At 42.0% G+C, this 72,089-nt stretch overlaps 1 protein-coding gene across 1 annotated transcript; it reads left to right on the top strand.

The window, feature by feature from the left end:
- Positions 1–32,577: 32,577 nt before the first annotated feature.
- Positions 32,578–65,765, top strand: LOC137369413 (transient receptor potential cation channel subfamily M member 3-like). The gene is made up of 8 exons (XM_068030593.1): positions 32,578–32,662; positions 42,432–42,511; positions 44,456–44,660; positions 47,926–48,139; positions 50,611–50,735; positions 52,217–52,388; positions 60,250–60,424; positions 65,268–65,765. The coding sequence occupies exons 3-8, from the start codon at positions 44,475–44,477 to the stop codon at positions 65,575–65,577; spliced, it is 1,182 nt and encodes a 393-aa protein (XP_067886694.1). The 5' UTR covers positions 32,578–32,662; positions 42,432–42,511; positions 44,456–44,474; the 3' UTR covers positions 65,578–65,765.
- The last annotated feature ends 6,324 nt before the right edge of the window (positions 65,766–72,089 follow it).

Here is a 72,089-nt window from a genome sequence, read left to right as displayed (position 1 = left end):
GGATAGTTTCACACATGAGCAATGGCCATTGGATGAAGTATCGGAGAGTCACTATGGTCCATGTGAGTTAGGGAAAGCATAAGTCATCACCTTAAATCGGGGAGGGTGAACATTTAGGTGGAAGAAGGTGGGGAAGGGACAAATTCAGCTGGTTCTTGAAAAGTTACCCCAAAGGGAGAGCACATCGATGCTAACCTACAAAACGTGTTTTGTTCTGGCCTATACTCAACTACCTGAGCTTACTGGAAAAGTTTTTCTATCCAGCTACTTTGAGGTACCTAACGAGTTAGCATTTCCTCTAAGAGCCATATATTCCAATGTATATATTCTGAAGGTAACACAAAGATGTACCTGTAAATTTGTAGCTGTGACAATTTGGACACTAAGGATCTTGCAACACTCCCTACATTGTAGTAACATAATGAATTGAAGTTTGAGAGGGCCAGGCCTTCATTTTGTTTTCACTCTGGGGGTATACAAACATAGGAGCAGGAAGAGGCCATTCAACCCTTCAAGCTTGTTCCACATTCATTTAGATCATGGCTGATCTGTATCTTAAACTCCATTGCTCTGCCTTAGTTCCATATCCTTAATACCCTTGCCTAATAAAAATCTATCAATCTCAGTTTTGAGATGCTCAGTTGACCCCCAGCCGAACAACTTTTTTTGGGGGGCGAGAGTTCCAGATTTCCAATACCCTTTGTGTGAAAAAGTGCTTCCTGATATCACCCCTGATTGGTTCATATTATCCCTGAATCTTCTATGTTCAAGGAAATACAAGTCTAGTAAAAGCAATCCATCCTCTTAATTCTTTTGTTGCTGGCAAGGCCAACATTTATTGCCCATCACTAGTTGTCCTTGAGAAGGTGGTGGTGAGTCACCTTCTTGAAACACTGCAGTCCGTGTGGTGAAGGTACTCTCACTCTTAGGTAGGGAGTTCCAGGATTTTGACCCAGCGATGATGAAGGAACGGTGATGCATGTCCAAGTCAAGAAGGTGTTCCCATGGGGGTCAATGTGCGGGTTTGGGAGGCGCTTTTGAAGAAGCCTTGGTGAGCTGCTGCTCTGGAGGTCATGGGTTTGGAATCAATGTATGTAACTGCAAGTGCAGTCCAATGTAACCAGCAATGTAATTGTTTGGGATAGAGATGCAATACTGTACCAATGTGCCTCCTGGCTTGCTATAGTCATGTGACCTCTACCATGAGGCATTCTGACTGGAGGCAACCATTATAGTCACTTTCATTAAAGACACAGTACACACCAGACTGTTGTCCTGTAAGCTCATAATATGGTGTCAGAGTGGAGCTGAGATTGAGTGTTGAAGAGCTGTTTACAAGCACAGCTATGGAACATAGGCCACAAGAATGGTCAGAATTGCTAAAAGCCGCAGGAAGTCACAGAAAAGGAACAAAAAAACAGCTGAAAGCACAGGGTAAGACAATGGCTGCAAATTTTCCTTTGTCTGCGCTGGTTGAAATGAAAGGTGATATGAAGCACAACTGGCGGATTTTCCATTCGCAATGGCAAAATTATAAAATTGCGACAGATTTAATTAACAAACCAGAGCAGCTACGAGTAGCTACACTTTTATCACTGTTGGGGAGAGACTGTTACAAAGTGTATGCCACCCTAAATCTCTCTGAAGAGCATAAAAAACAGACAGCAGAAATTTTGAACGCCTTGAAGGCACACTTTGAACTGCAAGTGAACGTAACGTATGAATGGTATATGTTCAATATTCGGGCCCAAGATGAAAAAGAGTCCATTGATCAATGTATGACTGCATTAACATAGCTCACAGAATCCTGTGAATTTGCATAACTAAAAAATGATCTAATAAAGACAGGATTGTATCAGGCATAAGAGATCCCGCAGTGAACAAGAACAAAGAACAGTACAGCACAGGAACAGGCCATTCGGCCCTCCAAGCCTGCGCCGATCTTGATGCCTGCCTAAACTAAAACCTTCTACACTTCCGGGATCCGTATCCCTCTATTCCCATCCTATTCATGTATTTGTCAAGATGCCTCTTAAACGTCTCTATGGTACCTGCTTCCACCACCTCCCCCGGCAACAAGTTCCAGGCACTCACCACCCTCTGTGTAAAGAACTTGCCTCGCACATCCCCTCTAAACTTTGCCCCTCTCACTTTAAACCTATGTCCCCTAGTAACTGACTCTTCCACCCTAGGAAAAAGCTTCTGACTATCCACTCTGTCCATGCCGCTTATAACTTTGTAAACCTCTATAATGTCGTCCCTCCACCTCCATCGTTCCAGTGAAAACAATCCGAGTTTATCCAACCTCTCCTCATAGCTAATGCCCTCCAGACCAGGCAACATCCTGGTAAACCTCTTCTGTACCCTCTCCAAAGCCTCCACTTCCTTCTGGTAGTGTGGCGACCAGAATTGCACACAATATTCTAAGTGTGGCCTAACTAAAGTTCTGTACAGCTGCAGCATGACTTGTCTATTTTTATACTCTATGCCCCAACCGATGAAGGCAAGCATGCCGTATGCCCTCTTGACTAACATATCCACCTGTGTTGCCACTTTCAGTGACCTGTGGACCTGTACGCCCAGATCTCTCTGCCTGTCAATACTCCTAAGGGTTCTGCCATTTACTGTATACTTCCCACCTGCATTAGACTTTCCAAAATGCATTACCTCACATTTGTCCGAATTAAACTCCATCTGCCATTTCTCCACCCAAGTCTCCAACCGATCTATATCCTGCTGTATCCTCTGACAATCCTCATCACTGTCCGCAACTCCACAAACCTTTGTGTCATCCGCATACTGACTAATCAGACCAGCTACATTTTCCTCCAAATCATTTATATATACTACAAACAGCAAAGGTCTCAGCACAGATCCCTGCAGAACACCACTAGTCACATCCCTCCGTTCAGAAAAGCACCCTTCCACTGCTACCCTCTGTCTTCTATGACCGAGCCAGTTCTGTATCCATCTTGCCAGCTCACCTCTGATCCCATGTGACTTCACCTTTTGTATCAGTCTGCCATGAGGGACCTTGTCAAAGGCTTTACTGAAGTCCATATAGATAACATCCACTGCCCTTCCTTCATCAATCATCTTTGTCACTTCCTCAAAAAACTCAATCAAATTACTGAGACACGACCTCCCCTTCACAAAACCATGCTGCCTCTCGCTAATAAGTCCATTTGTTTCCAAATGGGAGTAAATCCTGTCCCGAAGAATCCTCTCTAATAATTTCCCTACCACTGACGTAAGGCTCACCGGCCTATAATTTCTTGGATTATCCTTGCTACCCTTCTTAAACAAAGGAACAACATTGGCTATTCTCCAGTCCTCTGGGACCTCACCTGTAACGAATGAGGATGCAAAGATTTCTGTCAAGGCCCCAGCAATTTCTTCCCTTGCCTTCCTCAGTATTCTGGGGTAGATCCCATCAGGCCCTGGGGACTTATTTACCTTAATGCTTTGCAAGACACCCAACACCTCCTCCTTTTTGATAATGAGCGCATGTCTACTGAGAGAAGACAAACTGACTCTCAGTAAAGCAATTGAAATGTGCAGAAGTGCTGAGAGTGTAAATAACCAGCTGGAACATATTCATGGCAGAACAAAGCAGGCCATGCATTGTGCTGATAGACATTCCAGGCCGAAACGGCAGAAAGATCACAGACAAAAGGCAGGATGCAAATACTGCGAGGACATCACGCATAGGAAAGGAAGCCATGTCCAGCGTGGGGAGAGCAGTGTTCTCATTGCAAGAAGTTGAATCATTCTGTATACAAGTGTTTGGCTAGAAGGAAGTACAATAAGCAGGTACAGATGGCGACTGGAGAGATGTCAGCTGAAGATTCTGACAAATCACTCTACACCAAACAACAGGTTGGTTCAGTCAGGTCGATAGGTGATAAATGGCATGTGACAGTTGGAATGATGACTGCAGAAGGAGAATATCAAGTCAACATAAAATGTCAGATAAACACCGGTGTGTCATGCAACATCATGATATTCACAGACCTGTGCGAAGTGGCTCAACATGGCGATCCAAAAATGAAGCTCTTCAAAGTAAGTTTGAGGCTATATGATGGCACCATACTAGTGCTTAGAGACAAGTTACTCTGAGAGCCCAATGCAATGGCAAGAACGAAGATCTGGAGTTCCAGATCATAGACGGCAAGCAAAAGTCACTCATCTCAGTCGGAGAAAGTCTAAAGCTTGGACTGGTAACCCTCCATGTGCAAAAAGAGAGTTGCAACATGTTGCAGCACACTAAACCATTCACCGCGGAACATATCCTCGAGGAGTACAATGATGTATTTACAGGGTTAGGATATCTTCCTGTCTCAAAGTAGATGAGAGGGTAAGACCAATTCAGCATCTGCCGAGGAAAGTTCCAGCTGCCCTCAAGGTCAGCCTGAAAGACAAGATAGAAGGGTTGGAAAAGAAGGGAGTAATCAAGAAAGTGAGAACCTCTACAGAATGGTTTAGCAGCATGGTAACAGTGAAACAACCTGGAAAGCTGAGAGTATGCATTGATCCAAAGGATTTAAATAAGGCTCTGAAGAGGTCACACGACCCCATGCCAACCATCGAAGGAATTTTGCCACAACTTGCAAAGGCCAAAATCTTCACTACCCTAGATGCGAAGGATGGTTACTGGCAAGTGAAGCTGGATGAAAGCAGCAGCTTTCTAACTACATTCTGGACGCTGTTCGGGAGATACAGATGGTTGTGCATGCTGTTTGTCATTTCCACGGCTCCAGAGGAGTATCAATGCAGACAGCATGAGATAGTTAGTGATCTTCCCAGAGTGGAAGCTATAGTGGATGATCTGCTAGTTTATGGATGCAGAGACACAATGGAAGAAACTATTGCTGACCATGATCAAAATCTACTGCAACTGCTGGACAGAACTCGCCAGATGAATGTGAAGCTGAACAAGAAAAAAATTACAATTAAAGAGGCCCGAAGTCAAGTACATAGGTCATGTACTCACAGCAAAAGGTCTTCATCCAAAGCCCGAAAGGTGAGAGCAGTAGCAGCGATGCGGTGAGCAACAGATGTAAAAGCAGTGTAACGATTTGTTGGATTTGTCAATTATTTAGCAAAATTCTTGCCCAATTTGTCGTCGGAGTGTGACCCATTATGGCAACTAACTGCCAGGGACGTGCAGCGTTATTGGAGCACAGAACAAGAAGCAGCATTCACTAAAATAAAGCAACTAGTGATGGCAATGCCAGTGCTGAAATACTATGATGTAAATGATGAGGTCACCCTGCAGTGTGATGCCAGCGAGACAGGACTTGGAGCAACTCTAATGCAGCAAGAACAATCGGTTGCGTTTGCATCCAGGGCATTAACGCAAATGGAACGACGTTACGCTCAGATCGAGAAAGAGTGCCTGGCCATTGTCTTTGCTTGTGAACATTTTCATCAATACCTACTTGTAAGAGACAAAGTGATAGTCGAGTCCGACCACAAGCCACTTCAGAGCATTTTCCTCAAGCTGCTCCTATCTACTCCAAAGCATCTACAAAGGTTGTTACTCCGGTTACAGAGATATCACCTGGACATGACATACAAGCAAGGGAAACAGATGTACATGACATCCCAGACAGACCATGGATGAAGCTGGGAGTAGACCTCTTCACTCTAACAGTAACTGATTATCTTGTCATTGTAGACTACTATTCTGACTACTGGGAGGTAGACCAGCTGACCTCAATGACTACCGGTGAGATTGTAGAATGCCTGAAAGCACACCTCAATCATTACGGCATTACGGACATTGTGATGACCGACAATGGCCCTCAGTTCGCCAGTGAATAATTCAGCTGCTTCATAAAGGATTGGGAAATTCAACACCATACATCATCTCCACACTATCCCAGTCAAATGGAAAGGCTGAGTCAGCAGTGAATATTGCCAAAGGATTCATAAAGAAATTGAGCCAATCTGGCACACAAGGCAATCCTCGAGTGCAGAAACACACTTACTGAAGACATGGAGAGTAGTCCAGTACAAAGACTAATGTCACGCCGCACCCAATCTACTCTTCCAATAGCAAAAAAGCTACTGAAGACAGAAGTAGTAACAGGCGTGAGTGACAAAATCAAGGTGAAACGGCAGAAAGCCAAGTTTCACATTGACAAAACTGCCAAACCAATGCCAGAGTCAGGGTACAAACGTTCAATGCTCTCAACAGGAGTCAGCCCAAATGATAACTTGGGACCTTCGTAGAGCAGTTGTCACCTCGATCGTATGCGGTGGAAGTGAACGACCAGAGATACCGTCACAACTGCAGACACACATGCGCAACTGGAAAAGCTGTTCCATCACAGCAGGCGGAAAATCAGGAAGATGAGAACTTAGCAACTGCAGAGAACACAGAACAACCGTCAGCCCCAGTGGTCCACAGCACCCAACAACGGAAATGGAACAACAACAGTTAGCGCGGCAACAAGTGACAAGGGAACGACACTCACCGGAGAAGGAAAATCAACCAGATGAACAGCCAACGACAACGCGCACGTGCACCATTAAGAGACCGGCATGATGTAAAGACTATGTGTGCAATGCATGTGCAGAGACTGACAAGAATAATGAACTACTAATGCATGAGAACAGTTATGTGCATTGTGGGTAACTTTGGAAACTCAGTGTCAATGATAAGTCTTGAAATTTTTTTTGTATGAAAAGGGGGATGTTTGGGATAGAAATGCAATACTGTACCAATGTGCCTCCTGGCTTGCCATAGTCATGTGAACTCTACCATGAGGCACTCTGACTGGAGGCAGCCATTACAGTCAGTTTCATTAAAGACACAGTACACACCAGATTGGTGTCTTGTGAGCTTGTAACAGTAACAGAGTCCAAGAAATTGAGTGAATTTTGCCTAATTTAATAAAAAAACTTTAAAAATGCTCAGACGCAAGCAGGTTCCAAAGTTATGTCAATAATCCAACAGTATAGACATTGTGCATTGGTGCATAGATTACCTAGTCCAATTAGAAATCATGTGATCTTTGTACTCAAAACAACTCATGATTGAAAAAAAATCAAATCTTTCATAATCCTGTGAACCTTCTGATAATCCTTGCACAATTTATTTTGGATTGGGACAGATGTAATTGAAATGACGCTGTTTGACTGGCATAAATGAGCAGGTAACAGCTTTTAGTCAAGACATACAGCTCCTAAAATGAGAGTCCTTCACAGAGCCTATGACCCCAAAATTAGCTTGGGGGCAGGGAGGGAGCTGGGAGAGGGGAGGGCAGAGGATGGGGGTGGGGGGATACGGGTGGAGGGTGGGGTCATGTGGGCATAATTTTGAGATTAGGAATCCTGAAAAAATGGGTTTCCTCGGGTGCTGCTGAATTTAACGGCAGGACCTGCTTACCATTTTTTATCTCTATTTCCAAGCTGCAGCCAGCCAGGATAAGAGGCAGGTAGGCCTTTGGAGCTGTGGGGGGGTGGGGTGGGGGGAGGGGTAGGGGCCTTGGGGGATATCAGTTGGTGAGGTGAAGGTACTCTCACTCTTAGGTGGGGAGTTTCAGGATTTTGACCCAGTGATGATGAAGGAACGGTGATGCATGTTCCAGTCAGGATGGTGTTCCCATGGGGGTCAATGTGGTGAAATTTGAATTCAATTAATAAATCTGGAACTAAAAGCTAGTCTAATTATGGTCATGAGACCATTGTCGATTGTTGTAAAAACCCATCTGGTTCACTAATGTCCTTTAGGGAAGGAAGTCTGCCTTCCTTACCTGATCTGGCCAACCTGTGACTCCAGACCCACAGCAATGTGGTTGACTCTTAAATGTCCTCTGAAATTACCTAGTAAGCCACTCAGTTCAAGGGCAATTAGGGATGGGCAACAAATGCTGGCCTAGCCAGCAATGCCCACATCCCATAAACAAATAAAAAAAGGGTCTCAGGTGGGGAGATCAGAATTGCTGGGTGTGGGGAGATCGGAAGAGTCAGTGGTGGAGGAGATGAGAGGTCAGAGAAGATCGGAAGGGTTGGTTAGGTGATCAGAAGAGTTGGGGGCAGTGTTTTCTTTAAAATTTAGTTGTTCTGCGCACCTCATTTTTTTTTCAGTGCGTGGTTCCTTTTACATTTTTTTTGCGCAGCCGTGCACATGCTTTATTTATCACAGAAGGAGTCCTGCGCAGTATCTTTCAGGCTGCTGCGTAAACGTGCACCCATGCAACTTTGCAGGAACATTAGTTGGGGGACAGGTTGAAATCATCGGGGGTGGGAGATTGGAAGGGTTGATGTGGGAAGGTCAGAAAGTCAGGGAGAAAATCAAAAGGGTCGGAGGGGGGGAATCGGAAACAGTGGTGGTGGGGGAGATCAGAAAGGTCGGCAGGGGTGGGTGTCCAATTGAGAGCATTTTGCTGAAGCAGGTAAACTGGATCCAACACTTAAGGCACTTGGCTCCTGGATCTAACAATCCTCATCTCCCTTTAGCTGATGAGTTTCCTGACGCCTGAGAAATCTGGCCGTCCAGAGTTAAATTTAAAATTGCGGTAAATTTTGAAGCACGCAGTGTCATTATAATATTTAAATGACTAGCCCATCTCCTGCGAGCGGGTTGGTTGTCTATTTCCCCCATCCTGCCTCTGAAAAAAATCAAAAGTGGGACGGTTGGAGACGTGTGTCAGACCTTTTGCATTTTCACATTGCATTCAACCCAAGCCAACATGTTTTGAGGGGTTAAAATTCCCCACCAGTCTTGGACAACCTTTTATAATGGCATAGCTACTTCCCATGTTATCCAGCATGCTTTTGTTAGCTTTCAGCCTCTATCCAAGCACAAGAACCCATCACAAAAAGCAGTATATATTACCACAATGGTACACATCGAACATTCACTCTGTACAAGAAGAATTGTACAGTGTTCAGTCTCATTCCTCTGATACTGAACCAGTCGTGTCCACATGCAGCAAGACCTGGACAATATTCAGACTTGGGCTGATAAGCGACAAGTAACATTCACACCACACAAGTGCCAGGCAATGACCATCTCCAACAAGAGCGAATCTAACCATTTCTCCTTGACGTTCAATGGCATTACCATCACTGAATCCCCCATTATCAACATCGGGGGGGTTACCATTGACCCGAAACTTAAGTGGACAGGCCACATAAATATTGTGGCTACTAGAGCAGGTCAGAGGCTAGGAATTCTGCGGCGAATAACTCACCATCTAACTCCCCAAAGCCTGTCCACCATCTACAAGGCACAAGTCAGGAGTGTGATGGAATACTCTCCACTTGCCTGGATGAATGCAGCTCCAACAACATTCAAGAAGCTCGACACCATCCAGGACAAAGCAGCCTGCTTGATCAACACCCCATCCACCACCTTCAACATTCACTCCCTCCACCACTGACGCACAGTGGCAGCCGTGTGTACCATCTACAAGATGCACTGAAACAAGGTTCACCAAATTAATCGAAGGTTCACCAAACTAATTCCTGGAATGAAGGGATGGTCCTATGAGGAAAGATAAAATAGACTGGGCCTTTATTCTCTGGAGTTTAGAAGAATGAGAATTGATCTCATTCAAATACACAAAATTCTTGCAGGCATGACAGGGTAAATGCAGAAAGGATGTTCCCCCTGGCTGGGGAGTCCAGAATCAGGGGACACAATCTCAGAATAAGGGGCAGGCCATTTAGGACTGAGATGAGGAGGAATTGCTTCACTCAGAAGGTTATGAATCTTTGGAATTCTTTGCCCCAGAGGGCTGTGGAGGCTCAGTCCTTGAGTATGTTCGAGACTGAGACCGATATATTTCATCATATTAAAAACATCAATGGATACAGGGATGTGCATGAAAATGGTGTTGAAGTAGAGGATCAACCACAGTCTCATTGAATGGCAGAGTGGGCTCGAAGGGCTGAATGGCCTACTCCTGCTCCTATTTCTTATGTTCTTATGAGCAACTCGCAAGGCTCCTTTGACAGCATCTTCCAAATCCATGACCTCTACCACCAGAAGGACAAGGGCAGCACCTGCAAGCTCCCCTCCAAGTCACACACCATCCTGGTTTGGAATTATGTCACTCTTCATTATCACTGGGTTAAAATCCTGGAACTCCTTCCCCAACAGCACTGTTGGTGTACCTACCCCACATGGACTGCAGAGGTTCAAGAAGGCAGCTCACCACCACCTTCTCAAGGGCAACTAATGATGGGCAATAAATGCTGGCCTTGCCAGTGATGCCCACATCCTATGAATGAATAAAAAAAAAACATTGTGGTGATAAGGATTGTGTTTTTCAATGTTTTTTTTCTGCTAGGATAATTCATAAGGTGAAAGGTCAGCTCACAGGATTGACCCCCTCAGGTTGATCCTCCAGAGAAAACATGTACTATAAATGGAGTGACACTGCAACAAAACGTAGCTTTCTTAATATTGAGTGGGCAAAATGATGGGATGTGCAAGAATTCACTTCTATACAGATTAGAAATTCCCAACTTGCACAGGATTTGATACACAGTAATGAAAACAGCCCCTTAACCTGATTAAAATTTTAAATGTTCATGTCACTAGTCATTAAGGAATGGGCTGGTTGATCGTCTTTAATGCTTTAGAGAGATTTATGGGAACCAGGCTGTTGGCTCGTTCTTTCTGCCTGTTATGTATTGGATGTGACATTGTTGAACAAAGGCTGACTTTCTGGTCCAGTAGACCAATTAAATGCATTCACATTTGTCATCCCAACGATTATGGACCTGCGAACTGGATCTCATCACCATCGTAAACTGCTGAGGGCAGTGATCCTCAGTCACATCCATCTGGAAACATAGTGCCCTGGAGTCAGGGGTCAGGAGTGATGGGACATTTCAAATCAACCATCCTGTCTGGAGAATTCAAATCAGGAAAATATTCAGAAACAAACTTTGAAGTAGTTGTCATACTCCCATCTCTACATGTGTCATCATCTGGGTGAATGACATTATTATTATCAGCCATTCTAAACTAACATTATAGATTTTAAAGCATGTTTGTAATGCTTCAGGTCTGGTAATGACAGCCCTTCAAAGTTCAATATTTGAGTCAAAATGTAAAATGTTGGGACTGTATAAGAGAGAGTGGTTACACCATGTAAAGAGTTGAGAGGTGTATCAGGGGCAAATTCAAAATGTGGAGTAGTGGGAAAGGAGGATGTAAACAATACCAAGAAAATTGGGGGCGGGAGGTGGTATCATGTCCTCTTATCCCCCACCCCAACCCCAGTAGTTGCAACTATTGGTTAGGGGAAATATTCACTAGGTTTGGTACAGCAAGGGGTTGTCAATGCTCTCGGACTGTCCTGGAATCTCCAGGAATTGAAAATTAATCTCCAAGACACTGCTGGGAGCAACATCTGGGAAAAAGATCATTGGGACATTAAAAAAGGATTCATTTTCTTTCAATGTTTTTGTGTATTATTTATAAACATGCTGGGGATGAGAAAGAAAATGATGCTTGATTGACAGACAAGAATCATCCAATTAGGTAATGAACAGTCTGTTCGCTTAGGATTGCGGGAAGCCATGAGGATGGTCGGACGACCAATGTTGGGAGCATGAGGGTGGGGCAGTTGGAAACCCTAGGTACAACCATTCATTTCTCAGGCTTTGGTGATCTTGTTCATTATTGCTCATTCCCACCCAATCAAAAATGTCCTTTCACTTGGTTAAGTTTGGCACATGGTGGAAAAATCTGGGCCGCATTTTGGGTCATCATCAGTCTTTTAGTCTTGATTTTACAACAATGTAAACAGGCTGCCAATGGGATTAGAATAGTTAGGTGCTTGATGGCCAGCACAGACACGATGGGCTGAAGGGCCTGTTTCTGTGCTGTATAACTCAATGAATAAATATAGAATGTGTGCACTTAGTTTTTAAACATCCATACATGCCAGACAAATGACAGCTACTGTTCATTTTCGCAGTCTCCGTGTTACAAAATGAATGTGAAGGCACTGGAGGAGGTGCAAAAATAGATTTACAAGCATGATACGAGAACTGAGAGATTCCAACTGTCAGGAAAGACTGAACAGACTGGAGCTTTTCTCTGGAAAGGCGAAGGTTGAGGGGTGACCTAATAAAGGTCTTTAAAATTATGAAGAGGTTCGATAGGGCAGGCTTAGGGATGTTTCCACTTGTGGTCCAGACCAAAACTAGAGGCCATCAATATAAGATAGTCACTAATAAATCCAGTAGGGAATTCAGGAGAAACCTCTTTACCCAGAGAGTGGTGAGAACGTGGAACTCGCTACCACAGGGTGTGGTTGAGGTGAACAGCATAGATACATTTAAGGGGAAGATAGACAAGCACACTTGGCAGCAGAAACAAAATGCTATGTTAATGCAAGCTCTTTCATCTGTGTCCAGAAAAGAAGGTAGACTGTGAGTGCAGTGGGACCCAAACTTAAGGCGGCATAGTGGCGCAGTGGTTAGCACCGCAGCCTCACAGCTCCAGCGACCCGGGTTCAATTCTGGGTACTGCCTGTGTGGAGTTTGCAAGTTCTCCCTGTGTCTGCGTGGGTTTTCTCCGGGTGCTCCGGTTTCCTCCCACAAGCCAAAAGACTTGCAGGTTGATAGGTAAATTGCCCATTATAAATTGTCACTAGTATAGGTAGGGAAATGGAGGGACAGGTGGGGATGTTTGGTAGGAATATGCGATTAGTGTAGGATTAGTATAAATGGGTGGTTGATGTTCGGCACAGACTCGGTGGGCCGAAGGGCCTGTTTCAGTGCTGTATCTCTAATCTAATCTAATCTTAACATAACTAAGGCTGCAGGTATAGCCAGCAGTCGTTCACTAGTATAGCAGATGAATCAAAACAATGCAAAAGTGGTGGTGAATTTAGGAATTCCTGTATGAGGGATGTGTGAGTACAGAAGGCAAAGATTTATTTCCCACAACATACTTCAGGAAATTTTGATATTTTGTTTGCCATATTTCTGAGCATTGAGAACCAGGTACAATCTGCCTTTCAAAGGCATGGTTATGGTTAATAGCACTGATGCATTTAAGGGGAAGCTAGATAAACAGATGAGGGAGAAAGGTAGAGATGGATATGATGATAGGGTGAGATGGGGTAGGGTGAGATGAGGCTCGTGCAAAGCATAAACACTAGCATGGAACAGTTGGGCTGAATAACCTGTTCCTGTGCTATAGATTCTATGTACACAAAAAATAACTTCTCCTTGAAGCATCACAGATATTTTATAACAATAGTTGTAGGAGCTCCAATACAACTTTAAAGAGTACTGTTCCTTTGAGTGGGAATTTAATCCCAGGTACATTGTGTTAATTTGTGAATTGAAATTTATTAAAACAAGCCCCTGCAATAATCCCAATTTGCGCTGCATCCCATGTTCACAGCCTTCATTGTTGCATTGCTCCCTGTCCTAGACCCCAGCAGAACCAAGAAGCAGGTATGAGTCAGGAGGTTTTGGTTAAAGTCTTACTGATAGGGCTTGAGCAAACCATAGAGAATGATATAACACAGAAAAAGGCCATTTGGCCCATCTTGTTTGTGCTATCTCTTTGAAAGAGTTACCCGATTAATCCCACTCCTCTGTTCTTTCCTCATAGCCCTGCAAAATGTTTCCCTTCAAGTATCTATCCAATTCCTTTTTGAAAGTTACTATTGACTCTGTTTCCAGCACCGTCAGTGAATTCCAGATCATAACAACTTGCTGTGTAAAAACTATTCTCTTCATCTCTTCTCTGGTTCTTTTGCCATTATCTTAGATCTGTGTACTTTGGTTACTAACCCTCCTGCCAGTGGAAACAGTTTCTCCTTATTTACTCCATCAAAATCCTTCATAATTTTGAACACCACTATTATATCTCACCTTAACCTTCTCTGCTGTAGAAAACACTCCTAGCTTCTCCAGCCTCTCCACATAACCAAAGTCCTCAGCCCTGATACCATTCTTGTAAATCTCCTCTGCACCCTCTCAAAGGCCATGACACCCCTCCTAAAGTGTGGTGCACACAAGATACAGCAGCTGAGGCCTAGTGTGTGTTTTTAAAGGTTTAGCAAAACTTCCTAGCTTTTGTACTCCTTGCCTCTATTTATTAAGCTTAGGTGCCCTTATGCTATTTTTAACAGCTTTATTAACTTATCTTGTAGAGTTCTGCATTGTCAAAGGTGCTGTCTTATGGCTGAAATGTTAAACCAAGGCCCTGTTTTCCTATTCAAGTTAGTGTAAAAGATTGTATAACACAACTTAAACATTTATCCTTCATTTACAGCCACCAAAACAGATTAACTAGTTATATACCTCATGGCCATTTGTGGGATCTTGCTGGATAAAATAGTGCGGTAGTCACGCTAGTTGTTTATCCAGAGGTTGTGAGTTCATAAACCCACCATGCAGAGAGTTCATAACTGGTAAATCATATTGGTAAATTGAATGAATTAAATCCACTGATTTATAAGCAGGTACTTAGAGGACAGAAGGAGGTCATTCAGCCTGCCATGCCTGTGCCAGCTCTTTGAAAGAACATGCTTAGTATAATATTTCCACTTTTTATCCGTAACCCTTTAAGTTCCTCATCCTCAACTCCAGCTCCTTTTCAAAATTATTTATGGAAGTAGTGTGTCATGCCTTTTCAGGTAATACAGTGGTCCTGTCACAGGGCTTGTAATCCATAGACTTGGCCTAGTGATCCTGAGTTCAAATCCCACCCTGGAGCTGGGGAATTTAAAATTTAATTATTAGATAAATCTGGAATAAAAAGCTAGTATCAGTCATGGTGATTATGAAACTACCAGATTGTTGTAAAAACTCATCTGGTTCACCAATATCCTTTAGGGAAGGAAATCTGCTGTCCTTACCTGCTTTGGCCTATATGTAACTCCAGACCCACAGCAATGTGTTGGCTCTTTACTGCCCTCTGAAATGGCCTAGCAAGACAGTCAGTGATGGGCAATAAATTGTGCTCTTACCAGTGACACCCATATCCTGTGAATGAACAAAGAAAAAAAAGCCTTTTAAGGTTCAGCATTCCAGATTCTGACAACTCTCTGAGTGAAAACATTTCTGTTCTCCACTAGATCTTTTGCTGATGTTTTTAAATCAATGACCACTGACCATGAAAACTGTTGAGTTGTTGTAACCCCAATCAGTTCAGTAATGTACTTCATCTCCTACTCGGTCTGGCTTACATGTTACTCCAGTGGTTGACTCTCAATGCTCCTTTGGCAGTGTTACCTGCACCCCAAGAATGAGTAAAGCAAAATCTAAAACTGAGGGTTTCTGATAGATGGTAGCAAAAACTTAACAATTTTCCAAGAAACTACAAGTATTGGCCCTTGTCCTGTTCCAGTACCACTAATAGAATGTGTGGGATTCACCTTTTTTTAAAAATAAATTAGCAACGAAGAGAGAAATCTGTTAGGCAATTACATGCTCCACCTATGAACTAAGACACGAGGCATGAGACGTAAGACCTTGGGTTAAGGGACCAAGATAGAGTGAATAGGAAGTTCTAAGAGGCCGCCATTCACAACCATCTCAAGAGCCCTTGATTGAGCCAAAGGAGCCTTCCACCCCCATGATGCAACCACTGGGGAAAAACACTTTGTGGGGCTACTGGACGAGATAAAACTGGCATTAGGGTTGCACACCAGGGTGATAATTAGAGATAGCCTTTGTATAAGCCTCTAAACTTATAATCCTATTTGAAATCATGGTGTGCAGAGTGTCCCTGTCAAAGACGGTGACCTTGCAATGTTAGTTCACATGAATATCGTTGTTGGTCTTCAAATAGTTGTAGCTTATTGGAGGGCGGATGGACTTGGAGCGATGTCGGATGTGATTGTTAATCCACGGGAGCACAGCTTGCTTCTGCTGAAATATTCTTCAATGAGATGCTATCAAAGAGTTTAGGCAGCAAGCAATTGTTGGAGACCTCCCCACTTCTTTGCCATTCTCTATCACCAGTGTCTTCTCTCTCATCTTGCTGAAGATCCTCATCCTGTGATGGCTTCAATGTGTTGTCCCCAATTGCAGAGCTAAGATATGCAATGTACAGTAAACCACTAACATATGGGGCATCCTTTCTGGGCTCCAATTCTGGCCTTCTGCACAACCCCAGTTTCCATTGCTGCACCAATGGTGGCCATAGCACCAGCTGCTGAGGTCCTAAGCTCTGGAATTCCCTCCTAAACTTCTCCACCTTTCTCCCATGTTTTAAGATACCCCTTAAAATATGACTCTCTGACCAAGCTTTTGATTACCTCTCCTATTGTGTGGCTTTGTGTCAAATTTTGTTTGGTAATCACTCCTGTAAGCACCTTGTGGCATTTTATCATGTTAAAGGTGTTATATAAATCCAAGTTGATGTCATTAAATACAACTGAAAATGCCCACTTCCTGACTTGTATCACCCATAGTTAATTACAGGGTTGAGGAACTAGTAGTAGCAATGCAGACAAGAGGGAAATTGATTTTTTTAATAGTCTTGCATTAAAATTTCAGTAAACTGGATTAGAATGGCCAAATGCCTCAGAGAAAGTAAGGCTTTAAATTCAATCAGATGCCCTTTTATTATCAATTTATGAAACTGGTGGCCTTAGATATCTCATGTAAGACTTGCCACACACTGAGCGCCCTCTCCTGATTTTAAAAAGCAAATTTATTCTCATGTGTCATGCTGTGAAGAAATGCATCTCAAGTTTGGAAAAGGGGGGTGAATCTTTTGGGGTGTTACTGTTTGGATGTATGAATCTAAAAGTGCTGGAAGTATGCAGCAGGTACAGTAAAAGAGATCATTAACTTTTCTGGTGTATATTCTTTCTTCAGAACAGTAATCTAAGATTCTACAGGCTTGCAAAGAGCTTTCAGTCAGTCGATGATCTGCACCCACTCAATATTACCCATTTAATTTTGTAGGTGGAAACAGTATTAGTGAAACAGCACACTGTGAAAACACACTTCCTTAAAGGTGGCATGACATGTGTTACGACCAGGTGAGAAAGATGTCTCGGGATCCCTCTCAGCCTTCACTTGGTCTTACTGTAACAGGGTTTAATTTTAAACACTCCATTTTTTTAGGTCCCTCTTGGTGAATCCTTGTTCGCCACTTTCCAATTATAAGGCAAAGAAACCGGCACAAACAGGTTTTCTTAGGTTTAAGGAACAAAGATTGAAATTTATTAAACTTAAGCTCTAATTTGGTTGATGTCTACGGATACATGACGCGCCCACGCTAGCATGTATATGTGATACACACATGCAAGTAGAGACAGAACAGAACAGAAGAAAAATAAAGTGGAAAAGTTTGAGACAATATCTGAAGAGTTTTTGTTACGGTTCTTCGAGTTCACTTCAGAGTCCTTGATTGTAGGTAAATCTTGCTTTTCGTTGGAGCCCAGTATTCTTCTTAAACCTTGTTCGCTGCAGGAGACTTTTCTCTCCTGGGGTTCATGTGTCTTCAGTGGATACAGGGGCCTGTGAGAAAAAGATGGGAGCAGACAGGAGAGATCTTCTTAGTCCAGGAGCAAACAGACACTCTCTGAGTTTAAACAGTTTGTACAATTCAGAAAAACCCAGGTTGCCAAGCAGGTTAGTCATGTGACTAACTGGTCTGACCACATTTTGGATTGTATCATTTAGCAGTCTCTGGAATGCTCCTCTTTACACACAATATCTGATGATCAAGGTCCATTGTGGGTTGAATGTGTCACAGAATGGTCCTTTATCCTTCCAAGCACAGTCTGTTAATATGCAAATGTATTTTCCAGCCACGGCTGATCTATTTAACAAGTCCTTTCTTCACTCCAATAACAGTTTAAAATCAATGCTCATGACAATATTAATGTGCCTCATTCTTGGCAGGTGGGGGGCCTAGCATGACAAATGAAAGTGGGGTGATAAATGGCAAGTAACATTCGCGCCACACAAGTGCCAGGCAATGACCATCTCAGACAAGAGAGAATCCAACCATCTCGTCTTGACATTCAGTGGGATTATGATCGCTGAATCCCCCACCATCAACATCCTGGGGATTACCATTGACCAGAAACTGAACTGGAGTGGCCATATAAATACGGTGGCTACAAGAGCAGGTCAGAGGCTGGGAATTCTTTGGCAAGTAACTCACCTCCTGTTTCCCCAAAGCCTGTCCACCATCTACAAGGCACAAGTCAGGGGTGTAATGGAATACTGTCCACTTGCCTGGATGGGCGCAGCTCCAACAACACCCAGGAAGCTCGACACCATCCAGGACAAAGCAACCCGCTTGGTTGACACCCCATCTACAACCTTCAACATGCATTCCCTCCACCACCGATGGACAGTGGCAGCAGTGTGTACCATCTACAAGATGCACAGCAGCAACTCACCAACACTCCTTTGACAGCACCTTCCAAACCCGCAACCTCTACCACCTAGAAGTTCAAGGACAGCTGAAGCGTGGGAACACCACCACCTGCAAGTTCCACTCCAAGCCACAGACCGTCCTGACTTGGAATTATCTTGCCGTTCCTTCACTGTCATTGGGTCAAAATCCTGGAACTCCCTTCCTAACTGCACTGTTGGCGTACCTACACCCCAAGGACTGCAGTGGTTCAAGAAGGCAGCTCATCACCACCTTCTCAAGGCCAATTAGGGATGGACAATAAATGCTGGCCTAGCCAGTGATGCCCACATCCCAGGAACGAATAAAAAAATTTCACATTGCAGAAAACATTGACCCGGTATTTGCAGTAGAAATGACAGTGAAGCTGTCAGCGTTCGCCGTCATTATTACCTGAAACTGACAGCAACCTCTGAGGTCTGCACTTGCGCAGTTAAATGCAGGAATCCAGAAGTTGCTGTCAGTGATTCTATGCTTCCCCACAGGGCATCTGCTAGATGGCAATCAATTAGAAATCATTAAACTGACCAGAATTTCCACTTTTATGCTCTTCATCTTGCTATAAAAACCCTAGGGAAAGTTACACATTGTTGAATGAAGTGTAACAGGGCTTTTAACTGTGTATTAAGTTCATAATTACTGCTGAACAGCCTGACTGGCCCTGAGAAACTAATTTTATATTGAGGTCTGTCAAATTTCTCCATTATGATAAGAAATGCCACATACTTTTAATTTTTTAAAGTGTGTTTATGATGTTTTAGCTTCTACCAATCCCAATCATTGTTTTGCTGTCTGTAAAATGTTCTGTTTGTGAGAATTCTTCAATATGATTGACTGCTTACCCTGATTGATGATCCCCTTGACTTGGTGCCAGATTCAAACAGATGTTGGGAAAGAGGAAATCCATGCCACAGAGATCACTAGATCTTTGTGGGCAGCTTTCTTTGAGAGGGCTATTCAAATCAGTCATTCAATCTGATCCTTAGTCGGTGAGTGCCAATGTTTTTGCAGTGAAATAGAAACTCGTTCTGAGCCTGGTTTCAGGGTTTAATGCAGTCATCCCAGATGCTGTTTCACAATGGGAGGGAAAATAATCACACATATGCATTTCCACCCTCCCCCCACCAGGAATGAGTGAGCAAAGGACACAGACAGACATAATTGAAGAGCCTGCACGGTTTCTGATTTCTCCAAATCATACAATCTTACAACAAATAAGGAGGCTGATCGGCCCATCATGTCTGTGCCAGCTCTTTAAAGAACTAACCAATTAGTCCCACTCTGCCCCTGCTCATTCCCCATAGCCCTTTAAATGTTCCCCTTTCAAGTATGTATCTAATTCCCCTTTTGAATGTTACAATTTAATCTGCCTCCACCACCCTTTCAGGCAGTACATTCCAGATCACAACTCGCTGTTTAAAAAAATATTTCCTCATCTCACCCCAGTTTCTTTCGCCAATTGTCTTAAAAGTGTGTCCTCTGGTTACTGAGCCTCCGACTAGTGAAAACAGTTCAATCAAAGCCCGTCATGATTTTGAACACCTCTATTAAATCTCCTCTTAACCTTCTCTGATCTAATGCAAACAATCCAGGCATCTCTAATCTCTCCACATAACTAAAGCCCCTCATCCCTGGTATCATTTCTAGTAAATCTCCTCTGCATTTGCTCCAAGGCCTCAACGTCCTTGCCTAGAATTCGTCACAATAAGCCTAACCAGTTATTATTAAAGGTTTCCTTGTTTTTGTACACCAAAATCATTTTTTTTAACTTTACTGAAATTGTTCAAAAGATGTAGAATTGAAAAGGAGGAGCGCCTTTCAGTCATGTGAATGACCCACAGAATCATTTGGCTTTTGAATTCTCAGCAAACTGTAACTGAACAGTGGGCTGCCTTTAAATAAGAGCTGGTTTGGGCTCAGTCAAGGTATATTTTCACAAAGGGGAAAGGTAGGGCAAACAAATCCAGAGCTCCCAGGATTGCAAAAGAGATGGAGATAAAGATGAAGAAGAAAAGGTGTCTATGACAGATGTCAAGTGAATGATACAACTGAGAACCAGGCTGAATATAGAAGGTTCAGAGGGGAATTGAAAAGCAAATAAGAGAAGCAAAGAGAGAGTATGTAAAGAGATTGGCAGCTAACATAAAAGGGAATCTAAAAGTCTTCTATAGGCATATAAATGGTAAAAACATAGTAAAAGGAGGTGTGGGGATCATTAGGGACCAAAAAGACGATTTATGCTTCGAGGCAGGGGACATGGCCAAGGTATTAAATGAATACTTTGCATCTGTCTTTACCAAGGAAGCAGATGCCACACAGGTCATGGTGAAAGGGGGTAGTTCAGGCAATTGAAGGATTTCAAATTGATAAGGGAGAGTTTTTGGATAGGCTATCGGTACTTAAAGTTGATGAGATGCATCCAAGGATACTGAGGGAAGTGAGGGCGGAAATTGCGGAGGCACTGGCCATATTTTCCAATCTTTCTTAGACTCAGGGGTAGTGCCAGAGCATTGAAGAATTGTAAATGTAACACCCTTGTTTGAAAAAGGGTGTAAAGAGAAGCCCAGCAACTACAGTCCAGTCAGTTTAACCTCAGTGGTGGGGAAGCTTCGAGAAATAATTCGGGATTAAATTAATAATCATTTGGACAAATGCAGATTAATTAAGGAAAGCCAGCACAGATTTGTTAAGGGCAAACCATGTTTAACTAACTTGCTGGAGTTTTTTGATGAGGTAACAGAGAGGGTTGATGAGGGCAATGCTGTTGATGTGGTGTACGTGGACTCCCAAAAGGCATTTGATACAGGGCCACACAACAGACTTGTGAGCAAAGTTATTGCTCATGGAATAAAAAGGACAGTCGCAACATGGATACAAAATAGGCTGAGTGACAGGAAACAGAGAGTAGTGGTTAATGGTTGTTTTTCGGACTGGAGGAAGGTTTATAGTGGAGTTCCGCAGGAGTCCATGCTAGGGCCCTTGCTCTTCCTGACATATATCAATGACCTTGACCTTGGTGTACAGGACACAAATTTCAAAATTTGCGACTGATACAAAACTTGAAAGTATTATGAACTGTGAGGAGGATACTGTAGAACTTCAAAAGGACGTGGCCAGGTTGGTGGAATGGGCGGGCAAGTGGCAGATGAAATTTAATGCAAAGAAGTGTGAAGTGATACATTTTTGTAGAAAGAACATGGAGAGACCATATAAAGGATACAATTCTAATGGGGGTGCAAGAGCCGAGGGACCTGGGTGTGTATGTGCATAAATCGTTGAAGGTGGAAGGACAGGTTGAGAGCGCGGTTAATAAAGCATACAGTATCCTGGGCTTTATTAATAGGGGCATAGAATATAAAAGCAAGGAATCACAGAATCACAAAATAATACAGTGCAGAAGAGGCCCTTCGACCCATCGAGTCTGCACCGATGTATTAAAGACACCTGACCTGTCTACCTAATCCCATTTGCCAGCACTTGGCCCATAGCCTTGAATGTTATGAAGTTATGTTAAATTTGTTTCGAACATTTGTTCGCCCTCAGCTGGAGTGTTGCGTCCAGTTTTGGGCACCACACTTTAGGAAAGATGTGAAGGCGTTGGAGAGGGTGGAGAAAAGATTCACAAGAGTTGTTCCAGGGATGAGGGAGTTCAGTTATGTAGACAGATTGGAGAAGTTGGGACTGTTGTGAAGAGGACATAAGGGGTCTGCAAAGGGATATAGATAGGTTAAGTGAGTGGGCAAAAATTTGGCAGAGGGAATGTAATGTGGGAAAATGTGAACTTGTCCACTTTGGCAGGAAGAATATAAAAGCAGTATATTATTTAAATGGAGAGAGATTGCAGAACTCTGCAGAACAGAAGGATCTGGGTGTCCTGGTACATGATTCACAAAAAGTTAGTATGCAGATTAGGAAGGCAAATAGAATGTTGTCATTTATTGCAAGGTGAATGGAATATAAAAGTAGGGAAGATTTGCTACAGGTTTACAGGGCGGTGGTGCGACCATATCTGGAGTACTGCATACAGTTTTGGTCACCCTACTTGAGAAAGGATATAATTGCATTAGAAACAGTTCAGAGAACGTTCACGCAACTGATTCCTGGGATGAAGGGGTTATATGAAGAAAGGTTGGGCCTGTATCCATTGGAGTTTAGAAGGATGAGAGGTGATCTTATTTAGTTTTTAGTTTTAGAGATACAGCACTGAAACAGGCCCTTCGGCCCACCAAGTCTGTGCCGACCATCAACCACCTATTTATACTAATCCCATATTCCTACCACATCCCCACCTGTCCCTATATTTCACTACCACCGACCTATACTAGGGGCAATTTATAATGGCCAATTTATCTACCAACCTGCAAGTCTTTTGGTTTGTGGGAGGAAACCGGAGCACCCGGAGGAAACCCACGCAGACACAGGGAGTACCCAGAATTGAACCCGGGTCGCTGGAGCTCTGAGGCTGCGGTGCTAACCACTGCGCCACTGTGCCGCCCTTTGAAACATATAAAATCCCAATGGGACTTGACAGGGTGGATGCTGAAAGGATGTTTCCCCTTATGAGGGAGACTAGAACCCAGGAGCACAGTTTAAAAATAAGGGGTCTCCCATTTAAGACGGAGATGGAGAGAAATTCTTTTCTTCCCCAGAGAGCAGTGGAGGTAGGGTCATGGAATATTAGAGTTAGATAGATTCTTGATTGACAAGGGAGTTAAAGGTTATAGCAGGTAGACTGGAAAGTAGAATTGAGGCCACAGTCAGATCAGCCATGATCTTGTCAAATGGCAGAGCAGGCTTGAGGGACCGAATGGCCTATACCTACTCCTAATTTGTATGTTTTCTTTGGAGAAGAGGAGGTTGAGAAGAGATTTGATAGAGGTGTTCAAAATCATGACGGTTCTGGACAGAGTAGATAGAGAGAAACTGTTCCCATTGGTGGCAGGTTCAAGAACCAGAGGGCAGAGATTTAAGGCAATTGGCAAAAGAAGCAATGGCAACAAAGGGGGAAACCTTTTTCACGCCGCAAGTGGTTATGATTTGGAATGCACTGCCTAATGTGGTGGAGGCAGGCTCAATCGAGGCATTCAGGAGGGAATTGGATTATCATCTGAAAAGGAAGAATGTGCAGGGCTACAGGGAGAAGCACGAGGTGAATTGCTTCTTCAAAGAGCCAGCATAGACATGATGGGCTGAATGGCCACCTCCTGTGCTGCAACCGTTCTATTATTTTTATTTTATTTAGAGATACAGCACTGAAACAGGCCCTTCAGCCCACCGAGTCTGTGCGACCATCAACCACCCATTTATACTAATCCTACACTAATCCCACATTCCTACCACATCCCCACCTGTCCTTATATTCCCCTACCACCTACCTATACTAAGGGCAATTTATAATGGCCAATTTACCTATCAACCTGCAAGTCTTTGGCTGTGGGAGGAAACCAGAGCACCCGGAGGAAACCCACGCAGACACAGGTAGAACTTGCAAACTCCACACAGGCAGTACCCAGAATTGAACCCGGGTCGCTGGAGCTGTGAGGCTGCGGTGCTAACCACTGCGCCACCCTATTCTAAATAGAGTTCTACAAGACACAAATTCCAAACTAGGTTCCTCCTCAAATCTAATTGAATAAATGAGGTGAACTCCTGAAATCAAAAGAATATTTTGGGTAAGGTCTTCAAGGGTCATGGAGCAAAGAATCGTAAATGTTGTTGAGGTACAGACCAGCCATGGTCTAATTGAATGGTGGTACAGGCTCAAGGGGCTGAATGGCCTCCTCCTGTTCCTACATTCCAAGATCTGCAGAGTGACTAAAAAAAAAGGCCCGGCCCTCTCAAACTTCAATTTATAATGCTCCCACAATGTAGTTCGGGTTGTGAGATCCTTAGTCCCTGAACTGTCACAGCTATATCAAGAAGCAGATATACAGGTACATATTTGTATTACCTTCAGCATATGTATGCTGGAATATACGGTTCTCAAAGGAACCACTAACTAACTTTAGGGATGTGAAAGTAGCCAGAGAGAGAGCTTTTCACGTCGGCTCAGGTAGTTGAGTACAGACCAGAACAAAACGTTTTTTGTCTGCTAGATAGCGATGTGGTTCCTATGTTCCATTGGCCTACTCCTCTTCCTTTGTGCTAATGTCCCTGATGTTACTACTGAGCAAGAAAAGGAAGAGAATTCACTTCAGAAATACATTGCAGGATGTACTTCCAGTAAATTAATTGAGGGCAATTACATAATAGATAAGAAAAAGGCCTAATTTGCATTTATAAAGCACCTTTCATAATCAGGATGTCCCAAAGTGCTTTACAGCCAGTCAAGTACTTTTGAAGTGTACTCACTGTTGTAGGAAACGCGACAGCCAATTTGCGCATAGCAAGAGTCCACAACCAGCAATATTATAATGACCAGACAGTCTGTTTTAGTGACGATTGTTGAGGGATTAAGATTGGTCCAGGACACCGAGAAGAGGTCTTCTTCAAAATAGTGGCTGTGGGATCTTTTACATCCACCTGAGAGGGCAGATGGGGCCTCGGTTTAATGTCTCACCTGAAAGTTGGAACACCTACGAGTTTGTGACTGTAACATAATTAGGTTTGATGCAAAGGGGCTTAGATATTTGAGCAAACTCAAAAATGAAGTAAACGTCGAGTTATACGCTTCAGGGTGTAAAACCAAGTTAGATTCAGATGACTCTCTCAATCTCTGCGAAGAATGACAATGCCACTTCTGAAGTTTATTTTCCTCGCCAGTGAATATTGGGATACTGGATGGACTGAATAATACCCAGATTCCCAAAGTGAAATCACGAAACAGTTTGATGTATCAGTATTTACTGTCACGCTGTTGTAATGTGTATATTGTAAGGAAGCAAATGGCATAAATTTACTTCCAGTTATTCATAACACTGTGTTTTATACAGTACTGTAATTGCAATACCATTTGCATCCCATTCTTAACATCTTTCCAAACTTAACACACATTACATAGAATTGCATAGAATTTACAGCACAGAAACAGGCCATTCAGCCCAGTTGGTCTGTGCTGGTGATTATGCTTCTCACGAGCCTCCTCCCACCCTATTTCATCTCACCCCATCAACGCATCCTTCCATTTCCTTTCTCCCTCATGTGTTTATCTAGCTTCCTCTTAAATGTATCTCTAATCTTCGTCTCAACTACTCCCTGTGGTAGTGAGTTCCACTTTCTCACCACTCTCTGGGTGAAGAAGTTTCTGCTGAATTCCTTATTGGATTTGTTAATGACCATCTTAGATTTACAGCTCCTAGTTTTGGGCTCCTCCCCACCCAACCGCTCTCCCCCCCCCCTCCCCCGCCATGAGTGGCAACATCTTCTTCACAAACACCCTCTTAGACCCCTTTATAATTTCAAAGACCTCTATCTGGTCACCCCTCTGCCTTCGCTTTTTCTAGAGAAAAGAGGCCCAGGCTGTTCAGAACAGATTAGAACAGATTTTAAAAAGAATAACTTGAAACAAAAGAAACAGTGTGCACAAAAAAAGCTTGTTTAATACATACAAAAGGAAATTCATTTGTCCGGACAGACTGTTGATAAGTCTTAAGCCTCCACCGTCTGAAATGCTGAAGGAATTTAATTACGCAGCGCATTCCTGTAATGTCACAGCGGGTACTTGCAACATGACTTGTTGCTTATTACCTAAACTTTGTTTCAGTAAGAATTCCTGTCAAGATTCTTGTGAGATTTAACCTAATACGGATTAAGCCCTTCATTAAGCCTGTGTTAATTAGTGCTGTGTTGCACTGTTAACTGGTACAAGGGATTAGTCCATTCGGTTGGTAACAGTGCAGTCAGCAATGCCCAGTAGGAGAGCATGGCATTGATAAGCTGGGCATATCAGCAACCTTTTCCCTGTATCCATTATACCATACTTCAGATTAACTTCCAATTTACTCAACAACTATCAAGTGTTCCTTTCCAAAGATAATTCTCCACTCACAATAATGGTGGATGAATGGACTGGGTAATCTAATATTTTATCCACTTATTCACCAGTGATAGCTCCTATTATCATTTTGCCGTGTCTGTTTAAAGTGTTCATGGGAGAAACCAGACAGGTAGGTACAATAAAAATAACTTAAAAGACAGGGATGACATTTCCTAATGTACAGTAGGTGTTTGTTTATTAAAAAAAAAGTTATTCTATTTCTTCTGAATACGATCTCTCTGAAGGCATTCCTCTCTCGCCCACTCTGTGTACTACTGATCCCAGTGCAGTGGAAAACTGCTAAACGAATAATGATTTTGCCAAGCCATGTTAGTCACTTAACTGGTCCATTATTTTATGCACTTTAACCAGCGAAGGTGCAAAAAAGAATTACAAGGATGATACCGAAAGTTATGGTCTGTAACAGTGAGGAAAGACTGAACAGGCTGGGGTTTTTTTCTCTAGAAAAGGGAAGGCTGAGGGTGACGTGATAAAGGTCTTAAAAATTACAAAGGGTAGATGCAGAGAAGCTGTTTCCACTTGTGAGGAAATCCAAAACTAGGGGCCATCAACAAGATAGTCACTGGCAAATTCAATAGGGAATTTAGGAGAAACTTCTATACACAGAGAATGTGGAACTCACTACCATGTGGAGTAGTTGAGGCGAATAGTATAGATGCATTTAAAGCGAAGCTAGATAAGCTTACTGAGGAGGCCACAGTCTATATAAATTCAAAATACTCAACAGCAGTGTGATATTCCATTTAAGATTGAGAAAAATACCACAGTCATTTTTCTTTTAGCTCACTACAGTGGGATAGAAATAGTGATGTTTACAGGCTCCATCCTGTTATGTTTTAACTGGTATATGTTTTCATTGAGTGATGAGGGAATGCTGCACTCTCGGATATAGAAACATAGAAGAATAGAGTATGTATGGCACAGAAGGAGGCCATTCAGCCCTTCGTGTTTATACCAGCCTATAAACAGCTCTCCAGCCTGGTCTCACTTTCCAGCTCTTGGTCCGTAGCCCTGTAGGTTGCAGCACCTCAAGTGCATATCTGAGTGTTTTTTAAATGTGATGAGGGTTTCAGCCTCTACCACCCTTTCAGGCAGTGAGTTCTAGACCCCAACCGCCCTCTAGGTGGAAAAATTTCTTCTGAACTTCCCTCTAATCCTTCAATCCAATTACTTTAAATATATGCTGTCTGGTTATTGACCTCTCAGCTAAAGGAAATAGGTCCTTCTTCTCTACTTTTTCAGACCATCGAAATTATCAACACCTCAATTAAATCTCCCCTTAGCATCCTGTTTTCCAAAGAAAACAACCCCAGCCTATTCAACCTTTCCTCATAGCTAAAATTCTCCGTTCCTGGCAACATCCTCGTAAGATGTTAAAATGAGGTCTGCCCTGCCCTCTCAGTTGATGTGAACCTCCTTTGGCACTATTTGAAGAACTGGGGAGGTTCTCCTCAGAGTCCTGGGCCAATAACTATCCCTCAAACAGCATCACTAAAAAGACAGATGATCTGGTCATTTCCTTTGCTCCATCATTAGTGGCCGTGCCTTCAGCTGCCTGGGCCCTAAGCTCTGGAATTGCCTGCCTAAGCATTGGCTTTCTACCTCTCCTCCTTTACGATGCTCCTTAAAACCTACCTCTTTGACCGAGCTAGTGACCATCTGCTCTAACATCTTCTTATGTGGCTCGGTATCAAATTTTGTTTGATAATTGCTCCTGTGAAGCACCTTGGGACGTGTTATTATGTTAAAGGCACCATATAAATGCAAGTTGCTGTTGTAAAGTTTCAACGTGCACCTTGGGAAATAGTGGGTGTCTCCTTTCAGATTCCCCTGTTCCTTTTGCTTTGAAGAGGATCAAGTTAAACATGGACTGTACATGGCCTCCCAGTCAATGCCTGCTGCTACCCACAGCCTCCCCTCCTGCGATGTAGTTGGACTACCAAACTGTGAGCCTGGGCAATGTTTCCAAAGACTGTGGCCTCCCTCACTAAGCCATAGCTGAGCTCATACGAGAGACCTTCAGCTAACTAAAGTCAAGGCCACCGCCAAATGGGTCTTGTCATCACGATCCCCTCCCGGGCACCACCTCAACTCAGTCACTGGCTGGCATGTAGCTCTTTCCCGCATCTTCCGAAACTTCCATTCGAAGGTTATTCTTCCCCCGCCATGCTGCAAATCATTTTCCCCAAATCATGACATCAGTGCTGTACATGGGATCCTGCTGTGCACAAATCCCGCTTTTCCTACTCTGCAAGAGCGACTACACTTCAAAAATACTTTATTGGCTGTAAAGGGTTTTCAGATGTGCTGAGGTCATGAAAGGCACAGCATATAAAGACAAGTTCCTTCTTTCTCAAAACAATTTTCAAAGCAGTGAAATACGATCTGTGTGATTGAAATGAGAAGCACTGAACATGACAGCTGTTGCGTGTTATTGAGGATTTTTTTTGTTGGACTCTATACTGAAGTAGATTGGTTGCGATGATGTAGAATTTCAATCGCTAGTCTCCTCAAAAGGTCAGGGGAGGCTGGGGAACAGGTGCAATAGGCATTCGAACATTTGGTTAATTGCTCCATCGAAGAGTGTTCCAGCCATCCCGCGCACAAATTAAGCCTCAAGAGTAACATCAAACACTGGCCAAAAAAGAAACAAAATGAGCGATTTTAAAATGATTTGTTTCAAGTGGGATTAATTAGACAACGATAAACAAAACAGTCCAGTACCCAGCAAGGAAGATAGGAAGAGGAGGAGGCCATTTAGCCGCTCGGCCCTGTACTGCCATTCAATGAGATCACGGCTGATCTGCGACCTAATTCCATATACCCACCATGGCTTCACATCTCTTAGCACCTTTAGTTAACAAGAATCTATCAAACTTAGATTTAAAATTAACAATTGATGTAGCATCAATTTTTTTTGCTTGCAGAAAGTAGACTGTTGGAGTCTGAACTTGCAGAACTGAATTTGCAGCCCAAGGGTTATAATTCAACGATGACAAATTTAGCAGTGGAAACCCTACGTTCAATTTGCTCAGTTTCCCAGCTAACTTTAGCAAGGCCTTTTTATCTAGGTGGCCGTGGAGACTGCCTGAAAAGATCGCAGGGCTTATTTCAACATTGAAGTAAAACCTCTTGCGCCCATTTCCAGACCCGAAATCAGTGAAAAGTAGTCAATGCTTGCATTGCTAGAAACTCCGACTACTTTTTCAGGCTCTACTGCGGCCTACCCAGTGAGGGAGTGCTGGAGGCCGTGGAAGAAGTCTGTAGGTGTTTTCTTTTCTCTTAAGCTTAGCTTAATGTGAAACCAGGAGGAACAAGAATGCTCCTCCTGTCTCCATTTTAACATAACAGCCCATGCTAGCCCCACCCTGCCTCCCAATTGTCTCCCCTCCCTCCCGGATTCTCCTTTGCACCTCAACTAATATCCAAGCCAGATGAAATTTAAAGGGTCTGAATTGGCAAGCTCCCAATGGTGAAACCTGAGGACAAATTTAAGATGTTCCACACGCCTCTCCATTCCGTCGTGACGGCTTTGGGTGCTAATATCCACTGCGAATCAATGGGTAACACTGTGTTGCCTCTGAGACAGGAGATTGTGGGTTCAAGCCCCACTCCAGAGATTTGAACACAAAATCCAGGCTGGCACTCCCAGTGTGGTACTGAGGGAGTGCTGCACTTTTGGAAGTGCTGTCTTTCAGATGCAACGTTAAACCAAGACTTGCTGTCTCAGGTGGGTGTAAAAGATCCCATGGCAGTTTTCTGAAGAAGAGCAAGGAAGTTATATCTGGTTAATATTTAGCCTTTAGCTAAAATCAGATTAGGTCATTATCTTATTGCTGTTTGTGGGATCATGTTGCACACAAATTGGCTGTTGCATTTCCTGCATTACAATAGCGAATACCTCAAAAGTACTTCATTGGCTGTAAAGCACTTTGGGATGTCCTGAGGTCATGAAAGGCGCTATATAAATGCAAATTCTTTCTTTCTTTAATGAATTTCAGGTCTTAGTCTCTATTGTTCCTAAATCAGTCCCCCTGCTGAGGCATTGGAATATCTGAGCTATCCTTTCATCTCTGGGTTACACAAGGATTTGGAGCAGTAACGAGCCATACCTCACACATGCTTCCTGGTGATTTGTACAAGGAATGGGATTGCCATCACGTATGAGCATTAGCCAAGATGTAATTGAATAGTGGGCGGGCTCAAGGGGCTGAATAGCCTCCTCCTGTCCCTATGTTCCCCTCCCTCATCAATGAGAACTGTAAACTGAGCTAACTTACTGGAGAAACATATTCAAAAATAATTTATCAATGAAATTCAAAGGATAAGGCACTGTGTTTCTTTTTGTTTTGTTTCGGTTTTTACCATAAGATTGTAGGGTTTGTTATCTCACCTTCTGTTCGACCATCACATGTAAAAATGACAATGGCCATTTTACATGTCTGGACTCATCTAGGGCTAAAATGGTTCTTTCTTCCAGATGGAGGATTAATGAAATTGAATCCCATCCACTGGAATATAGGAACAGAAGGAGTTATTCAGCCCCTCCAGCTGGTTCCGCCATTCATTGAGAACAGGGCTGATATGTAGCCTAACTCCCCCATCACTCCGCCTTTACTCCTTAACCCTTAACACCCTTTTCTGGCAAAACTTAGCAATCTCAGCGTTAGCATGATTAATTGAGCTAGCATCTACCGCTCTTTGTGGGAGAGAGTTCCACACTTTGACCACCCTTTGCGTGAAAAAGTATTTCCTAATTCCACTGCGAAGAAAATGAGAAGCGGAGGAGCGGCATAAAGGGCAGAAATCTGTTCTAAAACCCTAAATATATCTGAAAGCAAATCAGTGCTGTGAGGCGCAAAACAGTGCATTTATTGATGGTTTTATTGACTTCTTAAGCGTTAAAAAAATTCCTTTTGGAATAATTAACTTTTACTTAACATGGGTTAAACAACCCTAACACTCTAAATGAAGCCTACAAAATGTATTCAGGGCTCGGTGAAAATCCAAGTAAAAATATTAAACATGTCCCGGAGCAAAATCAATCTTCTGACTGTCTCAATAAATGGATTATAATCATGGGACTGGTCAGGGCATTAACTATCACGAGACTTGGAGACTAAATCAAAGGGTTTTTTTGTCTTCTCACATGATTATCCTATGAATGCTGGTTCTTAAATAAGAACATTGCTGTAACGGGAAAAAGAATCTGTTTAATCCAGAAAAGAAGGCATGGGACAAGGGGCTGCACACGAATGGATAAAATGAACTCGATCCAGGTGCTAGCAGTCCAAGTCTATCCCTGTATTGTGGGAAGATGTTAACAGGAAGCCAGCTTTCCCCTCTGGTGTCACTCTTTAGCACCGAAAAAAACCCAGGAAAAGTGGCTCGCAGCATGGACAACATCCAAATAGAAAGTAGGTATCCGTGACAACGCAAGAATTATCTGAAGAAAAGTTCCTTTGTCTACTTATGTACCTCATTCAGTGTTTGCTCATTCATCGGCAATCTAGGTGCCCCCTCGGAAAGAATTAAAATTCCTGGATAAATATTGCAGTAGCTATTATGCTGACAGATAGAGAAAATAGGACTTCTATTCAAAACCTAATTTCAGATAAGCCAGTGTAAATTGGCAATTTATAAAGCTTAAAATATTTGCATAGAGACTTCATTTTTTTCCCCTCAGGCCATTATGATTTTTAACTGACATATTGCTCTTAATATCCTAATTTGGCTCAGGTACTTGAGGATATGTGTACAGTTGATGTTGAGGTACAGCTCTGAGTCATTTCATTCTTGCCAAGATTAATAATATCTGGCTCAAATGCAGATTAATGTTGAGGTATCAGTATGTTGTTTCTCCAGGGATTAACTTCCCGAGTGGAATTTTAAGGTGGCTAAACATTCTCTAAGCCATGTTTTCACATACATGCATGTTTTAAAAAATACCTACTTCGAGTCAAGGGGAAATCCAAAATTTTGAGCCTTTTGTTATTGGATTAAAAGATCAAACCTGGATTCGCTTTTTAAGGGGAAATAAGTGTCGGCAGATCTAGCAAAAGGCATCTTGTCCTTGCTGCACATACCGGGTACCTAATGGACCCAGGCCGTATTGCTGTGTGTGTGTTTTTTCTAAACGGAGTACAAACACAGAGTTGAGTGGGCTGTCTACTACCAACACAGAGACAGCACACAGCTAGAAGCAAGAGAATGATGTGCAAGGAGCTACTGCTTAGTGGAAGTGCGCACGACAAAGGATCACTCTGTTATTTCGCAAAGACCCTCAACAGGTACTAGTGCACTTAGAAATATTTTTGATAGAGGAGCTGTGCTTATTTCTGTCTGGGATTGTATGAAGTCAAACAGAGTTGAAGTCCACAGGTTTGGAGCAATCAGTTTGTCTAATGGGTAACTTTTATCTCTGGATTTCAGCCAGTGTGTATGTTTTGAAAGTTATTCTGTGGTCATTAGCTGAGAAGCAGTTATCCTTTCTCTCCTTTTTGATTTGAGCTTTAAGAGACAGAACACACCCCGATGAGATGGCATTGAACAGTTACAGATACTGTAGAAAGTTTTGTCTACAATTGTTTTACTGAAACTTTTTTTAATAGTTTTGCAATCATTGAGGCTCTTCATGTTAAACATCAAAGTGGAGCGCTCTTGAAATAAGAATCACACCAAGAAAGGATTTGCAGCTGACTGGTTTGTAAATTATTCAGAATTAATGGTATTTCAGCAAGTCACTCTGGGGTCTGTGTTTGGAGAAATATTCGAAGTATTAATTTGGATAATTCTGTCCAAACTTTTCAGTTCACTCTACAGATAAAGGGGGAAAGAACTTACCTCGTAATGTATTGCAGATGATTTTCAATTATTTTGTTTTTCTTCGTCATTGAATGGTGATTATGATATTTCTTCCAACTATTTATGATGAAAGGATTGACAATTGTGAGAATGTGCATAAAGTGCCAACAATATAGTCACAAGTAAACAACCTTTATTATAAAAACCTGTGAAATAAATAGGAGAATGTATGCATTTGGCAAACTGTTCACTTCAACTGAGTCTATACTTTTCATGAAGTGGGACCAACTCTATGATCATTGTAAAGAGTCGACAGCACAATCTCAATTTTATTGAGATTGCAACTAGTTAAAAGCATTGGTGATTAAGATTGTGTTCAAATGACATTTTTTTTTTTGTTATTGGAAATTTAACTGAAATTATTACTGGTACTCTGCTAAATTATGGAAATTTGTTATCACAGATTCTAAATAGCTTAAAAACCTAAAAAAAACACCTTTTTCACATTATTAACAAAATTGATCAACTGAAATGCCATGGAAAAATATATGTACAAACAATCTTATCAATTCCCCCAATGGCGTAATAACTTGACATGTTCAGTAACATAGCCATATAAATCTTTTAGGCACTAGATTCAATCATGGATCTGTGCTATAATTAACCTTAGCACCCTTAAGTTAGAGACGGAAAACTTGTCATGGTTCTACTTCTGATTGTTACCCAGAATCTGTGTTAACTAATTTTCATAATTTATTCGAGCAACATTAATAGTCACAGGTAATAATAACCAGGGGAGTTCTCCCCAGTGTCCTGGACAACATTTATCCCTCAACAAACATCACTGAAAATAGATGCTCTTCTCATGATCTCATTACTGTTTGTGGGATCTAGCTGTGTGCAAATTGGCTGCCTGCATTACAACACTTCAAAAAGTACTTCATTGGCTGTAAAGCGCTTTGAGACGTCCTGATGTTGTGAAAGGTGCCGTAGAAATGCAAACTCTTTCAACTGGGACCCAGCCCTTGCTGTTAAGGTGTCACTTGTTTAATGGTCAGTGGTACTAGGTTGCAATCATTGCCTATGAGTACTCGGGATGCTGTTCACAGTTCTAATCTCCATTTTATAAAAAGCCCATGTTGAGGAACGGGAGAAGGTTCAAAAAGGATTTACAAGGATGATACCAGAACTGAGAGGTTATACCCATCAAGAAAGACTGAAGAGGCTGGGGCTATTTCTTCTAGAAAAGAGAAGATTGAGGGGGTGGCCTGAAAGAATTCTTTAAGATTATGAAGGGGTTTGGTAGCCTAGACACAGAGATGTTTCCACTTTGGGGGGCGGGGAGGCCATTAATATAAGGTAGTCGCTAATAAATCCAATAGACAATTCAGGAGCAACTTTTTTACCCAGAGAGTGGTGAGAATGTAGAACATACTATCACAGGGAGTGGTTGAGGTGAATAGCATAGATACATTTAAGGGGAAGCTAGGTAAACACATGAGGGAGAAGGGAATAGAATGATATGCTGATGGGGTGTGATGAAGAGGCTTGTGTGGAGCATAAATACCAGCATGAGCCAGTTAGGCCGAACGGCCTGTTTTTGTGCTGTAAATTCTATGTAACTCTCTGTGCTTTTGGGGAGGGTAGGAAAATTAACAAGAAACATAAAAAATAATCTTGACATCAGAGACAATGCTTTATTGTACCATTAAGAACTGGCACTTAGATGGGATGCTCTGCAATCCGCAGGTCAGTTCTGCAATCTAATGGGTCAGACTTTGCTATAATAGGGCAACTTTGGTGCCTGTCGTTAGTTAAACTTGCCCCGCACCCTTCAGCTCAAAACATTTTTGCCCACCTAAGTTGCTGGAAGTGTGAGCTGATAACATCACAATGAGGGCACCTGAGATCTGAGTGAACCAGGCAACCAACAGGGATAAACAACCTTTATCAATCAGATTGAAGGATTGGGAAATAAACAGCATCGTGTTTGAACAGAAAATGTAAATTAGAGTGAGTGAATTCAATGTCAGATCAGGTACAGAAAGGCAAATAAAGAGGGAAAGAAAGATTGGATTTAGGCAGAGCGTGAGAAAGAGACAAAGAAAAAGTAAAAACAAAATTTGTAATTTTAAATTTGGCATTGTTAAGATCTTCAGCAATTAATACCTGAAGGAATGAAACTCCACACTTATATTAGTTAACTTTCAGTGCCAGAGAGGTTGATTGGCAGCAAGTAACATGTCTTTAAAAGGGTTCTTACTTTTGTAATGACAAGGCATGACTTTCTGGGACAAATTTAGTTCATATCTACACTGCAAAGACAACAACGTCATGCCATTTGCTGCATGTCAGTCCCAGAGCATGACCAGATCATGGAAACTCAAAGCATTTTTCTGAGCTTGCAAGCAACTTGGAAGATGTAAAAAGTGGAATATAGCCTTTTACAATTGTAACAAACACATATTAACGGTCCTGACTTTTCCTACAAATTGCGGATAATTTTAACCTTCAATCTTAGTCATTTTCAAAAATGAATTGGAAAAATAATTGAACAGGACAATAGGGAAAGCACAGGGGAAGTGAGACTTTCAAAGAGCCAGCATAAAAATAATGGGCCAAATGGCCTCCTTCTGTAATGTACCATTCTATGATTCTCATTTCAGTGCTAGAAATACATTTTTAATGAAAAACTCAAGTGCCTGGAAATTCCTGCTGTTGAGTGAACAAACATTAGGGTATTCCTCTGTCTGCAATGCCTTGACTTTAAAGCTCTCAAACTTGTTTTCAAATCCTTCCATGGTCTTGCCCCCCCCCCCCCCATCTCTGTCACCTCCTCCGGCCTAACAACCCTCCCAGATCTCTGAATTCCTCCAATTCTGACCTTTTGCCCATGCTCAGTTTAAATCGCTCCACCATTGGTGGCCATGCCTTCAGCTGCCAAGGCCCCAAGCTCTGAAATTCCCTCCCTAAACCTCTCCATCTCTCTACCTCTCTTTCCCCCCACCCCCCGGCCCCTTAAGATGCTCCTTAAAACCTACCTCTTCGACCAAGCTTTTGGTCACCTGCCCTACTATTTCCTTATGTGGCTTAGTGTTAGATTTGTTTGCTAATCGCTGTTGTGAAGTGGGATGCTTTACTGCATTAAAGGTGCTTTATAAATCCAAGTTGTTGTTATTTTACATAGGCATTAATCCATTTGATTGTAATGGGCTAATGCCCCCGTGAAAATGATGGGCAGAGAAACATCATATGAATCAGGTAAGCATCAATCCACCGATATTACTGACAGGAATTCTGAGATGGAATTTCTGTAGGGAATTTTCCATTCTTTCAACATAACCTCAAGGGAAAAGCCACAGTGAAATGGCGTCAGTTTCTGTTTACGCCTTTCCCCTTCCCCGTCCCAGAATTCCCCGTCGATCTTCCAGGGATGTTATAGTGGAAAATCATCTGCCGGCCCCCATTTCAATTCTACCCTGTGGTATCTTCTTGTGCATGAAGGAATGTGTCCATTTAACAGAATGAAGACTTATGTTGAAAACTCAGACAAAAGGAAGATGTAGAATTCCGAACTTTGGAGCCAGGTCCACCATTTGTGGCCTTCCTCACATTGACTTTAATGTCACTTTATAGCTACTAGTTATGAGGGTCATGCAAAGAATTTTTTTGTGCAGTTCATTAACATATTGCGAGTGTTTCTCTTCAAAAGAGCTTTTCCATGATGCAGAACAATCTTCTAAACTGTGCCACTAATTTGCAAAAGATCAACGTATTCCTTTTTTGTCCGATTCATGTATTCATTCCTAACTATGTCTCTGATACTGGCAGTTTTCTTCATCTCAGTCCTAAGCCCAGAGAGATTCAGCATGATGGATTAAAGAAAACATTTTTTAAAAAGTTTGTAGTTTGCTTTACTTTTGACTAATCTCATTAAAGTTAACACACATTACCACAATATATACTTGTTGGTGAGATGGATTCAGAATGCTCTGCAATAATGAGGACTGCTGAGCATTATAGAACAAATCAATGCCATTTTAATCAAGGGGGGGAAAGGGAATGTCAGCTCAATTTGAACTATCTTCGAGTACTGTGTTAAACTTGTTTGTCTTTCCATGGGTGAGTTCAGCTTTGACAATCGGCTTTGATGCTCCAGCTATAATGGAATTAATGACGTCCTTAATGGCCTCATGAGAAATGGGCAAGTAACCAGCCTCTGGTACCCATCTGCAGGTGAAAAGGTCATTAGTACTCATTACTGTTTGTGGGATCTTGCTGTGCACAAATTGGCTGCTACGTTTTCCCACCATTATAACAGTGACTACACTTCCAACAAATCATACTCCCTGGCTGTAAGGCACTTTGGGACATCCTGAGGTCGTGAAAGAAGCTGCAGAAATGCAAATCTTTCTTCTGTTTACCCAACAGGTGGTCACTTGGTGAGTTAAGGCTTCACTCAGTGATTCCTGCATTTTGTTTCTTTCTCTCATTTTTCATTTTGACGTTTTGTCCCCTTTTATGCACTAACTGGGTCACCCAGCAATACACAATCTCTCACCCGAGGCTGGCAATGAAGATAAACACCAATCTGCTTCCTGGCCATTGCCAATACTACACTGAAACTCAGAGTGGTAAGAATGTGAACTCGCTACCACAGTTGAGGTGAATTGTATAGATGCATTTAAGGGGGAGTTAGATAGAAGGAGAAAGGAATAGAAGGATTTGGAGATAGGGTGGGACAGGGCTCATGTGGAGCATAAATACCGGCATAGATTTGTGTTTATCTAGCTTTCCCTTATATGCATCTATACTATTTACCTCGACCACTTCCTGTGGTAGTGAATTCTACATTCTAACCACTCTCTGGGTAAACAAGTTTCTCCTGAATTCCCTATTGGATTAATTAGTGACTGATTTATATTTATGACCCCTAGTTTTGGGGACCTCCCCCAACAAGTGGAAGCAACTTCTCTCCCTTGACCCTGTCAAACCCTTTCGTAATTTTAGTAATCTCTATCAGGCCACCTGCAACCTTTTCTTTTCTAGAGAAAAGAGCCCCAGCCTGGTCTGTTTTTCTTTGATAGTTGTAATGACAGAGGGCAGTTTAAAGCAAGTAGCCACAAAAGGGACTTGGACAATCTCTAACAGGCAATTTGAGGCACTGAGAAATACCAGCAACGCTGTCTTCGCAAAATCCTCCATGTTCATGAGCAGGATAGGCAATCTAATGTCAGCATCCTCTCCCAAGCCAACATTCCCAGCATCAAGGCACTAATCACCCAAAACCAGCTTCGCTGGCTGGGCCATGTCACTCACATGCCTAACACCAGGCTCATGAAGCAACTGCTGTACTCTGAGCTTCACCGCATTAAAAGACTCTCAGGAGGACAGAGGAAATGCTTTAGGTATGTTCTCAAGGTGTCGCTGAAGAAATCCAACATGCCCACCAATTCATGGGAGTTGCTGTCCCTTCACCACTCAAAGTGGAGAAGGTACATCCGGGGAGGTGCCAAGCACCTCGTGAGATTTTGATGGAAGCACGCGGAAGCCACGTCAAGGCAGCAGAAGGAGCGCAAAGCCCCCCAAGTAACTCACCTATCCAACTCTTCAAATACCACCTGCCCCACATGTGGTAGCATCTGCAGTTCACGCATCGGTCTCGTTAGCCATGTTAGAATTCACTGAACCAGAGTGGAAGCAAGTCATCCTCGGTCCCGAGGTACTGCCTAAGAAGAAGAAACAGCTAAAAGCAGTAGAACATGAGAACATAAGAAATAGGAGTTGGAGTAGGCCATACAGCCCCATGAGCCTGCTCGACCATTCAGTAAGATCAAGGCTGATCTACTTCAATTCCACTTTTCTGCATTGCCCCCATATTCCTCGATTCCCTGAGTGGCCACAAATCTATTGATCTCAGTCTTGAATATACTCAATGACTGAGCATCCACAGCTCTCTGGGGTAAAGAATTCCAAAAATTCATGACGTCTGAGTGAAGAAATTTCTCCTCATCTCACTCATAAGTGGCTGACCCTGAACACCATAAGAACTTCAGCAAATAGGATCGATACAAGTTAATCAAACTCAATTCATTGGCTTAAGATCATTGTATAAGACTTGCTTATGTTTGAAGAGCTATGTTTACAATGCACAAAACAGATTTTAAAGGCTATATGGAGGTGCGGCGTGGTACTGAAGGGTTACAATGTTGGTTATCTTGAGATTTCTCTTGTGTTGGCATATCATTATTATAAGTAATATGAGGCATTTTGTAGAATATTTAATTACTGACAAGTATTCAGAAGTCAATTTTGGTGCAGGACACACTGACAGATAGGGAATGCACAGTCTTTCTGAAAAAAAGATGGAAAATCCTGTAAAAGGTCACCATTTATTAAAAAATGAAATTTTCATTTTTTTTTACTCTCAGCAAGGGTTCTAATATCACACTGCAATATCATGGGAATCAGCAAGCAAAAAATACAAAACTGGATTTAATTAAGGATTAGTTGGATGCTGGCCCATCATTTTGGTGTGCAATAATATTTATTCATAAAATTCCTCTGGTGCACTTCCCACTGGGAATAATAGGATGCAAATCCAGCAAATCACACTCTGATGTGAGTGGTTTTATGTTACTCCTAAAATCTTGTTTAGTCTTATGACCAAGGCACTGTAGAAATGCTAAAAGTGAAGTAAGAAAAGGTTGACCATATTTATTCACCTATAGGCCACTGTCAGGCAAGCCCCCACTTGTCAAGAATGAGGAAAATTAATTTTGCCACATGAACATTGATTTTAAACTATTGTTGGTGAAGAAAGAACTTGCTTTAAAAAACAATTGGAGACTTTGGCTGGAGAGAAATGTTAGCATATCAACAGGCAAGTACTTCAAAGGACAAAAGAGCTAGTCCCTGTTCCAATGTAATCCACAATGGACTTTTGATTACCAGACTTTGAAGCATTCCAGGCTAACTACTAAGATGGCTGAATACACAAACAGACATGACTGACAGTTGGAGTTTTTTGAATTTGAACTTCCAACAGGGAATTTAAAATCAGAAAGCTGTTTTCTCCTGGACTGAGAACACCTCTCTCCTGTCTGCTCTTACCTCGCTCTCACCAGCTTCGGAAACCATTGAAGACGTATGAACCCCAAGAGGGAAAAGTCTCCTACAGTGAACAAGGTTTAAGAAGAATATTGGGCCTCAACAAAAAGTAAGAGCTGTCTACAATCAAGGACTCTTCAGCGAGCTGGAAACACAGAAACAGTAACAAGAAATCCCTTTTAGAGACTGCTTTATTTTTTTTCTGCTCTTTTCTGTCCCTATTTGCATGTGTGTGTCGCTTTTGCATGCTAGCGTGGGCGTGTGGTATATTCATAGGCATTAACCATATTAGAGTTTAAGTTTAAGGTTTAATACATTTTACTTTTCTTCTGTAAACCTAAAGAAACCCTGGTGTTCATTTCTTTGTGTTACAATTGGAAAGTGGTGATCAAGGATTCACCAAGGGGGAGCTCAGAACACAGTGTGTTTAAAACATAAACCCTGTTACAATAAGACCAGGTGAAGACAGTGAAAGACCCCTAGACACCTTTCTCACCTGGTCGTAACAGCCAGCCTTACCTATAAGTCACAACCCAAACTTGAGGCACTCACTCCGTGAAAATACTTGTATATAAAATGCAACCAGAGCTGAAACAATTGTTATTTTTATTTTTAAAAATGTACAACCTTTATTTGCATAAATACTTAATTTAAATACTTAAAAGTACACTAAACATATAAAAGTGTGTTCTCATTCATATGAGACATTATTATTCACCTTCACTGATGATGATTGACTCAGTCCCTTGTCCCAAGTTTGTTCACTCTGTATAACTTCAATCAGATGTTTGTGTTCTAAAATGATCTTATATAGTAAAGTGACTGCATTTCCCCACTACACTTCAGTTTACACTCAAGTATGTGATAGCAAACTTGAGGGGGTAGATTTTCGCCTTGCTACCCAGGTCTAAAACTGGCATTGCGGACAAGCTGCCTATTATAGACACCACCTGATTATCATAAAAGCAAAATACTGCGGAGGCTGAAAATCTGAAATAAAAACAGAAACAGAACCTGACGAAACGTCATTGACCTGAGATGTTAACTGTGCTTCTCTCTCCACAGATGCTTCCAGACCTGCTGGGTATTTCTAGATCTTTCTGTTTTATTGGAAATTTGTATTCCAGGCTCTATGAAAGTCTGGAATCCGATAATATTTAATCTGCTGTATATGTCATTAACAATGTCTTTAATGTCTCTGAAAGTTACCTTTGGACACACAAGGGTAGAAAGCTTGTGACTGTGAGTGAAGGGTATAGCATTATAAGCAAGCCACATCCTTTGATGATCCAAAATCTAGTGTGATATAAGCTTCGAAACGTGATGAAATGGTCCATACACTAGTTACCTTTCCACTGCTTAAAAGGGATTTTCTAGTGGAGTTTCTGCTTTGGGTGCAATTGGCAATCTGGGCTCAAATTGTGCTTGAAATAGTGCCTGTTTTAAAACTCTTTCTCTCAAGTTCCTGCTCAAGCTCATTTGCATAGCTTCAAATGTAAAATCTGCAATGGACTAGTGCAATTGGTAATTTTTTTTTAAATTTTGCAGTAGAAAATACTCCTTAATATATTTGAGTAGTAACTTGATGCACTTTGATTAATTTGGCTGAAAATGGGTTTATCACCAAAAAATAAGCATTTTAAATCACAGTGTCAATTCACCAGCTGTGTTTAACCAATTTTGAAATTACTGAAAATAACTTTAAAAAAATACAGAAGCGTCTGCTAATTATATTGCACTCAGCCCCTTATTCAGTTCCTCAGTAAATTAAAAAAAATACATTAAAAAGCTTTTGAAAGATGCCTATTGTGTTCTTGCACCCAGAGGAACCAGCTTAATTTTTGGAGTCTCTTCAAAGGCCAGCAAACAGGTGCAATTAGCTGAAACACTAGCCCTATGTCCACGGTGCGTTCCAACATTACAGCATATTCTAAAAGTGCGTGAAGCCTACTGAAACACTCAAGACAAGCAATTCGTTTTGGAGACATATCTAAAGTTCACCATCTTTCCGAAGATGGTGCTTCTTCTATTAGTTTCTCTAGTTACTGTTCCATGTTATTGTTTTTGTATTTATAAAAAACATGCTGGTTTCTTCTGTACTTCAGTAGACGATTAAACTTAAGTATTACTTTTTCTATGTTTCAGGCTCAGAAATCATGGATAGAGCGAGCGTTTTGCAAGAGAGAATGTGTCCATATAATACCAAGCACCAAAGACCACCATAGGTAATGGATTTGTTGGTACAGTATATTGAATGCAGCTTGTTGTTGAGAACAGAACCAATGGGCAATAGATGGCTTTAACTTTTTTTAATTGTTAAAACACTTCAAATTAGAAACCTTCCTCCTTATTGAGTAGACAAGTCTTTCGTGCCCTAGAGACTGTAAAGTCAATTGCTGATTAATATTGAGAGAACTGAAAAAACATTGAGTGAATTTTAAAATTCTCATCCTTGTCTTCAGATCCTGCCATGGGCTCACTCTCTCCCTATCTCTCTAACCTCCTCCAGCCCTACAATCCCCTGAAATCACTACCCTCCTCCACATCTGGCATCATGCACATCCCTAATTTCCATCGCTCCACAATTGGCAGCCATGTCTTCAGCTGCCTAAACCCTAAGTTCTAAAATTTCCACCCTAAATCTTTTCATCTCTGTCTCCTCCTTTAAGACACTTATTAATACCTACCTCTTGTCACCTGTCATAATATCTCCTTATGTAGCTCAGTGTCAAATTTTGCTTGATAATCCCTCCTATGGACATTGCAACATTTTAATATTTTAAAGGTGCTATATAAACGCACGTTGTTGAGTTGTTGTTGTAAAACTGGTCTCGGCATCCCTGTGTCCTCCTGTTCACTAACTGCAGTGACTGCTGCTGTGTGTGGACATAAGGTGAAGGCAAGATTGAGATCTGCTGTAATAGTCCCACACTGATACTTGAGAGGGCTGAAATTTCCTTCTCCTGTCCTCACAGGGTCAAGGCAGGTGATCCATCCTCCTGGCTCAGAGACCATGGTGGATTCCCAATGGGATTCCCGCCAGCAGATGGAAGTCTGCCAATTTCTATCCACCCACCCGCTACCCCCCACCCCCCGCATCCTGGGGGAAATTCTGGCAATGGGACCACTGTAAACAGTTATAAAATTATAATCATACAGCACAGAAGGAGCCCATTGGGCACATCGTGCCTGTTCAGGCTCTTTGAAAGAGGGATCCAATTAATCCCACTCCCTTGCCCTTTCCCCATAGCCCTGCAAAATTTTCTTCTTTGATATTTATCGAATTCCCTTTTGAAAGTTACTGTTGAATCTACTTCCACTGCCCTTTCAGGCACGCATTCCACATCACAGCAAGTCGCTGCGTTAAAAAAATGTTTCCTCATGGTGCCTCCGGCTCTTTTGCCAACTACCTTAAATCTGTGTCCTGTGGCTACTGACCTTCCTACCTGTGGAAGGAATTTCTCCTTATTTACTGCATCAAATCCCTTCATAATTTGGAAGACCTTTATTAAATCTCCCCTTAACCTTCTCTGCTCTAAGGAGAATAACCCCAGGTTCTCTTGACTCTTCAGGTAACTGAATCCCTTCATCTCTGGTACCATTTTAGGAAATCTTTTCCACCCTCTGTCAGCAGCAGTCCTTAACGCCAGCCCATTCCTCTGGGTCGGAGGTCATTAGCGGTGAGCTCTGGAGGGTTGGGAATTCCTGCCAGAAGACAGAAGCCTGCCAGTTGTTCCCCACCCGCCCCCACCTCAATCGTTCTGGGGAAACTCTGGCGGAGTTGCACCAGGGCCACTGCTATAGCTGGAAGGTGTGTTTACAGTGAGGTGTGTGGTGGGGAGGTCAGGCACAGAAGAGGATGGCAAATTCAGGCCTAAACAGAGAGGCCTCGTGACCCAATGCTTCCATTGCTATGGCACTCAACTTGCAGTGGGAATGCGGAGTAAAATCCAGGTCAGGCTGTCCAGATTCGCCACTGTAAAGAGCTATTGAATTATAAAATTATACAGCACTGTCCCTCAGTTCCTGCGCTCCCTTTAAAAGTATTTAATTAGTTATGATATTTGATCTGGAAGATTTCTATGGAATGGAACCTAGTCAGATTTTGCTTTTGTTTGAACAAGGGGAAATATAAGACATATTTGGGCTTTTTTTCCCCACTGTGGCAGGTGTTGCTGTGGGCGACTAATGGGACAACATGTTGGATTGCCTCCAGTCATCTCTGTCAGCCAGAATGAAAGTATTGAAAGCAGAACCACAAAGAATGATTTGCACTCGGAGAAGTGGTCCATCAGCAAACACACTCAGCTCAGCCCAACAGACGCCTTTGGGACTATTGAATTCCAGGGAGGAGGGCACTCCAACAAAGCCATGGTAACAAGCACAGTTTTAATGTTTTCAAAGGATCCTTATATGTTAGTGCTGAGGGACATCAGTCCCTGAATGTATAAAACGCAAGCATTAATTATTGATTTTTTTTTTATTGGTTCATGGGATGTGGGCATCGCTGGCTAGACCAGCATTTATTGCCCATCCTTAATTGTCCTGGAGAAGGTGGTGGTGAGCTACCTTCTTAAACCGCTACAGTTCTTAGGGTGTAGATACACCAACAGTGCTGTTTTGACCCTAAATTTTGACCCAGCGACAGTGAAGGAACAGTGATATAGTTCCAAGTCAGGATGGTGTGTGGCTTGGAGGGGCACTTGCAGGTGGTGGTGTTCCCGTGTGTCTGCTGCCCTTGTCCTTCTAGTTGGTAGAGGTTGTGGGTTGGAAGGTGCTGTTGAAGGAGCCTTGGTTAACTGGATCATGATGGGAGGGTCTGCTGTGGCTCAGTGGGTAGCACTCTCTCCTCTCTCAGTCAGAAGGTGGTGGGTTTGAGTCCCATGCCACAGACCTGAGCACAAAGTCAAGACTGACACTCCCAGTGCTGTACTGAGGAAGCACTGCACTGTCGGAGATGCAGTCTTTCAGATGAGACGTTAAAGCAAGGTCCTGTCTGCCCTCTCAGGTGAATGTCAAAGTTTCCATGGCACTATTTTGCAGAAGAGTAGGGAGTTTTACCCAATGTTCTGGGTCAATATTTAACCCTCAATCAACACCACAAAAACAGATTTTTTTGGTCATTATCACATTGCTGTTTGTGGGAGCTTGCTGTGTGCAAATTGGCTTCCTTGTTCCCTACATTACAACAGTGACGACACTTGAAAAGTACTTGATTGGCTGTAAAGCACTTTGGGACATCCTAAGATTATGAAAGGCGTTATATAAATGCAAGTTTTTCTTTTCTCAAAGGGCAAAGGGGAGGAACACCCTGAACAAATTGAAATTAAGTGCCCCTGTAGATTATATGTGGACTGTGGAAGCAGCAGCTTGTTAGCCCAAGAGGTGTTTTCTCGCTCCATCACTTCTTATGTTTTTAATAGGCCTCAGCATTGGTCACAGGAAGAATGTGGCAACTGCCAGAACATCAGGTAAAGTGTTTATTTAGGTTATTGGTGAGGGCACACCGGGATTACTGTGTGCAGTTTTGGTCTCCTTACCTAAGGAAGGACATACTTGCCCTAGAGGGAGGGCAACAAATGTTCACTGGACTGGTTCCTGGGATAAGGGGATTGTCCTATGATAGTCCTAATTGAAACATATAAAATTCTTAAGGGGTTTAACAGGGTAGACACTGAGAAAATGTTTCCCCTGACTGGGGAATCAAGAACACTGGGTCACAGTCTCAGAATAAGGGGTCAGCCATTTAGGACTGAGCTGAGGAGACATTTCTTCATTCAAAGTGTTGTGAATCTTTGAAATTCTCTGCCCCTGAGATCTGTGGATGCTCAGTTGTTGAGTATATTCAAGGCAGAGGCCAATAGATCTTTGGGTACTAAGGGCAATAATAGATTTGGGATAGTGCAGGAAGGTGAAGTTGAGATAGAAAATCAGCCATGATCTTATTGAATGGCGGGGAAGGCTCGAACGGCCAAATGGCTCACTCCTTCTCCAATTTCTTATGTTCTTAAAGCAATTAGCCTGAATCATCCAGTGAAGAAACCAATGATGATAAAGCTTGTATTTATATAGCGTCTTTCACATCCTTGAACAACAGGCTGCAAGTAAATCAGGTGAGTCATTGTGCCAAAGGGATCAAGGTATACTGGTTAAAAAAAAAAAGATTTGAAGTGCTTAACAAATTGACCTTTTTCTAAAGACTCTGTGAACAAAAACAGGGAAGACCCAATTCCTCTCCCAGGCTGATCGAGGTCAGCACCATTACAGGAGGCGTCTGACTGCAAAAAGCATGGGAAAACCCCGATCACTGCAGACCCTACATTCATGCAGCCAAAGTTTTAAAAAATTATTAAACCACTCTAGCATGAAGAAGAGCTTCCATTCACAAAGTCACAGTTAAAAAGCCATTAAACCACTCGAGTGTGAATAACATAAACAAACTCCAGCAAAAAAAAGAAATTGAACTGCCTAGTGAACAGCTGTGTAAACAGATAAGCTTAAGTGCTGCAAGCAAGATAAACGCAGAGCACTGTCAAACATCTACTCCTCTCAATCCAAACAGCTAATCTAAATAAGAGAGAGTTTCTTAAAGGGGAAACAGTGCAGTGTCATAGAACAAGTCTTAAAGTAAGTTTTAAGTGAAAGAACAGCAGGAAAATGGATACCAAATTTCCCAGCATGAACTGGAAGGCCATGGATTTCCTATCCGAGTTTTAACTTTTCAAACAAAGAATGCAGTTTGCTTCACACACCATGTGATTGCAGAACCAGAAAAACAGGCTGTAAAAATACTAATAGCAATTGGAAATGAGGGATTACACAGAATCAATACCTCAGGCTTATCTGAAGAGTACCAGAAAGATCCAGCAAAGATATGCAAAGTGCTAGAAGAATAGCTCCTATCAAGAGTGAATTTTAGAATTCACTGCGTGGAATTGATGTCCTTCAGGGAACAGCCATAGGAATCAATAGACCAGTTCATCAGTAGATGCCGTAGTAAGGGCAACGAAAGCGATTTTTCAGGAACTGAGCTATCAGAGTGATTAATGGAGCGGGTGATCATAGCCACAGTTGTTTTATTGGCTAACATGGCAACCAAGACTTGGCAAACAACAGTGAAATGAATGAATGGAGGAGGTTTTTTGGAGATGATGATTAAGGGATAAATGTTAGCCAGGATACCTGAAGATCTTCCCTGATCTTCCTCAAATTTTGTCCACCTGAACATGTAGATGGTTTAGCATCACATCTGAAAGACACCAGCTCTTCAAAGCAGTGCCTCCTCAATACTGCGCTAAAGTGGCAGGCTAGATTATGTGCTCTGTCAAGTGCTGGACCCCAAATCTTTTGACTCAGAGGTGTGAATTCTCCCACTGGACCAAGCTAACACTTCAAACTAATACCTAACTATGTAAACTATGAAACTGCACTGCTATTGAAACTAGTATAGTTCTGTTCCCAAGTTTCCAGCCCCTGAGAATATGAAAAATATCACCTTGTCTATATCATGAAGGATAGATATTGTTAGCCTGTTCTCAGTACATTTATAAGCATTCCTGTAAAGTCAAGAAAGCAGTGATGATGAGGAAGGTAGTGATCTGGTAATTAATTTCTCCTCTTCTTCCCATTTCTGATATAGTATGTGCGTGTTTCATTTGACACAAAGCCTGATCTCCTCTTACATCTAATGACAAAGGAATGGCAACTGGACCTCCCTAAGCTACTGATCTCCATTCATGGGGGCCTCCAAAACTTTGAGCTCCAACCTAAACTCAAGCAAGTGTTTGGAAAGGGTCTAATTAAAGCTGCAATGACAACGGGGGCCTGGATATTCACTGGAGGTGTGAACACAGGTAAAGAATCATTTTATTTCTCTTTGCCATTATTGAATCATGAGTTTTGTTTAGAATTTCCACTCTTACCAAGTTTTAATGCACCTTGTTAAAAGTGGATTAATGCCAGTCAACTATTGGCATCATCCTTCTCCCTATGATAGAAGCAAATCTTTAGTGTTAAATGCATTTGTTTCACTGTCTTTCTTTTTCATTTTCTACAACTGCTGTTGGTTTTCCTTCCTGGTCTTTGTTCTCTCTCCAACCTCAATTTTGCTTTTTGTCTATTTTGCATTTTGTAACTGCTTCTTTTCCTTTTTTTTATTTATTCATGGGACTGGTTATTCCTGGCAGAGCTGGCATTTATCGCCCACCCCTAATTGCCCTTGAGAAGGTGGTGGTGAGCTGCCTTCTTGAATCACTGCAGTCCATGTTGTGTAGGTACACCTACTGTGCTGTTAGGTAGGGAGTTCCAGGACTTTGACCCCGCAACAGTGAAGGAACGGGGATAGAGTTCCAAGTCAGGACAGTCTGTGACTTGGAGGTGGTGGTGTTCCCATGCACCTGCTGTCCTTGTCCTTCTAGGTGACAGAGGTTGCAGGTTTGGCGAGTTGCTGCAGTGCATCATGTAGATGGTACACACTGTTGCCACTATATGTCAGTGGTGGAGGGAGTGAATGTTTAATGTGGTGGATGGGGTGCCTGTCAAGCAGGCTGCTTTGTCCTGAATGATGCCGAACTTCTTGGGTGTTGTTGGAATTGCACTCCTTTTCCTGCTTATGTTTCTTTGACTTTTTTCTTTGTCTTTCATTCATTTCATTACAACTTTATCTATTGATCTATCTATCACTATCCATCTATCCATGTATCTGTCTATGCATCTATCCATCCTGTTCCTTGCTTATGCATCACCATAGTTTCCTTATTTTGAAGTGTAATGAAACTGAACAGAAATGATTAATTTGGGAGTAAATCAATGGCTTCAAATTTCCTGCAAGGTTTTGGCACAGTCTCGCTCTAAGAGCCAAGTTGCATCTTTTATTTAACTGCAGAGGAATTCACGTGTAATCTATTTGCCAAAACATCAATGTTGTGCACAATTTTCCTTGAATGTTTGTTCCACTCGTGGGGTATGTCTCCTGAAACCCCACCTGTCTCATTAACGTAACTGCCCTCCAAGCAAAAGACCAGAGAATGTAAATTTCCTGCATTTACATGCTAAAATTCTAGGCTCAGCAGAATCCATAGTCACTATTACTGGCATTTTATAGCAGGTTTATTTTGTATTTCTCCTTTACTGAGACATGTAGGGTATTTTCGAGTTCTTTATATTGGCATCAGGATCTGTTACATTAGAAAGAGAAAAACCCCCAGAATTACATTTTCTTGAACATATAGCGCTTAGTGTGCATGAATGATGCTTTGATTCAAACTTTAATTTCCATATCCTTAAGAGAAAAAGCGGCTTCAAGAAGGAAGATGGTGGATGTGGCACGCTTTCATGGGGCAGGGATTGTTTACACTATTTTCCACGTGCTTTATGCCAGTGTTTTATGTTCTGCCTGATGTGCTTCTCAGGAACTTTGGGTGTTAATTCCTGTGAGAAAGATTGGCGCAGAACCCGGTACAAATGTCGGTGTCATTTCTACCTAAGCACAACTCAGGAAATAACATAACCAAAAAAAAGCGCCATTTAGAACAGCCCATTTCCATGGCTGATATCTGAAGCGCTGGTCCTGGGAGGAGAGATTGAGGGAGAAAAATTCAGACAGTGAAAAAACAATGGGATTCCAGCCAATGAATTCCAAAATGACTTGCACGGAACTGATGGGAAATATATTGAGTAATGACAAATGGCTTTGTGGAAAAGAGATCTTGAGTGTCAAGTCACTCAAGTGTCAAATATTTGACACTCAAATATTTGCACACCAAGCAATCCCGAGTATCAACTTTGACCAAGCTTTTGGTCACCGTCCTAATTATGTGGCTCAGTGGCGCAGTGGTTAGCACCACAGCCTCACAGCTCCAGTGACCCGGGTTCAATTCTGGGTACTGCCTGTGTGGAGTTTGCAAGTTCTCCCTGTGTTTGCGTGGGTTTCCTCCGGGTGCTCCGGTTCCCTCCCACATGCCAAAGACTTGCAGGTTGATAGGTAAATTGGCCATTAGCAATTGCCCCTAGTATAGGTACGTGGTAGGGAAATATAGGGACAGGTGGGGATGTGGTAGGAATATGGAATTAGTGTAGGATTAGTATAAATGGGTGGTTGATGGTCGGCACAGACTCGGTGGGCCGAAGGGCCTGTTTCAGTGCTGTATCACTAAACTAAACTAAAATAACAATCCTATGAAACGCCTGTGGATGTTTTACTATATTAAAGGCACTATATAAATGCAAGTAGTTGTTGTTGTGATTGCTACAAGAGATAATCGGAAAAATGGATGTCAATGAACAAAAATGATGCTGCAATCACATTTGATGGGTTCATTTTTAGGCGTCATTCGCCATGTAGGAGATGCACTGAAGGACCATGCTTCAAAGTCCAGAGGAAGGATCTGCATTATAGGCATCGCTCCATGGGGAATAGTGGAAAATCAAGAGGATCTGATTGGGAAGGATGTGGGTATCATACTTCTCACCTTCTCATTAGTGTAACTGAAAGTGTTACAATGAGCAAATGCCTGTCTTAAAATATTAAATCAGTGTTCTTAAAAACCATCTGAAATCAGTCCCGGTACTAAAAACCCATATTGGGAGACGCCCTTGTAGACAACAACTATCTGAGCTTAGTCTGGAAAAATGGCCATTCTGGAATAAATAGATATAAAGCACCTGAATTAGTCAAACTCATACAGAGAAAATAATATTATTCTGGGTCTAAAATCGGCAAAGAATAAATTAGATTTTGTGTAATCTTGTTGAAATACTTCCAGTCAAGAGTTTTTGCCTCGAACGAAACTAAATTAAGGTTTTATCATAATTCCAGGATCACATTGAGATTGCCCTTAAGGCGCAAGAATCTTTTATGAGATATGCCCACATTTTCAAAAGTGCAGCTGGTGTAGATTTTTTTGTGTCATGGAATTCTTATCTTAAATCAAAATGCTTAAGGCCAGATAATATTATGTGTTTCTGTTCTGTCAGTGGAAAATTACAAAAGTAAGTAAATTTGACGTACACAGTTCACCTGGCTACAATAAGATCACTGTAATCCTGAATTATATCGTGATATGGAGGACAAGCATTCTGTCGATGCTGATTGGCTGGACAGTAATCTTTGATAGGGTCCTGAGTTCTGAAAGCCCCATTTAACTTGTACCTTGTTCTATGAATAAACTATTAATGGCTATAAAATTATCACCAGCAAGGTCTATGCTGGAATAGAGAAAATTAAACTGATGCATTTACCTCTCTCACTTTTATTCTAACATACTAGCTGCTGAGGTCTGTACGATACTGTACAGGATAGTTCTTGCTTTGATGAAAACCATTTCAATTTATTTCCTCTTGCCATTAAATCCAACAACCTTGGTTTGTCTTGGCCCCATTATCTCAACATAAAAAACAGGAGTTAGAAATCAGGTTGTAAAAGAGAGGCATCCATCTGTGGTATATCAATGCAGACCTGCATTGGCTCCCGGTCCATCAATGCATAGAATTTAAAATTCTCATCCTTGTTTTCAAATCCCTCCATGGCCTCACCACCCACTACCACATCCCCACCGCCTGCCGTCTCTGTAATCTCCTCCAGAATGACAGCCCTTCGAGCTCTCTGCACTACTCCAATTCCAGCCTCTTGAACATCCCTGATTTAACCACTCCACCACTGGGGACCATGCATTCAGCTGCCTAGACCCTAAGCTCTGGAATTCCCTCCCTAAACCTCTCTGCCTCTGTAACTCTCTCTCCTCCTTTCAGATGCATCTTAAAACCTATGTTGTTGATAAAGCTTTTGGTCACCTGACCTTATATCTCCTTACGTGGTTTAGTGTCAAATTATGTTTGATAACACTCCTGTGAAACACCTTGGTACATTGTCCTATATTAAAGGCACCATATAAATGCAAGTTGTTGTTGTTGGTTAACTTGTCTTCACACAGGTGGTCCGACCATATCAAACAATGTCCAACCCCTTGAGCAAACTGACTGTGTTGAACAGCATGCATTCACATTTCATACTGGCAGACAACGGCACAACAGGAAAATATGGAGCCGAGGTGAAGTTGCGGAGGCAACTGGAGAAGCACATTTCCCTACAGAAGATTAACACCAGTGAGTACTTCATAAAGGAGATGGATAAGACTTTTTAGAAATGGTTCTAGCAGAGGCTGCAAGTGTTCAGAGCTAGCAGTTCTCTTCACAAGGCATGGCCAGTGCCTTTAACTGTTGTGCAGTCAACTATGGTTAATATCTTCTCATTAAGAAACACAAATTTGTGCATTTATCATCCTTGTTTTCAAATCCCTTTGTGATTTCGCCCCTCCTCCCCCCCCCCCGCCCCCCCCACCCCCATCTCTGTAACCTCCTTCCGCCCTACAATCCTTCGAGATCTCAGCAGGCCTCCAATTCTGGCCTCTTGCACATCCTCGATTTTCATCACCCCACCATTGGTGGCTGTGCCTTCAATTGCCCAGGTCCTAAGTGCTGGAATTCCCTCCCTAAACCTTTCTACCTCTCTCCCCTCCTTTAGAAACTCCTTAAAACCTACCTCATTGACCAAGTTTTGGATCACCTGACCTAATATCTCCTAATGTGGGTTGGTTTCAAGTTTTGTTTGGTAAAGCTCCTGTGAAACATCTTGGGATGTTTTACTACATTGAAGGTGCTATATAAATGCAAGTTGTTGTTAATATAATTTTTCTTTGAATGCACGTGGGGAAGATTTCCTCTGTGCACTGTGTAACAAAATTGTTTGCTACTTTCTTTGTAACCCAATGTACAATTTCTATACACACAGTGCACCCCTGGCTGGCATCATTATTGCCACGTACATCCTTGTACAAGCTCTTTTTGTATATAACACACAGACTCTAAAATGAGAAGATAAACCACTCTTTCCTTCTCACAACAATTCAAAGCCATCATGTTTATCTTGGAAAGTCTGTTGCTCCAAGGTACAAAGAAGATTGATTGTAACTCCCCCAAGTTGTACAATACACAACTCTCCAGAACATATAGGTTTACTTGGGTTATAAATAGAGCAATAGAATATAAAAGCAAAAAGATAATGCTAGAACTTTATAAATCACTGGGTAGACCTCAGCTGGAAGATTGTGGGCAATTCTGGGCACTACATTTCAAGAAAGATGTTACTGCCTTAGAAAGGCAGAGGAGGTTTACCAGGACATTACCAGGGATGAGGGACTTATGAGGAGAGGTTGGAAAGGTTAGAATTGTTCTCCTTGGAACAGGGAATGTTAAGAGGTTTCAAGATGATGAGGGGTTTTTGTAGAGTAGATAAAGAAAACCTATTTCCTCTGGCGAGTGGGTCAATAACTCGAAGTCATAGATTTAAAATCATTGACAGAAGAGCTACAAGGAGATGATGAGAAATGTTTTCACTCAGAGAATTGTTGAGATCTGGAAAGCTTGACCTGAAAAGGTGGAGGAAGCTGATTCCATAAATAATTTTAAAAGGGAGTTGGATTGGTACTCGAGGATGAAGAACTTACAGAGTTGCGGACAAAAAATGTGGATGTGGGACGGAGCATGTCTACTGTTTTAAAGAGCCAGCACAGGCACAATAGACTGAATGGCCTCCTTCTGTGGACTGTAAGTAGCTAGGATGTCTAACAGTGGACATAAAAGATCCCACAGCTCTATTCAAAGAAAAGCAGAGGAGTTCTGCCCTATGTCTTGGCCAATATTTAACTGTCAACCAACTAAAAAGAACAGATTATCTGGTCATTATCACTTTGTTGAAATTGGGATCTTGCTGTGCACAAATTTTGGTTCCACTTTGGGATTGGCAGCACAACTGGGCATGAATGTTACTTTTGCTTCAATGAGTACTGGATGAGTAGTACATATTGAAAAAAAAACTTCCAAAATTCATGCTAAAATAATTCCAAATTGTGTCTTTAGAAAATGACTTTTACAGGAAACATTTCACAGTTATTGTGTTATTGTTAAATATTATTTGATCAGTACCTACTGTTGTAAACATTGTAGGAAGTGTCTGAGGTTTTTTCAAGGTGATTGGCACTGCAAAGTACATTTTATTCATAAGGTCCTTTAAGAGGTATCTTGCTATATGTTGGTGAGTTGTCGTGACAGTGTGGCGCAGTGGTTAGCACCGCAGCCTCACAGCTCCAGTGACCCGGGTTTGGTTCTGGGTACTGTCTCTGTGGAGTTTGCAAGTTCTCCCTGTAACCGCCTGGATTTCCTCCGGGTGCTCTGGTTTCTTCCCACATGCCAAAGACTCGCGGGTTGATAGGTAAATTGGCCATTGTAAAAATTGCCCCTAGTGTAGGTAGGTGGTAGGAGAATTGAGGGAAAGTGGGGATGTGAGAGGGAAAATGGGATTAATGAAGGATTAGTATAAATAGGTGGTTGATACTCGGTGGGCCGAAGGGCCTGTTTCGGTGCTGTATCTCTTTATGACTCTATAATTGAATCACTGAACGTTTCATTTGAGCTTACTGTAAATCAATCCATGTTGATATTGGCCCTCATCTGTTTTGACAGTTCATCTATATTCTGCAGACTGGGTTTTAGGAGGGCAATATAGAACTGAGTGAAGTCGTTTCACTCTGTGGGCAAGTTGTATTGAATTGATTTGGGGTCTAGGTTGGATCGATGCAAAGGCACATTGCAGTGCCACTTCACTGCAGACTGTACGCTGCACATGGAAACAGCAGTCTGCAAACTGGGGACACAGACTTGAATTAATTGGCAAAAGAACCAGACGTGACATCACGAGAAAAACCTTTATACAGCAAGTTGTTGTGATCTGCTGGCGGAAGCAGATGGAGATAATAATTTCCAAAAGGAAATTAGATAAATACTTAGAGAAAACATAGATTGCATGACTATGGGGAAAAAGCAGGGCAGTGAGACTAAATGGATAGCTCGTTCAAAGAGCCAGCACAGGCACGAGGGGCCGAATGGCCTGCTGCTGTGCTGTATCATTCTATGATTCTTTTTAATTATTGGCACAGTGTAACAGTCTTCAAGTAAAAAGATGATTCAGACATTTAATATATCTGTAACTGGCTCCCCTAAAAGGCTGCTGAGGCTATGGGTCAATTGTAAATTTCAAAACTGAGATTTTTGTTAGGTAAAGAGATTACAGGTTAAAAAAACCAAGGTGGGTAGATGGCACCACGATCTAACTGAATGGCAGGACAGGCTCAACAAGGCGGAATAGCCTCCTCCTGTTGCTATCTTTATTTTCATTGTCTCAGTGAATGGGTTTTGAATGAGTTAAAATCAGGCCCTATGTTCCTAAACAGTCTAACTGTCTAACTTTGACCCAAGTGAATTTGGATGTGTGCTGGAAACACAAAGGGAAGCTAGAAGAATCTTTTCATACAAAGTGTTGTTAGAATGTGGAATGTATTGACACAAGTGGCTGTTGAAGTCGGATAAATCACAACTCTTCTGAGGCAGTAGATGAAAACTTGGAATGGACAAATATAAGGACGTTCAGGAATGAAAAGGGAAATTGGATTTCAGTAAATTGTATCGATGTGAAATTAGCACCAACACAAGCACGATGGAACAAACAACCTCTGTGCTGAAATTTCAACAATTCTATAAATATACAGAAATTCAGTGGGTAGCACTTTTGCCTCTGAGTCGGAAGGTTGTGGGTTCGAGTCCCACTCCAGAGACTTGAGTACAAAATCCAGGCTGACACACCCAGTGCTGTACTGAGGGAGTGCTGCACTGTCAGAGGTCCTGTATTTCGGATGAGATGTTAAACAGACCCCCATCTGCCTTCTCAGGTGACAGTAAAACATCCCATGGCAGTATTTTGAGGAAGAGCAGGGGAGTTCTCCCTGGTATCCTGGTCAATATTTATCCCTTGACCAATATCATTTTTTAAAAATCTGGTCTTTTATTGCTGTTTTGGGATTTTGCAAATTAACTGCCGCGTTTCCCTAAAATACAAGTGACTACACTTCAGGAAGTAATTAATTTGCTGTGAAGCATTTTGGGACATTCCGAGATCGTGAACTGTGCTACATAAATGCAAGTTTTCTTTCTTCTAGTTTGTGGTACTGTAGCCATCAACCCATGTGACCTGTGGGCTTCCCTTTGTCATCCTATGCCTGGGAATATATGAAGGGGCTGGGAATGCAAAGGGACGTTCAACAGTCATCAGTGGCATCCCATTGATCATTCCAACGGGATTAAATCTGTCATTTGTAGGGCGCTGATCCATGCATGACTCCTGACTCCACATGCTGCGTGACTACAGTGTGTTTACATAGCTTCCTATTCAGAGAGAGGTAGCGCCCCAGATTTGTTGTTCCAATGGAGCCTCGATGTTACATTCCTGCAGTTCGCCTGCTTTCTGTCTTTGAATAAGTCAGCTGGTATTTTTTTCACTCTCTCTTCAGTTTGTTTTTGGTCTTAAAAGGTTGGCATGAAACCTAGTGTGTGTCTGAGCAGGAAGATAGGTGACAGTTGTTAAAAAATAAATTTAAATGAAAGTGTGAATCAGATGACATTTTTCTGTGCATTTAATTTCTCCTCATTGTGTGGTATGAATAATAAAAATATGCTGCTCTGTAATCTTCCAATCAAATGGAACACATGGTTAATAAGCCATAAAAAAGTAAACCAAGCACTGGGTTTCATTTCTGGAGGGATAGAATTGAAAAGTAGAGAAATTATGTTAAACTTGTAATGAACTTTAGTTAGACCACACTTGGAGTACTGTCCACAATTCTGCTTTCCATATTATAAAAAGGAATTAAAGGCGCTGGAGAAGGTCCAAAAATAATTTACAAGGATAATACCAGAACTGAGCAGTTATTCTTATCAGGAAAGATTGAACAGGCTGGGGGATCTTTTCTCTAGAGCAGAGAAGACTGAGGAGTTATCTGATAGAGGTCTTTGAAGTTTTGAAGGGATTCGATAGGGTAAATGTAGAGAAGATGTAGTAGAGACCAGAACTTGGGGCCATAAATATAAGATAGTCACTAATAAACCCAGTAGGGAATTCAGGAGAAACTTCTTTACTCAGACAGTGGTTAGAATGTGGAACTCACTACCATAGGAAATAGTTTAAGCAGATAGAATAGATGCATTTAAGGGGAAGCTAGAATAGAAGGATATGCTGATAGAGTGAGATAAAGAAGGGTGGGAGGAGGCTCATCGTGAACACAAAGACCGGCATAGATTAGTTGGGCCGAATGGCCTGTTTCTGTAGTGTAAATCCTGTGTAATGGAATTCACACGCAATCAGTAATTTGGGAATGTCTCGATTTTAAACTCTGCTCCTTGTTATCAAATACTAACACAGCCTTGCCCCTTCCCTATCACTGTGACTTCCTCTGGCCCTACAACCCTCTGAGATATCTGCACTCCTCCAATTCTGTGCATCCCCAATTGTCTTCACTCCATGATTGCCTTCAGCTGCCAAGGCTCTAAACTCTGGAATTCCCTCCCTAAACCTCTCCGCCTGTCTTCCTCTCTCCGCCTTTGAGACGCAGCTTAAAACCTACCTCTTTAACTAAGTGTTTGGTCACCTGTTTCCTTATCTCTCCTAATGTGGCCCAGTGTCAAATTTTGTTTGATAATCACTCCTGTGAAGCACCTTGAGACATTTTACTATGTTAAAGGCGCTATATAAATAGAAGTTGTTGTTAAATACAATATAACACAGGAAGGAGACACATCAGGGATTCAGGTGAAACTGCAGACTCTCCTAATTAAAGGTTTCCATCGAAAAAGCTAACCTGTCTTCATTCCTCAGATACATTTGGATGTATTGTGGATTTCAGGCATTTTTACTTTAGCTTCACAGCATTCATAATGTTAGCTCATAAATTTAAATAAAAAATATCTTGAGGAGAAATGCATTTTCTATTATTTTAAGAATGGGAATTATTGAACATGCTTTTCAATTTGAGCTAGTTCTTCTGTGTGGAATGAGAACTTCTTTTAAATGCAATCGTCAATGGTTATTGACATGCTAACTGCAATGTAATATGTCCTTTGTTTGCATCGACAACCCTGGTCCTATAATTCGCTCATTGTTTCTGAAGAATATCTGTAAAACAAAACACACTTTGTTAATACCCTAATTGTATTGCATTTGAAACTGAAATTAAGGGCTTAATCTATGAATAAAAACGGTATCAAAAGTTTCTCTGGAGTCCAAGAAAAAGAAGGATTAATTCGAATGTCCGGGCCAACATTTATCCCTCAACCAACATCACTAAAACTGATTCTCTAGTCATTATTGCATTGCTATTTGTGGGATCCTGCTGTGCACATATTCACTACCATGTTTCCTATATTGCAACAGTGAGTACACTTCAAAAGTACTTCATTGACTGTAAAGTGCTTTGAACATCCTGAGGTTGTGAAAGGCGCTATGGGAATGCAATCCATTCTTTCTTTCTCGCTCAAGATTAAAAAAACCATGTGGTCAAAAATGATTGGAAGTGATATGTAAATGCGTAAATGTGCTTTTAATAGTTCTCTCTAGTTACACATATTCCCAGTTCCATTAAAAAATGCATGCAAACACTTGACAGACAACTGGGTCAAGCCATTCACAATATTGTAGTGAAACCCAAAATAGACAATGCTAATAAACGTAGGAACAGGAGGAGGCCATTCAGTCCCTCCGCCATTCAATTAGATCATGGCTGATCTGTATCTTTATTCCATTTACCCGCCTTGGTTCCATAAACCTTAATACCTTTGCCTAGTAAATATGTAAAGACAAAAACCCAGAGTGCAAATCTGTTATAGCCACCATTCTCCCTTCTGTACTCCCTGCAGGTGCAGCTTCCCAGTGGAAGTACAGGATCATGTCATTAAAGAGCTGATTTTCTGAGTGTACGCAGGTGCAGGTTGTACTGGGAAAGTTGATCCTCTGGTTCCTGAGCTAGAACGACATGGCAGCCACAACCTTTTGAACGATGCAGTTTTTTGAAGAGTTGAAATTAAGCCTCCTATGCAAAGTGGCCGAAATTAGGGCGGCACAGTGGCGCAGTGGTTAGCACCGCAGCCTCACAGCTCCAGGGACCCGGGTTCGATTCCGGGTACTGCCTGTGTGGAGTTTGCAAGTTCTCCCTGTGTCTGCGTGGGTTTTCTCCGGGTGCTCCGGTTTCCTCCCACAAGCCAAAAAAAGACTTGCAGGTTGATAGGTAAATTGGCCATTATAAATTGTCACTAGTGCAGGTAGGTGGTAGGGAAATATAGGGACAGGTGGGGATGTTTGGTAGGAATATGGGATTAGTGTAGGATTAGTATAAATGGGTGGTTGATGTTCGGCACAGACTCGGTGGGCCGAAGGGCCTGTTTCAGTGCTGTATCTCTAATCTAATCTAATCTTATCATTTGCTCTGTTGAGCAGATCAGACATGGTATCAATGAAGCAGCTACAGTACACTCCACCATGTATCCTAACTGATGATTAGGATATCGTCAGTTATCCTAATGATAGGATATTCTATTATTCTATAGAATGATACACTATGATCCCAAAGCTTACAGCCAGTGAGGTACTTTAAAAGTGTAGTTACTGTTGCACTGTAGGAAATACAGTGGTCAATATGCACACAGCAAGCTCCCACAAACAGCAATGTGATAATAACCAGATAGTCTGTTTGTTTAGTGATGTTGCTTGAGGGATAAATATTGGCTAGGACACCAGCGGGAACTTGCCTGCTCTACTTCAAAATAGTGGCATGGAATCTTTTATATCCACCTAAATGGGTAGAGAGGGCCTTGGTTTAACATTGCATCTGACAGTGCAGCGCTGGGAGTATCAGCCTGGATTTTTGTGCAGAAGTCTCTGGGATGGGACTTGAACCCGCAACCTTGTGACGCAAGTGCTACCGACTGAGCTCCAGATGACATCCGAGGTTTGATATCACCATGTGATAGGCGGTTTGATGATATTTGGCTCCTTGACCTTGCCTTTTGATCTGATGTCTCTCTCCAGGGATTGGACAGGGAGTTCCAGTGGTGGCACTCATTGTGGAAGGTGGGCCCAATGTAATCTCCATTGTATTGGAATACCTGCGAGACACCCCTCCCGTGCCTGTGGTGGTCTGTGATGGCAGCGGCCGGGCTTCAGATATCCTTGCCTTCGCTCACAAATATTCTGAGGTCGGAGGGTAAGTAATGAGAAAGAAATACACCCCATCTTTCATCTTAAACTATTCTGGGGCATGAGATAGTCACTGGATGGAAAAGAGGAATGTTAAAGGACATGGGTAACGAGCCCTATTAGACGCGATGGCTAATGTTGGGGAGAAACAAATGACACTCAGTTTGATGGGATGAATGTCCTGGTTTTGTGATTCTAGGTACTGATTCAACTGCTCAGTACTGAGTGTGCAGAAATGGCGCCTGTGCTACAACAGAGTTCAGAGCCCCAATATTTATGAGCAGGAAGCGGGGGAGTGTGTTTGCAGTGAGGGAGAACTGGGAAATTCCAGGAATGTGAAGACCCAAGCAATCTTTTGGGTTCCATTTCCTCCCCTAAAGCCGGCCAGATCGACAGGCTGTCTGATTGGCAGGTGGGAAAGCCTGTGGTAGAAGGCTGCACTGCTGGGCGCCCTTGAGGCAGGTGTCCAGCAATCAAAGAAGATCAGGCCTTGTTGGGTGACAACGGAATGGGGAGAGGTCAGAGCCCAACAATTGATAGGGAAAAGTCGAGGTTTTGGCATGGTCATGTGCTCACGGCAGCAAGCGGAGGCTGCAATCAACAGAAATTCACTTGAGAAGTCGAGGGGAAGCACTCCTGGCTCACAGGCTGTAATCTAAAATACACTTAACTGCTGGATCCGACCACTCCATTCTCTCTTTCGCTACCACGTTTCCTAAGCCCTGCTGTCCCGGCCAATATTTATCCCTCAATCAACATCACTAAAACAGATCATCTGGCCATTAATTGCTGGTTGTGGGAGCTTGCTGTGCACAAAATGGTTGCAGCTTCCCTTCATTACAACAGTGACTACACTTCAAAAATGTTTCGTCGACTGTAAAGCACTTTGGGACGACCTGAGGTCATGAAAGGCGTTATAGAAATGCAATTCTTTTTTCTCCCTCCTGGAAAACATGAAATTTAATTCAGGTTATACTGCAAGAGACTGATTCAAATATTCTAATGAAGTGACCCTCCTCTCCAAGACAGGGCACTTGCATGCCTCACAGCCCACCCACTATAAAAAAAGGCAGCAGGTTCATGCACGGTGGGTTGAGGTCGGGTTACACAAATTGTAATTTTTAACCTTCCTCCCTGACCCTACTGCATCTTCAAGGCTCTTTCCTCCCACCTTTCCCAGATTTTCTTGAGTTTATCTCTGCTGAATCGAGCCGTCGACAAGCTAAATATCTGTTACGGGGAGATTTAGTCGAGGTGAAGGTGAATTATGAAGGGGTTTTGATAGAGTAGACGGGGAGAAATTGTGTCCCCTGGCAGGAGGGTCGGTAACCAGAGTACACAGATTTAAGATGTCAGGGCTGGAAAGTGCAAATCTTTCTACTCATTTCGTCCAGTATCAGCATCAAACACGGGTGAGGTGGGTTGAAGGAAGTGTGATGATCACTGTTGCTTTGTCTCATATTTTAAACCCAGTCTCACAAGATTGACTCCACAGTGTGTCAGTGCAACAACACCATTTCTCTCACTAGTGCATCTCCTGTCCTATAAGAACATAAGAAATAGGAGCTGGTGTAAGCCATGTGGCCCCTCAAATCTGCTACGCAATTCAATGTCATGGCTGATCTTCTACCTCAACTCCACCTCCCTTGATTCCCTTTCAGTCCAAGAATCAATCGATCTCAGTCTTAAATATACACCACGACTGAGTTGCCCAAGCTCTCTGGGGTAGACATTCACAACTATTCAAATCAGATTGTCAATTTATTACCAATTAGTATCAAATTATAGCTTGCTTTCTGCTATACACTCACATCATTAACACTGAACCCATGCTGCTGTCAAAGACTTTCATCTCACTACTCCAACTGGATTCCAATGCAGTTGAAGTGACACGATGGGAGTTAATTTTAACCTACCAGGCTCTCCATTGAAGTCCATGCAGAGTAATATCAGATGGATGTAAAGCTTAGAGTTCCGCCTGATCCTGTGGGTTTACCAAAGAGCGGGTAAGGTTAAAGTTGCTCCCGATAATTCTGGCCCCAATTTTAACTGACAGAAACTGGGTGGGAGAGGGAGCAGTTAGAAATTAGGCTTATCACCTCTGACCCCACTGTGTCTTTAACACCTCCTCCAACCCTACAATCCTCCAAGATCTCTGTGCTCCCCTAATTCTGGCCTCTTGTGCATCCCTGATTGTCATCACTCCACCATTGGCGACCGTCCCTTCAGCTGCCTGGGCCTCTGGAGTCCTCCTCTGTGGTAACTACACCCCCCAAATTGGTTCTGTCTGCAAATTTTGTAATTGTACTTCCAATTCCCACATTTTTTATGTAAGTGGTGAACAATAGTGGTCCCAGCACTGACACTTGTGGAATACCACTTCCCACTATGCTGCTCATGGATAAAATGGAAAGGGTTTAACAAAATGGTTTAGCATCTTCTCACGCACGAAAGTGTAGTTCAGTTGTATCCAAGTGCAGTGCCAAGTTCTGACTTCTGTCCTACCTGTTTGATGTTGCTGGGAATTTCAATGCTTGTCCATTACAGAACTATAATTATACAGAATATAAAGGGGAGGAGGTTTTTCTACAGCTATACAAAGCCCTGGTTAGACCACATCTGGAGTACTGTGTACAGTTCTGGGCACTGCACCTTAGAAAGGATATATTGGCCTTGGAAGGAGTGTAGTGCAGATTCACCAGAATGTTACCAGGGCTCCAAGGGTTAAATTATGAGGTGAGCTTACATAAATTAGGTTTATGTAATTCCTGGAATATAGAATACTAAGGGGTGATTTGATTGAGGATTTTGAAAGGAATTTATAGGGTAAATAGAGAGAAACTTTTTCTACTGGTGTGGAAGTCTCAGATAAGGGCACATAACCTTAAAATCAGAGCACAGCCATTCAGGAGAGAAGTTAGGAAACACATCTTCACACAAAGGGTGATAGAAGTGTGGAACTCTCTCCCACAAAATGCAATCGATGCTAGCTCAATTAATAATTTTAAATCTGTGATTGATAGAGTTTTCCTAGATAAGGTTATTAAGGGATATGGAGCCAATGTGGTTAAATGGAGTTAAGGTGCAGATCAGTCATGATCTCTTTGAATGGTGGAACGGACTCAAGGGGCTGAGTGGTTCCCTCCTGTTCTCATGTTCCTATGCCTCGTGAACCTTTATATAGAGCATTGTACTGATCAACATCCCAGCCATGAATCAGCATATGGCAGCTTGAAGATCTATATATTAGGTGGGACAAGGTAGGGGGTAGGTGAACAGGAGGGAGTAGTTGGGAGAATAGCTTGTGACATGTTAGCCTTGGAGGTAGATGGCTGAGTTGGTGGTTGCGCTGGAGCCAAGGAACAACTGAGTGAACAAGAGCTAAAATCCTGCAGATGCTGGAAATTTGAAATAAAAACCAAAAATGCTGGAGACACTCAGCAGGTCAGGAAGCATCTGTAGAGAGAGAAAAGCCAAGTTAAAGTTTCAGGTTGGTGGCCTTCCATCAGAATGTCTGAGAGATCTAAGTCCTGGGAATACTTCTGAGCAATGGGTGTTGGAGTTTCTGCAAGCACTATAGTGGTGTGATTGACAAAACTGCAAGTCTGATGGTGAAGAATGCTGAAGAAAAAGGGAAGGGTGTTTGGGTCTGGCACAATACTAGAGCAATGGGAGTATTTTAATGATAGCCAGCTAGGATTTCTGGAAATTTGGGGAAAGAATATCAGCAAAATGTTATTTTAGTACATATTTCCCAGTCCCCATTGGCTGTGATAACTTTACCTTACTGTTTGATGTTTGAGTGAATCAACATGATTAACCAATTGATTTAAGTCAATCGGATAATTTTTCATGTTATATATATGTGACAATCAAGGTATAATGCATACATTTGGTGTGCTGTGTGCAATCATACATATCCTTTAATTATATGGATCGATGATTATATTTTCCACCACAATGTCTAGACAATAAATATCAATGGGCTACATTTTAAAATGTGTGTTGTCTGATATAAGCCTAATTGGAAGTATCTTAAAAATCTCTTGGCACAATTAATGTGCCTGTGTTACATTTAACCCTCCAGGTTTTGCCTTTCAAAGTTCTGATGTTGCAATCATTGACTAAATCTTAATAATGGATACTTTGAGAGTTTATCTTTTTTTTTAATGCGTTCCTGGCATTTGTTGCCATCCCTAATTGCCCTTGAAGGTGGTGGTGTATCGCTAAGTAATAACCAACTCGCCTAGAACAGAAACAAACCAAAATTGATTTAACTTGGTACACCCCATCATTTTGCTGGAAGAAATAACAGGACATTTTAAAATGTTAATTCCAATACTTTGGCTAAAAGTTAGACAAAAATCAGTTGAGGCTGGGGGGGTCAATTGAAAATTTCAAAGCTGAGATTGATAGATTTTTGTTAGGCAAGGCTTATTAAAGGTTACAGAACCGAGGCAGGTAAGATTCTTCAACCTAAGCTAAAATTTTTTTTACCGCAATGAGTGGTTAGGATCAGTATGCACAGCCTAATAAAGTGATGGAAACAGATTCACTAGTAGCCTTCAAAAGGGAATATTTGAAGGAGAAAAATTTACGGGAATGTGGAGAACGAGTCGGGGAATGGGACTAACTGGATTGCTCGCTGAAAGAGATGGCACAGAGTCGATGGGCTGAATGGCCTCCTTCTGTTCAGTACTGTTCTATGATTCTGTGATTAAATTGAATGGCAGAACAGACTGGAGGTGATGAATGGCCTTCTCTAGTTCCTAATGTTCCTATGTGTCACACCTCAGCCTTGTCACTGTGTGTTTCTAAAGATTCAATTCGTTCTCCCTTGTACACTGCAGGGTAATCAATGAATCTTTGAGAGACCAACTGCTTGTCACCATCCAGAAGACCTTCAACTATAGTCGCACGCAGGCCCAGCACCTCTTTATAATTTTAATGGAGTGTATGAAAAAAAAGGAACTGGTGAGTGAAGGAACTCGACTGGGAGTCCCACATCAGGCGCAGTCTACGGAGATATGGAGAGACGCAGAGCGCAGACACAATTCAGCTGGTCAGAGTTTTTACCGAAATCCAGTCACGAGTAACATTTTGCTCTCCCAGAGTAGAGCTTACTGTGAAAAATGGAGGGAGGAGTATTATTCAATCTAATGAACCAAGTTATAATGTGCAGTAAATCGCAAACTATTGTTATTTTTCAAGGATTCTGAAAATAAGTATCTGTTTTTAGTGAAAGGGGGAAAGTCAGATCAAGGATTCTCTGTTATATTTGGTCCTTGTGAAAAGGTGTTTGGCAAAAAAATGCTTTGAGGATTTGCATTTGTAATTCCACAAAATTGATGGAGGTTCGACATGATCTTGAAGTGGTCAAGCGATTTTGCAAACTAGTCGTTAGTCTTAATATCCATTCCATCTGCAGTTTGACAAGAAAAATAGATAGTATGTAAATCTTTGCTTTGGACTCATTTGGTAAGATCAGCAATATGTTTTTTATTAAAAAAAGCAAAGTATGACTCAGAAAATTGCACTTTTGATAAAATCCAAAAATATGATTTTTCCTACTGCTTTGAAGTTTATATTTATGTTAAATAGGCAGCTTCCTTCCTTCCTGCAGTCAAATCCCCAAGTACAACAATGTTCAGGATAAAACTACAACTGTCTCCAAACTGGGTCATCATTGATACTCCCACGCACTGCTTTTAAGGATAGTCGATCTAACTTTGCCAACGTCTTGCTCTCAGTGCTGGATTTTATGTTTTTCAAAATAGTTGAGAACAGAAGGACATAAGAAATAGGATCAGGAAGTAGGCTATTCGTGCCCTTAAGCCTGCTCTGCCATTCAATAGGATCAAGGCTGTTCTTCTACGCAACTCCACTTGCCCGCCTTATCCCTATATCCCTTGATTCCCTTAATGTTCAAAAATCTATCAATCTCAGTTTTGAATATACTCAAATGAGTACCCACAGCCCTCTAGGATAGACAATTCCAAAGATTCACAACCTTCCGAGCGAAGAATTTCTCCTCAGCTCAGTCCGAAATGGTTGACCCCTTGTACTGAGACTATGACCACTTGTTCTAGATTCTCCAGCAATCTAAAGCAGGTTGTCAGCATCAGTGTGTTCAACCTTCTTATTTTTAAGCAAAACAATTACATGCTTTTGCAAAAATTCTGCTTCTCTTCCTCCTATGCCTTGCAAGTTGGATTTTAAAAACTCCAGTCATGTCAGCAGATTTTAGAATTCATTGCTATAAGTGTTGAGTGGGTTCATAGGCCTTCATCAACAGCAGTGGGGCGATTTGTCAGTATTAATGCCTGATATTAGCAATAAACTGATGTTTAAGTTAATGAACTGATTTAGTTGCTGACAATCACAGCTGTGGCCGTTTAAAGAGCTTACTGATTGGAAGCCAAAGCATGTTCCCATGGAGGTATTGCGTTATCATCAAGGTGTTCGGGGGCACTCTTAGAATCCATAATTCGACATAAAATGAGTGAGAATTAATCAAGGACGACCAACATGGATTTAGTTTTTTTTAGTTTTAGAGATACAGCACTGAAACAGGCCCTTCGGCCCACCGAGTCTGTGCCGACCATCAACCACCCATTTATACTAATCCTACACTAATCCCATATTCCTACCACATCCCCACCTGTCCCTATATTTCCCTACCACCTACCTATACTAGTGACAATTTATAATGGCCAATTTACCTATCAACCTGCAAGTCTTTTGGCTTATGGGAGGAAACCGGAGCACCCGGAGGAAACCCACGCAGACACAGGGAGAACTTGCAAACTCCACACAGGCAGTGCCCAGAATTGAACCCGGGTCGCAGGAGCTGTGAGGCAACGGTGCTAACCACTGCACCACTGTGCCGCCCTTGTTGATGGCAAGTCTTATTTGCCCAATGCAATAAAAGAAACATTTGCATTTATATTTCTTCCTTTTTCTTTGGCCTCCTTATCTCGAGAGACAATGGGTAAGCGCCTGGAGGTGGTCAGTGGTGTGTGGAGCAGTGCCTGGAGTGGCTATAAACGCCAATTTTAGAGTGACAGGCTCTTCCACAGGTGCTGCAGAAAAATTTGTTTGTCGGGGCTGTTACACAGTTGGCTCTCCCCTTGCGCTTCTGTCCTTTTTCCTGCCAACTGCTAAGTCTCTTCGACTCGTCACACTTTAGCCCCTCCTTTATGGTTGCCCGCCAGCTCTGGCGAACGCTGGCAACTGACTCCCACGACTATTGATCAATGTCACAGGACTTCATGTCGCGTTTGCAGATGTCTTTAAAGCGGAGACATGGACGGCCAGTAGGTCTGATACCAGTGGCGAGCTCGCTGTACAATGTGGCTTTGGGGATCCTGCCATCTTCCATGCGGCTCACATGGCCAAGCCATCTCAAGCGCCGCTGACTCAGTAGTGTGTATAAGCTGGGGATGTTGGCCACCTCGAGGACTTCTGTGTTGGAGGTACGGTCCTGCCACCTGATGCCAAGTATTCTCCAGAGGCAGCGAAGATGGAATGAATTGAGACGTCGCTCTTGGCTGACATACGTTGTCCAGGCCTCGCTGCCATAGAACAAGGTACTGAGGACACAGGCTTGATACACTCAGACTTTTGTGTTCCGTGTCAGTGCGCCATTTTCCCACATGTCGTTCATAACCTCAGGACATCCCAAAGTGCTTTACAGCCAAAATATTATCATTGTTGTGATGTGGGAAATAGAGTTTTGCAAGAGGTGATTGATTGGCTAGATGAAGGAAATGGCGATTGATAGAAAGCAGTGGAGGCTGGGTCAATAAATTTATTCAAGGCTGAGTTAGATAGATTTTTGATAGACAAGGGAGTCAAGGGTTACGGGGGCAGATAGGAAAGTGGAGTTGAGACCACAACCAGGTCGGCCATAATCTTATGGAATGGCGGAGCAGGCTCGAAGGGCTGAACGGCCTACTCCTGCTCCTAAGTCCTATGTTCCTTTGTTCCTATGATAGGCTGTATGAAGGAATTGCAGTAGATGTAGTGTATATGGATTTTCAGCAGGTGGTGCATAAAGTGCCTCATGAGAAGCATGTTTGAAAATATTCAGGAAATATGGCGGTGTGGATAGTAAGCTGCTCAACAAGCAGGAAGTAAAAGGGTAGGGTAAATGGCTGTTCCTCCAATTGGCAGGGATGAAACTGGTGAATTTTGTTGACAATAACAATATACATTTATAGTGTCGGAAAGCACCCCAAGGTTCTTTACAGATGCGTTATCAGACCAAAACTTGACACTGAGCCATATAAGGAGAGGTAACCAAAGGCTTGATCAAAAAGTTAGGTTTTAAGAAGTGCCTTAAAGGAGGAGAGAGAGGTAGAGAAGTTTAGAGAGGGACTTCCAGAGCTTAGGGCCCAGGCAGCTGAAGGCACGGCCGCCAATGGTGGGACAAAGGAAATCGGGGATGCTCAAAGGGCCATGTTGTCATACCCACTTTGCTCTGTATTTTTGTCTAAAACCCAGGTGCTTACTTTCTTCTCCACTTGTATCTTATAAATTCTTTATCCTCATAATTTTCCCTTCTCTACAATATAAGTTAACTTGTTTTGATTTTATTATGTACATTTTGCACTGTGTTTATGATTTGAATGCCGTGTTGTATTATTTGCTGTGATTTTGTGGGAGTTGAACATAATTTTTTTATGTTTTTATCATTTACTTATAATTATTGGCATGCAGCTTATCATCATAAAAATTCATTAAACATCCTGTCTATGTATATTTTGATAATACCCACCTCAAATGCATAAACTCTATGTGATCTCACTAGAAAATGAAATATTATCAGTAGGACTGTTTTCGACTGTCATAGACTGCAGCGGTTCAAGAAGGTAGCTCCTCGCCACCTTCTCAAGGACAATTATGATGGCCAATAAATGCTGAATTTAGAAGGTTAAGGGGTGATTTGATCCAAGTTTTCAAGTTATTAAGGGGAACTGATAGGGTAGATGGAGAGCAACTATTTCCACCAGATGGGTTGTTGTGTATTCACAGAGTAAATCTAAAATGAGTCTTACTGTAGGCAGCCTTTGTGGAACGTTTTATTTACACTTCCCCAACAGAGGGGCAGCAGAGAGGCAGTATAGCAGTATACAGATGCTTAGCTATCACAATACACTTGCTCAGCTATTACATATATCACAGGGGTGTCTAGCACTAGGGGACATAGTCAAAAAATTCGATCTTTCAGGAGTGAAATTTGGAAACATTTCTTCACACAAAGGGTGGTAGAGGTTTGGAACTCTCTTCCACAAACGGCAATTGATGCTAGATTAATTGTTAATTTTAAATCTGAGATTGATGGATTTTTTTGAGCAAGGGCTGGTATATGAAGTTAGGTCATAGATCAGTCATTGAATGGTGGACCAGGCTTGAATTTTAAAAAATCTAAATGGAACTCTAACAAGATTGAACACAACTTATCCATTAGTGGTTTATGACCATTTTACTCAAGGGAGTAGGGGAAGAACTATCCAGTTGCTATATGTCATACCATAAACTGGTCTGTAATAATTTACTCTTCCATGTATTTCTAGAGAAATCATGGATCTATTTTTCTTGAGCTCAAAGACACACCTTCTTGCTGACGGCCTTTTCTTTTACATTTTCATTCTCTAGAGAAGAGAAAGCTGGGGGATGATCTGATAGAGGTCTTTAGAATTATCAAGAGGTTTCCACTTGTGGGGGAGACCAAAATCATGGGTCATCAATATAAGACAGTCACTAATAAATCCAATAAGGAATTCAGGAGAAACTTCTTTACCCGGAGAGTGGCTAGTATGTGGAACTCACTATCACCAAAAGTGATTGAGGTGAATAGTATAGAATAGTATAGATATATTTAAGAGGAAACTAAATAAACACATGAGGGAGAAAGGAATAGTAGGATATGATGATTGTGTGGAACATAAATACCAGAATGGACCAGTTGGGTTAAATAGCTTGTTCCTGTACTGTAGATTTATGACGTATTTGGCGATCAAAACAGTTCTCTGCTTGATGAGTTCTGTCTCCCTCACACTCGGTGTGCATTGCACCGAGCAGTCGGAGATGCCAGATTTATTCTTGTTTTTGGACTAAAGTCTGCTCCTTGCAAAATCTCCTTAATTCTCAGCCATAAGCTTCTAGAGTCATTTGAACAAACAGACCTTTTATTTGGCAGTGAATATTCATAAGATTCAGCGATCACTTGGGAATGAACTGCTTGAGACTAATTTGAGAAATTACCAATTGAAGTGCCGTTTTATATCTGTGTGGTGTGATTCCAAAGGAGAGAAATCTGATGCTGAGATCCTTTGTGGCAAATGTGAACCCATCCAAAACTCTCTCAATGGGGATCACTGGCAGAATGAAATTCCTGATATATACACACACACACACCTCAAAACCCAGTTAGATAACTCAACCACTTCAAAATATCCTGTTAATAAATGACATTTTGTTTTAAATTTCATTGACAGTCTTTTGTAGAGCAATCAGACAAGAGGCACCCAAAGAGATAATTGTCACTGAATGTGAATGAGTGAGTTTAGCACCTTTCCATGGGAATAATGCAGTGGTATAGTTGCTTCATCATTTGTTTCAAACACTGTATGGATAGATAATGCTGTTTAAACATTAATAATATCTATGCCACTTTCTATTTAATCATGAAAACCACTCGATCAGATGGTAATTCTAAAAGCAGAACCCTGGTCTTAATTTTAATTTAATGTTATTGGCAAAAGAGCCAGAGGCGAAATATTTTACGCAGTGAGTTGTTGTGATGTGCAATGCGCTGCCTACCAGGGCAGTGGAATCAGATTCAGTAGTAACTTTCAAAAAGGGAATTGGATAAATACTTGAAGGAGAGAAAATTTGCAGGACTATGGAGAAAGAGCAGGGAAATGGGGACTAATTGGATAGCTCTTTCAAAGAGCTGGCAGAGACACAATGGGCTGAAAGGCCTCCTGTGCTCTGTGATTCGATGATTCTAATTTTTGGAGCAAGAATAATGAAGAGCTGGGAGTGATTCTGAAGCAGGAATCTCAGGGTGTTCCTCAGAGTAAAGAATATACCTCTAGCATATTTTAACCATCATTAAACTCCAGGAAGAGAGAACAGTTTTGAAATCACTCCAGGATGTCTATTATCATCCAGCAACATCAAGAATCAGCTGAAGTACAAATGCACTTCACATAGTTGATGCATTGATGAATTAGGCACAGTGAGGATTATGATGATGGTGTGCAAGTTTATCGAGTGGTCGACAGCTGATTCATGATAATAACAAAAATGGATTTAAATTATTCATAGCCTTGCCTTGCCTTGATAGGAGAATAGTTCACCAGTTCTAAATTCCCAAATGTTCCACACTTACAGAATGAATTCAAAAATCTGTTCTGCGTATGATTTGAATTTGGTTAATCATGTTAATGACGAGAATTATTAACCCATCCAGGTCTTTTCAGAAAGCATAGTTTAGGATGATTTCTTTTTACAATCTTAACTAATTAATAAGTCTTTTTTAATAATTTGAGTTTGCAGAAAACATTAGTTAAAGCACGAAAAGAAGACTTGTTTTTATATAGCAGCTTTCACAATCTCAGAATGTCCCAAAGCACTTTACAGCCAATGAAGTACTTCTCAAG

The sequence above is a fragment of the Heterodontus francisci genome, chromosome 4, assembly GCF_036365525.1.
Source record: "Heterodontus francisci isolate sHetFra1 chromosome 4, sHetFra1.hap1, whole genome shotgun sequence".
Classification (NCBI taxonomy): Eukaryota; Metazoa; Chordata; class Chondrichthyes; order Heterodontiformes; family Heterodontidae; genus Heterodontus; species Heterodontus francisci.
This window is presented reverse-complemented; position numbering and strand designations above follow the sequence as displayed.

Bases quoted from the DNA above. Each gene is read 5' to 3' on its own strand.
- LOC137369413 (XM_068030593.1), top strand. From the start codon at position 44,475: ATGGGACAACATGTTGGATTGCCTCCAGTCATCTCTGTCAGCCAGAAT. The intron at 44,661-47,925 runs GTAACAAGCACA...TTTCTGATATAG, and splicing joins GGCACTCCAACAAAGCCATG to TATGTGCGTGTTTCATTTGA. The intron at 48,140-50,610 runs GTAAAGAATCAT...GTTCATTTTTAG, and splicing joins CACTGGAGGTGTGAACACAG to GCGTCATTCGCCATGTAGGA.